The following is a 72,089-nucleotide window of genomic DNA, read 5'->3' on the forward strand; positions in this document are numbered from 1 at the left end:
TCTATAATTAGTTGGTTCATTTCGGGTGCCATTACCCTTATAAATTGCATTAACATTTGCTATTTTCCAGTTATCTGGTATTTCCCCAGTCTGTAAGGTTTTATTAATAAGTAATTGTAAAGGTAGGATAATACTTGACTTGAGATTTTTCACAACCTTTGGTATAATTCCATCTGGACCAGATGGTTTATTTACATTTAACAAAGTTACTTGATCTTCCACATCCTGTTCAGATACATATATATTATCAAGTATAAAAGGTGTGTGATTTTCATCATTACTGGAAGTATCAAGATTTTGCAGATTATCAGAAGAGTTTGCGATAGAAGTACAATAATTATTAAGTATCTCAGCTTTCTCAGTTGGATGATGAACTGTTCTGTGGTTATGTGTAAGTGGTGGTATTTGAGATTGTTTATTGTTAATTCCAGTGACTGACCTAGCAATTTTCCACCATTTATTGGGAGGTATTGACTTATTAGATAAAGAAGTTTGTAAGTGCTTAAAATAGTCATTTTTTGCATTACGAACCAGATCAATAACATAATTTCTTGATTGTTTATACTCAAGCCAGTGTTGTGGGTTATTGGTGTTTTTAGCTTTTTTATGTTTTCTATTCCTACGTCTCATTTCTAGCCTTATAGTGTTTGTCATCCAGGGTTTATATCGTGGCCTTATTAGTACTGTTTTATGTGGTATGTAATTATCAACTAGTTCTGCTATAACATCAACAAGATATTGATTAAAATCATGAACATTCAAGTTATTGTCTAGTAAGTGCCAGTCAATATCATTTATTATGTTATTAATAGATTCATAGTCGGATTCATCATACCGCCAGATAGTTTTATTATAACATGTATATTTAGTAGTAGTATATGATATTTGGAAGAATATTGGGGAATGGTCACTACAAAAAGGTGTGTCAACAGTTATACTTTTAATTAAATTGCAGTTGTTTGTTAAAACTACATCAATGGCTGTTGAGGTATTTTCAGTAATTCTAGTAGGTTGGGTATTCATACAATTCAAATTAAATTTTGCCAATAGTCGAGCAAAGTGAGATGTGGGTGGCATTGTAAGTGTGTCAACATTAATGTCACCAGTAATTATAATATCTAAGTTAGTGTCGCTAGCTAACTCTAGATTCTGATCTAAATTATTCCAGTATTCTACTCTTGATTCAGGCCTATATATATACAACATAGTAGGAATTTATGATGTTCAATTGAAACCTCTAACCATATTAGCTCAAGACCATCCCTTTCTAAATCCCTTCTTCTAGAAGTTTTAACTGTATTTTTATAATATATCATTACACCTCCTCCAAAGCCAGTAAATCTATCTTTACGATGAGCATTATAAGAATCAATTTGGATATCTTCATCTAAAATTACATTAGTTAAATGGGTTTCAGTTAAACAAATGATATCGTAGGAATTCAGCTCTGCTTCTATTATATCAATCTTATTTCGCAGGGATCTAACATTTAGACAAGCTATTTTTATATTATGTGGGCCAGGGTTTTGTTCAACATTCATAGATAGTAATAACAACATTTCAGTCATGTTCAAAATAAATTCATCATTTATCCTCTTAAGTAGGAGATCGAAGTACAATATTGAAATCATACAATGCGTTGCTGCAAGCCAATCGTATACAAACAGTAGTGCACTATACAAGCTACCCATTTTCATATGTATAACCCATAGCAACACTGGATTGAGAGTATACGATCAGCCCGGAGCAACATATTGACATGCCAAAGTAGCCAAATACTAATAAGTACCTATAAATTACACATATGTGACCAGTTTTAGATGCGAATACAGATACACTGAAAAATAATAACATAAAATTAGATAGAAAAATAACACTTACAGCATACACACACCATGCACTCTCCATCTCATCAACGACTTGTTCGATATCTCTTAGGCAATCAGGTCATGCTGTTTAAGTTCATTTGAGTGTTTGGATAAAAACAGAGATAGACTTCAGCTGAAAACGCTTTGGTGATTCAGATGAATCAAGATGTTGGGTCAAGGTCATGTACTTATCAGTGCGGAATGCGGAACTATGTTGGTAGACGGACTTGAGTCATTCGGAACACCTCGGCCGATTCTCTACGGTCATCTAACCTCGGATGTATCACGGTCGTCGCCATATTGGAACTACTTTCAAGTTCCCGGATGCGGGGCGGGAGGGGGAGGGGTAAACATGGCTGCGTCCATGGATACAACACCCGTGGAAAGTGTTTTGCCCAATACGACGTGCATGCTCTCTGACAATGAAGTTTGATAAGTTGTACATCTGTACAGTATATGTGAAGAGAATGTTTAGGGGTTTCTTTAGTCAGTTCTTGAATGGAAGGTGTGAGTTCAAGGGAAGACTGTGACTTATAAGTAAATTATGGTAGGTGTAGGGGGGGTCTACCCGCCACCCTTACAGCCATATTGCTTACTATAACCGCATACCTTCCAATATACATCATGATCAGTGTAACAGTACTAGTGCAACTATTGTTTCATTAATTACTTACCTTCACAACAATTATGAGATGTCTACATGATTGTAATCAATTGTATTAGTACCTATTACATGTATATATTTTAAATTTACTTTTACATGTTTTTATATGCCAGTTTATAGTGGATATCTATGGTGTAGGTGGGAAATACCCAACACCCAGATAGTAATCTGCAAATAATGCACATATCCACATATAACCTATAGGTGGGTACAAAAGTATGCGAGAATACTATAAAAAAAAGTTAAAAACCAGTTGTACGTGCGACACACTCGTCACCCATACAGGTTACATTCTTGATATATCAAAACACATTTACATGTGTATATATAGATGACTAGTCTTATGTATTTGTGCTTCTGTGTGCATATATATTGTTGATTTACTAAGAACTCGGTGTAGGTGAGGATCTACCCGCCAACCAGGTAATTAAGTTTCTGTATAAATCTCGGCATATGCTGAAATTCATATAGTACATAGTGTCATATTAATTATCATTTCACATACAGATGACCAAACTGTATTTTGTATCAATGTATAGCATAGGCCTGTGAAGAGAATATATTACCGGTATAAAAATATACTCTTGTAGCACCTGATTGATGTAGGTGGGAACCAAATACCCTGTAAGGTATAAATATTAATACACGACATGTATAATATACATTTGGTTGAATCCACATTACTTATGTGTGACCCTAAGAAACACTTCTATGTATTCTACCATATATCTTGTTTACATACTGGACATATATATATATATATATATGTGTGTGTGTGTGAATTACAGTATATATATATCTATTGACTAGCTTGATATATAGCAAGATGGATGATATGATCTGCCACACTAGGTTTCATTTTTGGTAACACTAATATTATAGTAGTACTGCTGACTTCCGGTTTCAATTATTGATGTAATGAATGTGGTGTGGCACATTGTGAAAGTGTGAACAACTTCTCAATAACAAAGTTGTCCAGATGGCCCTAATGCATGCTAGGATGTAGTGTTACAAAATTTGTTTAAATGAACGACCTTGACCTTCATTTGTAGGTCATAGGGGTTAAATATGCTAAAATCAAAGACATTTAACACCTCAGGTGACCATTAAGGCCCATGTGCATCTTGTTGTTTTTATTCAAAAAGTATATTTGGAGCTGTATATAGTTTCTGTCTTTGAAAATGTTGATCAATATATATAAATACTCACCTCATTACTTGTTCAATTAATATAAATACAATTGACTTCATCGTATGCCCCAATTTCAACAGAAATTACTTTTTGTATCAGACGCAGTCAAATCCCTGCTAGTTTAAAGTTCCTTGATATATCTTGTGCAATCTGATGCCAAGTAAGATGTATATACAGGTACCAGCAAGTGAGAATCTGAGAGTCATCGCTTTAGCTTGTTCAATGTATCTATTTCAATACATGTACTTAACTTTTCTGATAATAAATTGTTTTAATTGCAATATTTTAATTCATATAGATGTAAATGTATTTTAAGTAGATCCTTATTAAATGTCTGCTATATATAACTATATATAGTTTAGAAATATAAATTCAACACGACAACTGTATATATACACACACATATATATAGCTCCATATAGCTTGACAATGAAGAATCCTAAATATTCACAGGGATTTCATTATCATTCAATTAATTCAAAGTAATTAATTGTTCAAAATATCAACTGTTTGCATTATGTAACTGCCTGAATACTGTTGATCTAGGAAATCATTATCAAATGCCACCAATGATACTATATACACAGTAATCAAATAAATTGTCATATGTGGACTCATTAGCAATAAATAAGTGACAAAGATTTTAACTATAGTCTGATTTTTCCTTATTAAGTTATATTTATAATAACTTTTGTGTAACGATGTTGCATTGGTGCAATTGAGTCGTCTGTATCAGGTAGTAGACAAGAGTCTCCTGTCCACATATTCTTTTGTATTGTTGTTAGCCATATATATCACACTGTGAGTTTCACCAATCATTAGTGTTGGTATGATTATTGATTATAATCAATAAGTTAATCCTGCTGAACCAATGGGGGGTGTTCAGGTGGCACATTGGTAACACATGCACTTGCCTTTCACCTAGGCGGCCGGGGTTCGATTCCCCCTATCGGATGTGGAAAGGTATGAGGTCACCTGTCCGACCACATGGGTTTTCTTCAGGTACTATAATGGTTTCCTCCCACAGTAAGACCTTTCGTGCGCTTCCATCCAGGCCAACAAGCGTGTTTAATATAAGTTAATATAAATTGTTTCAAAATTGTTTTAAATCAATTACAAAGGTTAATGATTGATTATAAATTTTAATAATCAATTATTTAAAAACAAAAAAAAAACAAACACCATTTTCAGATTGCCAGTGATTCTGTATTCTTGCCCTTTTCAAAGGACATGCAATTGCAAGATGTCAAAACATAAATATGACAGAATGATTTTACATAATAATTAGTCATACATGGGTAAATACCAAGCTAAATAAAACAAGCATTCTGTGAGTATTGCTAGACCAATACATGTCCCCTATCGGTGCCCCAAGTTAAAACTTTAGCCAAATTTGAGTAAAAAAGTTTAGCCACAACTGAAACGTACATTATCATTTTATGAAAATAAGTTCATTCCAAACAATGTGTAAATTCAGCTCTATTGGGGTGAATAAACAATGTTTCCTGCCCATAAAAGATATTCAGGTATTTGTTTGGTATGTCTACTGTACAGAGTAAAAGAATCTAAAGTGAATTTAAATTGAAATGTGTAATAACTGAAGTATCTTGACCACAAACAAAATTCAGTGATTCCAGATCTCCTAACAATTGGTGATCGGGCAGTTTATATCCATCAGATCAAACAAATGAAACTGGTGTTATTGTGACAGTGTTATTGAATGGTTTCTCACAGGAAATAATCTCTGCAAAAGTGATCATGACATAGTGAGAGTGTCACTATACCTGGCATTAAATATAATCCCTGTGAACAATTGTCTTAAGAATCTACTTTATACAGCAACAGAATCCACAAGAATGATGTGTATGTCACTAGATGCAGCGAGTTGCTTAAAATTACACTTGACGGGAGAAATCATATATACAGTCAGTAACGATGAGTCATTTTCTGCCACAAATGGAGCAACAATGTTCCTTTGGTCCTGAAAAAACAACACTTTCAAATCCAAAGTAATTCACAAGAATAATTCTATAACATGTTTCACTTTCACAAAACTTTCTCATTTCTTCCGTCATACCGATTCTGTTTTTTGCAATATAATTTTTCTTGTAGTAAAGAATTGCCACTGACGGTTGTCCAACACGTCCAGCACGACCGATTTCTTGTAGGTATTTCTCCAGTGTTGTTGGGCTCCTGCAATGAATGATACGTGAAACACTTGGAGCATTAAGCCCCATTCCCAGTGCAACAGTTGCCAAAACTAATCTGACTTTAGGGGTTTCTTTAGCCAGTTCTTGAATAGTGATTTTCTTCATGGACTCTGCATAATCTTTGTGGTATTGGACATATATTCTATTCTGTGGAATTTCCTCACCATCATAGCTGGCACCCTTAAGTTTATACGAAAGAAACTGATAAAAATAGGACAATGCTTCCAAACTTTCCACATACATTATGGTTACTGGAAAATGAACTCCTTTTTCCAGCAATTCTGTTGCCACTGGTTGTATCAAGTCATCAAATTTGTCAAATTTATGAAAGTTTGGCAATCTGGTTCTAATGTCTATAAATATCTTTGGACGGTCCACATTCTCACTGATAACAAGTGGATTTTTCAAATTCAGCTGTTTAGATAGACTTGCAATTGATTTCGGTGTAGCAGTTGCTGTGAGAATTAAATGCAAAGCTTTCTCTAGAATGCACATTAACTCCCCAAGCTTCTGGAATGCAGGACGGAATTCTTCTCCCCTTAAAAAAAAAAAGGAAAAAAAAAAGATTAATTGCGGTTGACATTAACAAATATAGAACAAGATTAATTCGTAATTGTTTGTCGCCTCTTTCCTGCGCATGCTTTGTCGATAAATTTCCCAAAAACGGGCTATGATTAGATATTCATTAATGTGATGATATCAATAACCCTGCAAAGTTTTAATTCAATCCGACACCAATGAAATTATAACAATTTTAATTATAATACAAATTATCAAAATTTACCATTTTCTTAAAAAATATATTGTTGAAGGCAAAGACTGGTTATTGCAACTTGATTTCTTTTTCAATAAGGACTGATTATACACTAAAATATGAATTCTACCTCATTTTATTTTGCAACATTGCCCTAATGCTGATTTAATTTTTTTTTTTGCAAATGTGTATTTATACATACCATTCTGAAACCATATGGACTTCATCTATGACTACTGCACAAATGATCTCTTGGTACAGTTGAGACCTAAGAAGTCGACTCTGGATGACAATAAATTATGCAAAAGTCTCCTCTCTCCAGTTGCTCAAATGGAACATCAATTTCAACATATTCATGATCCTGTTCCTCATCGTTCTCGCAATCCGCATCTGTATAAGTTGAGCCATGAGTACCTGTGAAATGTGAAACAGAGATGGGTTATTCAGGCTGATTTCACACTAGTCAGAACAATAGGTTATGTCATGCCTACTGGTGGTTTCAGTTGGTTTGGGTTATGTAAGTTTGAAAAAGGAAAAAGTACTGGTGAGCTGATAACAATTGTCAAAGCAATGAAAAATGAAAGGTACCATACATGTTACGGGAAAGAGTATTATTCAATATTCATCTTGCATTTTGGTACATGACATTTTAAATTTGGTTGTTTTTAAATACGAATGAAATTGACAATTAAAGCATTCTACTTTACAGAGATACATATCTAGCCAAACCAACAAAGCCAGACCATCAGTGGGAGGGGCTAAACTGGACACAGGGACATAACTTATCACTGTATCATGTGTATGAAAGGGCTGATATGTATTTCAAACATTTGTAGTTGCAATTGTGACAGTCACACGTGCACCTGTTTTTGTGTTTTAAATGACTATTATAAATTTTTTTTATGGTTGGCTGTCTTAATTATGTGCTTTTACTTGCATCGTAAAATGTATCTAAAGATGTATGATCGATTCCCCGGTGTTACAAATTTAAACCTACAACGTTAACGATTTCTTTCCATACTTTGACCAGATCTATAACAGACATGAGGGGATCCAAACATACAATACATAAAGCATACAATATAACTGACACATACCAGTGAAGTTCAAACTGCAAGCAGTAAATCCCTTCTTCCTCATTGTAATGACTTGGTCCTGGATTAGGGAATTCAGCGGGGACACGACTATCACGCTCATTGGTTTCCGTTTCTCCATTTTCAGCTGACAAAACCACGGTAACAGCTGAAATATCACACTTTTGCCGTAGCCTGTGGGTAATACCGATACACAGTCATGATCTTCGTATAATGCTCGCAACGTTTCAATCTGTTTCTCCTTCAAAGTGATATTGTTTTCTTTAAATAAAGGACAATTATCGAGAAAATACTTAAACACTGTTCGAATGACGCCATTTTGGAGATCTATATGCACAGCGGAGACTCATCCATAATGAGTGATACGGCGACCGCATCACAAATGCACGGCGTTTATACATATCAAATACCGTGATACATCCGAGGTTAGATGACCGTAGAGAATCGGCCGAGGTGTTCCGAATGGGACTTGAGTATATCAAATAATGAACTGTAAATTAAAATAAGTATTTGTAACAACAATACACATGCTTATCAGCCTGCTGTTTATAATTTCATATGTGCATTTAGTGCATACATTTATATAGGTTTTGATTAAATTACTATTTAATAAGAATTCTTATGAGCGGATAATCATCATTAGCTATCCATTTTGCAATCCGTTCTTCAATCCGTTATTCCGCATAATAAGTAAACCACGTGGTAGCCCACACAGCGTGTTTGTAAACAAAACGTTATCTAAACCAAAAATGAGAAAAGTACGAAAGCCGGTTGGGACCATTTTCGTAGAAAAAAATAAAAAAAAATTTCGCGTAATAACGCGAAACTATCGCGTAATATCGCGAAACTTTCGCGTTATTACGCGAAACTAACGCGTTATTACGCGAAACTAACGCGTAATTACGCGAAATATTATTATATGACTGTGATTTCCCCCCTTTCCAGATTGGGCAATTCTAAACATTATCCCTTTGATCAAATATTATTATCAACCCCGAATCCGTGCCTCAGTGTAGGACAAAACACCCCCGTCCCTTACCCCCATCCCCCGGACAAAAGCCCCTTCTATATAAATTTAGTTGGTATACGTTATATACTATTAGTAAATCTGTATTTTTTAATAGTATTTTATCAATAATCATCGATTACATGGTGCCATCAGGTTCCTAAAACATCTCCTTTTTCAGTATCTGTGTCTCAAGTTATAATATAATGACTGCCTTACCAAACATGTTGCTCTGTCTTGTAATCATTTTAATTTTAGGAATGATTAAAATCAAAGAAATCATATAAAAAAACAAATTGATACCTGTGCAAATAAAGACATTTCACTGTTGGGCTTTTGTCCGTACCCTCTCTCGCTACAGAGTGATACAACCACCCAATAACTCGAATACGCACCCAAATATAATAACAGGGTCTCTCCCGCAATCCGTGACGTCAAATCCAGGGTGACATAACAATCCAACAACTCGATTACACAACCCAAATATAGTAACAAGGGAATGTCCAACTATCCGTGTCGTCACAAATGTATACTTACATGTACGTGTAGGTATGTACTCCCGGACAGAGTTTAATAGACTGAATTTTTAGATGTTTTAGCATTTACATTTTGTTGAATTTTAAGCAATAATAAATAATGAAGTTTAAATTCATTGTTGACTTTGACTTTTTAAATGTCATTTTGAACCTTTCTCCAGTCGATCACTATTATTTTTTCAATCCTATGACAGGTAATGATAATCATTCTGTAATATGAAAATGTTGCAGTTTTGTCATATAATAAAGCAGTTATCAACCTGTTTTCAGGTGAATACGATGACCTTCGGCCTCGGGAAATATCATTTTCTCGAGTTGTTTATAAATCATCATATTTACCTGAAAACAGGTCGATAATTGTATAATATCACGAAACTTTTGCGTTATAATGCTTAGCAGGTTATATCAGACGATGAAATGGTTTCAGAGTATCAGATACTGACTGTAAAGATGGAGGGCGAGAACCAAGATTTTTTTTCTGTCCAGAATTTTGTAATTCTTTGAGAATGAATAATGCAACATCGTATATATCCGAGAACTAATTTCCTTATTGTTAAACACTATCGTTTCAAAGTTTGTTTACGTGTTGAATTGCTTAAAACAGCACTATCCACTATTGTTAAAAAAACTCAAAATTTCAGCTTGGGATAGGAGGCTAAGCTCAGAATAAAAACTCACTAAACTGTCGTGCCTCATGTCAATACTCTTCAAAAGTAGCCGATACTTCTTATAACTATCAATATATATTCGTGATATAACGCGTTAGTTTCGCGTAATAACGCGTAAGTTTCGCGTAATAACGCGTTAGTTTCGCGTTATAACGCGTAAGTTTCGCGAAATAACGCGAAAGTTTCGCGATATAACGCGTTAGTTTCGCGTAATAACGCGAAAGTTTCGCGTAATTACGCGAAAGTTTCGCGATATAACGCGTTAGTTTCGCGTAATAACGCGTTAGTTTCGCGTAATAACGCGAAAGTTTCGCGATATAACGCGTTAGTTTCGCGGCTTTCGTAGAAAAGACTTGCACTATAGTTAGATCAAAAGAAGAATACAAGTGCACACATTTGTTTACCATACTATATTATAAGTTGACATCATATATAAACAAAAGGTATAGTATCACGAGTTTAATTTATACTACTTTATGATAATAATTTATATTGTAACGTCAACTATAACCATGGTTATAACAGTAAGAACATAGCGCATCACATTATTTTCAGGTTCTAAGCCAATGGCTTTAGTTTTGTATGAGAAACATTATAATCAATTTACATGTAGTTATATGTATACATAATATTTACATTTTACATTTACTGTAACAATAAACATGTACATTTAATAGCTCTCCAGATTACATTCAAGTGCTCAGATATTATATATAATGCAACGATTAGCATGTAATTTATTTCATTTGTATACACTGTATGTACATATCGCTGTAAATGCTTATCAAGTTCACCATGTATATGTATTAATCTGATATATCATCTGGTGTAATTCTCTTACATAATGCAATATTTATCTTTTGAAAAAATAACAAAAACATCGATATAATGCACTGGGGGGGGGGGGCGTGTATATAACATGACTATATCGTCATCGGCAATAATTATCAATTAAACCAGAGAAACAATCAGATACATATGCCAACTTGGTATAATTAATTAGTCACCACTTCCATGGGTAGCATTTTTGGTTGTTGCGCTCATTGTTGCGGGTTTAGTTTGTGATGATGATTTTGGGGCTCTTGAGTTAAAATTTCTGCCTGCTTTGAGAAATGATTTCTTTGGTGGTATTTTGGTGGTTTCACGCGCATTAATACTGGCATTTGACTTGATAGCAGAGCTAGCGGTGGCTGCAGACATAGTTGGATTTGTCATAGTGGTGGTCAGCAATGGTGGGTCCGGGTATGCACTCAGCTCAGATAACTTGGTTACATGGGCATGACCTCCTTGATTGTTACGAATCACTATCCGGCCGTCTGTCGTCCACGTACCAGATATAAGACCCTGTTTTTTTAAGAATCTGGCCTTGGCAAACACAGTAGCACGTTGCTTGGTCAGCGCCTCGTTTATATAGAATGAGGGCGGGGTACCGGTATTACTAATTTCAAAGCTGGATTCTCTGGACTCTCTCCGATTTCTCCATAGCCCCCTCCGCGCCTCGTAAATCTCGGCCCTGACCCTATAAGACACAAATCTGACAATAAAGTCGCGAGGGTAATTACGGGACATGGGCCCTACTCTATGGGATCTGCTGATGTCATTCAGTGTAAGGAGGATTCCTAGTTCGTCATTACACACTTTTAATATTAGGTCATCAGTGTTTTCATTTTCATCTTCCACAATACCTCGAAATTTGAGACATGTTCGTCTGGAATACTGTTCCATATCAGATACTCTATCCTCAAGTTGTTTGATATGATCCTGGAGCTGGGTAATGCCCAATGCAGATAAAAGAGTATTTTTAAATAAATCATTTGTCATTAATTGGGTAACCACTTCCTGTATAACAACAGGATCTGTAATTCCTTGAATTACACTAATACTGGACTGAATTGGTTCAGATAAGCTCATAGCGGTACTCATAGTGGTAACAATATAGCGACTCAAATAGTGAATAGTCAAACACTGGCCACGGGTGTAAACAATGAAGTGTGTATATGTAAAAATGTACATGTAGCCTAATCAATATGGAGTATGCTTGAAGGTCACAGGTACGGGTCGATTCAAAATTTGAAATGGCTGTATGACCACGAAATGGAAAGTTCACATGGATTATGAAGACCCAAGATAATCACCAGTTCATTGATAGTTAAAACTCACAATTTCTTGGAGCATATCTCTCATTGGATAATATAAACAGACATTTGATGACCGTCCGTAATCTACACTGCCGCCATCCTTGACCGGAAGTTGAATATTGTACTATATTTGCATTAATTTAACATTGACAAATTAGAGTGATAAATAGAATATAAATTGACAGTGTTTTTATTTGGAAATGCCTGTTTCTACTTATAGCAACAAGTGCATTTCAGTTTCAATAGGGGCTTATAGTTATAATAACACATACCAGGAATGGCTTTTTCATACTGGTACATTTTGTATATGTACTTATGTAATGATTTGCAGCAATATACAATGTATTACATATACAGACGTCTCTCACAAGATGTAGGATAGATAATGTGGGACCCTGGCCCGAGGCGGCATGTCCTTATATATGTATACTATGGTATATTGGTGGCAAGAAATTTGTGTGAAATGTCCGTACACCCGTTGATTGGTCGGATGTCCAGACCAATACATAAACAGATACAGGCCCCCAGACGCCTACTGCCCCCACCACCCCACCCCGCGCTTATGAAACAGAACATACTCAATACACACAGTACAGTGAATTACGTCACTGATGAGTACAACATACCTGTACATATGCATTGTGTAATACCAGGTTATAGGAATACCCTAGGCCTGTCTACACTGACCTCGGACTGGGTCCCCCCCCCCCCCCCCCCATATACATTCTACCATGTTTGCTATGCAACGCCAGTTTTGATTGGTTTAAAACCATGTATTATTTTCCAATAATACACGCTCGTGCCAATAATACACGCTCGTGAGTCACGGCTGTTACAATTTTATATACGGTATCTAAAATTCACCCATTTCATAAAGGGTTTATATAGCCGAGTGGGCTAATGGGTTAGTCATTCAATACATTTTTATCACGACGCGAGTTCGAATCCTACTGAGGCCCTCTCTTTTTTTCTTTTTCTTTTTTTTTTTAATTTTCAAAATCAATGCCATATGATATATGCTTTTGATCGTAGTACTGTATTGCCTGTATATTTTCATCAACAAATAATGCAATACTCAAGAAATAAATTACATGGTTTTCTCAGGGTTTCTTTGCTGTTTTTCTATTAGAAAGAGGTCGATCTCAGAACTAAACAGTACATGGTAGAATAGAAATAATCAACTTTGACTCGTGTATTGTTGCAGGATATACAACTCGGACTCGGATATTTTGCAATTTTAATTAATAACTCAGGCCTGCGGCCTTTATTATTAATTTAATTGCAAAATATCCTCGTCCTCGTTGTATATCCTGCAACAATACAGGAATCATCGTTAATTATTTCTTAAGAAAACCGCCAGTCAGATTGAACAAGCAGATAGTTCAAGCACATATTTTTTTTTCAATAACGTGGAAATTTTCGAGATTTACAGCCAACTTCAACAATTAACAAATTTACAATATCACTGGTAAATTAAAATAAAAATTCTTTAAAACCATATTTTAAAACAACGCTATATGCCTTAAAACATATCCACAGGTAATTCATTGTTTATAGATTTGCCTAATGTTTATGTTAATGGAGGTACATCTCCGATATCATTATGTCTTAATTAAATTGTAGTCTTCTGGTAAAAAGGGTTCGGCTATATAGCATTGAAGGAATATGATCAAAACTGCTGTGGGTATCCGTTTCAAATTGCTCAGAGATCCCTGGTCCATCATGGTCTTATTGACTTTTTCATTTACATAAAATATCATTGTTACAGGCACACACCAAATATAATATTACTTCTGTTGATAAGAGAGAGAGAAATAGACATAAACATGTATAGTCTAGGCTTGGCCATTGTGGCCATTGTAATGTTTCCAGTTCCCTATATTGAAAATTTGATAATATGATTTTGTACGTATTCATGTATTTTATTGATATTAATTTTTTTTTTTCAGAAATTCATGACAGTACAGGTGACATAGATGGTGGAACGCAGTCACCTTCAAATCACGGCCACAGGGATGGTACAGTATCTCCTCCTACTCATCAAGGTTTTTGTTTAATTCTTAGCCTTTTTTCCAAGAGCTTTGCCACTTAACTTCAAACAAATTTCTTACAGAATTTTAGAAACCTAATTTATACACATGTAGCTAAAAAGTCATAAAGATAAATATATATATATGAACCTGCCAATATAACAAACTCTTAAGTATGCCTTTTTAAAGAGCTCTGATTGCAAATAAACTCTCTTAAGGAATTGGGAACAGTTATGTATTGAATATGTTTTGATGGCCATGGGTATAAACAGACATTAATGTATATTTTTCAGATGATGATACCATAAAGGACAGGAGGTTGTGCTCTGCCAGACAAAAGGATGATAAAGACGTCACCCAGACTAAAGACGTCCAGACTAAAGACGTCACCCAGCGAAATAGTCTGAAAGGTATGTAACTGACCACATGGGTGACTCCTCAGTATGCTTAGAATTGTTCTCTGAGTTTGAGAGGTTTCAAGTAACCTTTTTAAAAATATGAATACATGTATATAGTTTTATATAAGTGTAAAAGAACATTTAATTTATTATGTTCATGCAATCTGAAAAAGTGTGGAGATTTTTCAGAGCATTTAATAAGATATTCTTTATAATTTTGTGACAAACGTTTGCTCTTCATAAAACTTTTAGTTGTCTGAAAATTGATAATTTCATTCATTTGTTTCAGATGGGTTATCTAACATTCCACAACAACAATGTGAAGAGCAAAATAAGTATGTTGTTGTTTTTGCCGTGTCCTTCAATGCTTGTTTGCTATAAGTGTCTGTATAACTTTCAAAATAATAATTTACTTTTTCCAAAACTGTTCCATAATGCATGGAAGTTGGGCCTGTACTATCACGACTGTCACAAGCTTAGTTTTAATTCCAGGCCTAAAGACAACATCTTAAGTACATATAAGATATTTTTTAGTATTTTTTTTTTCTCAAAGACGTAAAATTGATTTATGAATAAATATAACCCAACACAAGTAAATAGTTGTTTGCACCATACATGTAAATGCATATTGTTTCCTTTGTAGACCTTCTGATGCTGTGTCCATTACTGTAACTCAGGATAGTCAAGGCATCTCTGAGATTTTGGGCATGATAGCATCCTCACAGAATAAAAGAGGCTCTACCATTGTCTATCCAGAGGTAAACACTGATAGCAGAATGGCAACTATTTTAATCTAATTTGGTCAGAAACATCCTTTGGGGAAGGGGAACAGATTTTGCATAAATGGTTACTCTGACCCCCAAGGGGCCAAAGGGGCGGGGCCTAACGGGGAAATAGAGGTAATTTCTTCAAATCGCTACTAGTCATAAAGTTATGAATGGATTTGAACCCAATTTGGTCAGAAACATTCTTGGGGGAAGGGGAACAGATTTTGCATAAATGGTGACTCTGACCCCCAAGGGGCCAAAGGGGCGGGGCCTAATGGGGAAATAGAGGTAATTTCTTCAAATCGCTACTAGTCATAAAGTTATGAATGGATTTGAACCCAATTTGGTCAGAAACATTCTTGGGGGAAGGGGAACAGATTTTGCATAAATGGTGACTCTGACCCCCAAGGGGCCAAAGGGGCGGGGCCTCTAATGGGGAAATAGAGGTAATTCCTTTATATCGCTACTAGTCATAAAGTTATGAATGGATTTAAATCCAATTTGGTCAGAAACATCCTTTGGGGAAGTGGAACAGATTTTGCATAAATGGTCACTCTGACCCCCAAGGGGCCAAAGGGGCGGGGCCTAACGGGGAAATAGAGGTGATTTCTTCAAATCGCTACTAGTCATAAAGTTATGAATGGATTTGAACCCAATTTGGTCAGAAACATTCCTGGGGGAAGGGGAACAGATTTTGCATAAATGGTGACTCTGACCCCCAAGGGGCCAAAGGAGCGGGGCCTAATGGGGAAATAGAGGTAATTCCTTCAAATCGCTACTAGTCATAAAGTTATGAATGGATTTCAACCCAATTTGGTCGGAAACATTCTTGGGGGAAGGGGAACAGATTATGCATAAATGGTGACTCTGACCCCCTAGGGGCCTGAGGGGCGGGGCCTAATGAGGAAATAGAGGTAATTCCTTCAAATCGCTACTAGTCATAAAGTTATGAATGGATTTCAATCCAATTTAATCAGAAACATTCTTGGGGGAGGAGGAACAGATTTTGCATAAATGGTGACTCTGACCCCCTAGGGGCCTGAGGGGCGGGGCCCAATAGAGGAAATTGAGGCAATTCCTTAAAATCGCTACTTGTCATCAAGTTATGAATGGATTTGAACCCAATTTGGTCAGAAACATCCTTCAGGGAAGGGAAACAGATTTTGCATAAATGATTACTCTGACCCCCAAGGGGCCAAAGGGGCGGGGCCTAATGGGGAAATAGAGGTAATTCCTTCAAATCGCTACTAGTCATAAAGTTATGAATGGATTTCAACCCAATTTGGTCGGAAACATTCTTGGGGGAAGGGGAACAGATTATGCATAAATGGTGACTCTGACCCCCTAGGGGCCTGAGGGGCGGGGCCTAATGAGGAAATAGAGGTAATTCCTTCAAATCGCTACTTGTCATAAAGTTATGAATGGATTTCAATCCAATTTAATCAGAAACATTCTTGGGGGAAGGGGAACAGATTTTGCATAAATGGTGACTCTGACCCCCAAGGGGCCTGAGGGGCGGGGCCCAATAGAGGAAATTGAGGCAATTCCTTAAAATCGCTACTTGTCATAAAGTTATGAATGGATTTAAATCCAATTTGGTCAGAAACATCCTTTGGGGAAGGGGAACAGATTTTGCATGAATGGTTACTCTGACCCCCAAGGTAGCAGTGTACAGTAAAAATGCCAAATTCTGAAAAATATGGCACATGCTTTAGATATGTAAACATTGCCAGTTAACCTTACATATAACCTCTAATAAAGTATATATATTTGAAATCTGTACAACATTTGCAATTTTAATAGAGCTCTGAAGGATAAGTAAACTGATATTTTCTGTGATTTTTAGAGCTGTGAATACCATGGTAACAGCTTAAAAAATTCTCAAAAATTGCAAAATATGATATTTAACCCAAAATGGCACAATTCTCTACACAATTTTTTTTCTGAAACCTATTTAAAATTAAATATCTCTATCCCAAAGACAGAATTAATCTTGTTTGGACATATGTTGTAAATTAAGTTTTTCCGCTATCTTACCTTTTCTGTGGGCTTCCATTTTGCGCTGTAGGCGAAACTAAATTTCCTGTGTAAACACACGTTCGGAAAATCCGGATATTTAAAATCCGGAACCAATTTATTGATTTTTGTTTTAATAAATGTGAAGCCTGTATGTACTACTTCATACTGGATATACCAATTATAGTGTACATTTATTTTTTCATTTTTTATACATATCATAATACAGGAGTTATTTGCTTAACAAAAAAATTGCCCATGGCCAGGCTGTCTTACTGTGGTGTGCTACCTTATACATCACTTTTGTTAATTCTAATTTTACTAAAAACCCCATGAATGTCTAGAATATGTTCCGACGAACAAAATGACATATCGGGTTACTGTGTATCTTTAATAGTCACCGAGTATTGCTGATTTCCCTGAGAGGTGTATTTTGACAACTTTTTCTCCCAATCCAGTAATAAGGGGAGGTAATTTTAAAGATGAAAACTCCCATAATTCTGTATATCTCTTGAATAAAGTTGTGTTTTGAGTTGAATGTGGTACTTTGAGTCTCTGTGCATGTAATCAAGCAAAAAATACTATACAACTATCAAATTTAGCCTTGTAATATGACGTCATAGTTACCATGACGTCATCAGTAACTATGACGTCATCAGATGGTATCTATGACGTCATAAATACTCAATGGTGTCATAATAAATAACCAAATTCCTTTCCAAACCTCAGCTTAGCAACACATGCAATATTCTAACTGATAAATCATGACATGACATCCAAGATTTCAAAATGTCATGCCTATGACATCACAGTCATCTGTTTCCACCCCGGTAATTCAGATATGTACCAATGATCATATGAAAGTGTCCGCTGATCCCATTTTATGCGGAAAATGCTATTTTTTCTGCTTTACCGAAGGAAGTGACAATAATTGACAATATTGTATCAACCGTACACTCCATCAATTGAAATTACATGCTTACCAATGTATAAATAAATTGAAAATAATGGTTTCACCAAATATTTCAAAAAATAACACTTACTGTAATAGTTTCCATGGATACGGGGTAATAAATCAGGTAAAACAAACCAGAATTCAGTCTATATGGTTTGTTAGATACCCAATAAGTTATTTTGGGTTTGTTATAAAACATAGAATATCTTTTCAATTTACACTGACTCATTAACATTATGCTTAATAAACCCACCCTTAAAATGGGTAAATATGCGAGTTACCTCCCTTGATTCCTCTAATATGACAAGCCAGATAATAAACAAGTTTTAAATTGTTTTTATGCATTTTTTGAGCAATAATGAACTAAAATGAAGCTTAATCAAGCATAATTAAGCACAATTTCCAAAAAATAACATTTTTCAGCCCTTATAAGGTAGCAGTGTACAGTAAAAATGCCAAATTCTGAAAAATATGGCACATGCTTTAGATATGTAAACATTGCCAGTTAACCTTACATATAACCTCTAATAAAGTATATATATTTGAAATCTGTACAACATTTGCAATTTTAATAGAGCTCTGAAGGATAAGTAAACTGATATTTTCTGTGATTTTTAGAGCTGTGAATACCATGGTAACAGCTTAAAAAATTCTCAAAAATTGCAAAATATTATGATATTTGACCCAAAATGGCACAATTCTCTACACAATTTTTTTTCTGAAACCTATTTAAAATTAAATATCTCTATCCCAAAGACAGAATTAATCTTGTTTGGACATATGTTGTAAATTAAGTTTTTCCGCTATCTTACCTTTTCTGTGGGCTTCCATTTTGCGCTGTAGGCGAAACTAAATTTCCTGTGTAAACACACGTTCGGAAAATCCGGATATTTAAAATCCGGAACCAATTTATTGATTTTTGTTTTAATAAATGTGAAGCCTGTATGTACTACTTCATACTGGATATACCAATTATAGTGTACATTTATTTTTTCATTTTTTATACATATCATAATACAGGAGTTATTTGCTTAACAAAAAAATTGCCCATGGCCAGGCTGTCTTACTGTGGTGTGCTACCTTATACATCACTTTTGTTAATTCTAATTTTACTAAAAACCCCATGAATGTCTAGAATATGTTCCGACGAACAAAATGACATATCGGGTTACTGTGTATCTTTAATAGTCACCGAGTATTGCTGATTTCCCTGAGAGGTGTATTTTGACAACTTTTTCTCCCAATCCAGTAATAAGGGGAGGTAATTTTAAAGATGAAAACTCCCATAATTCTGTATATCTCTTGAATAAAGTTGTGTTTTGAGTTGAATGTGGTACTTTGAGTCTCTGTGCATGTAATCAAGCAAAAAATACTATACAACTATCAAATTTAGCCTTGTAATATGACGTCATAGTTACCATGACGTCATCAGTAACTATGACGTCATCATATGGTATCTATGACGTCATAAATACTCAATGGTGTCATAATAAATAACCAAATTCCTTTCCAAACCTCAGCTTAGCAACACATGCAATATTCTAACTGATAAATCATGACATGACATCCAAGATTTCAAAATGTCATGCCTATGACATCACAGTCATCTGTTTCCACCCCGGTAATTCAGATATGTACCAATGATCATATGAAAGTGTCCGCTGATCCCATTTTATGCGGAAAATGCTATTTTTTCTGCTTTACCGAAGGAAGTGACAATAATTGACAATATTGTATCAACCGTACACTCCATCAATTGAAATTACATGCTTACCAATGTATAAATAAATTGAAAATAATGGTTTCACCAAATATTTCAAAAAATAACACTTACTGTAATAGTTTCCATGGATACGGGGTAATAAATCAGGTAAAACAAACCAGAATTCAGTCTATATGGTTTGTTAGATACCCAATAAGTTATTTTGGGTTTGTTATAAAACATAGAATATCTTTTCAATTTACACTGACTCATTAACATTATGCTTAATTAACCCACCCTTAAAATGGGTAAATATGCGAGTTACCTCCCTTGATTCCTCTAATATGACAAGCCAGATAATAAACAAGTTTTAAATTGTTTTTATGCATTTTTCAGCAATAATGAACTTAAATGAAGCTTAATCAAGCATAATTAAGCACAATTTCCAAAAAATAACATTTTTCAGCCCTTATAAGGTAGCAGTGTACAGTAAAAATGCCAAATTCTGAAAAATATGGCACATGCTTTAGATATGTAAACATTGCCAGTTAACCTTACATATAACCTCTAATAAAGTATATATATTTGAAATCTGTACAACATTTGCAATTTTAATAGAGCTCTGAAGGATAAGTAAACTGATATTTTCTGTGATTTTTAGAGCTGTGAATACCATGGTAACAGCTTAAAAAATTCTCAAAAATTGCAAAATATTATGATATTTAACCCAAAATGGCACAATTCTCTACACAATTTTTTTTCTGAAACCTATTTAAAATTAAATATCTCTATCCCAAAGACAGAATTAATCTTGTTTGGACATATGTTGTAAATTAAGTTTTTCCGCTATCTTACCTTTTCTGTGGGCTTCCATTTTGCGCTGTAGGCGAAACTAAATTTCCTGTGTAAACACACGTTCGGAAAATCCGGATATTTAAAATCCGGAACCAATTTATTGATTTTTGTTTTAATAAATGTGAAGCCTGTATGTACTACTTCATACTGGATATACCAATTATAGTGTACATTTATTTTTTCATTTTTTATACATATCATAATACAGGAGTTATTTGCTTAACAAAAAATTGCCCATGGCCAGGCTGTTTTACTGTGGTGTGCTACCCAAGGGGCCAAAGGGGCGGGGCCTAATGGGGAAATAGAGGTAATTCCTTCAAATCGATACTAGTCATAAAGTTATGAATGGATTTCAACCCAATTTTATCGGAAACATTCTTGGGGGAAGGGGAACAGATTATGCATAAATGGTGACTCTGACCCCCTAGGGGCCTGAGGGGCGGGGCCTAATGAGGAAATAGAGGTAATTCCTTCAAATCGCTACTAGTCATCAAGTTATGAATGGATTTCAATCCAATTTAATCAGAAACATTCTTGGGGGAAGGGGAACAGATTTTGCATAAATGGTGACTCTGACCCCCTAGGGGCCTGAGGGGCGGGGCCTAATGAGGAAATAGAGGTAATTCCTTCAAATCGCTACTAGTCATAAAGTTATGAATGGATTTCAATCCAATTTAATCAGAAACATTCTTGGGGGAAGGGGAACAGATTTTGAATAAATGGTGACTCTGACCCCCAAGGGGCCTGATGGGCGGGGCCCAATAGGGGAAATTGAGGCAATTCCTTAAAATCGCTACTTGTCATCAAGTTATGAATGGATTTAAACCCAATTTAGTCAAAAACATCCTCCAGGGAAGGGGAACAGATTTTTGATAAATGGTTACTCTGATCCCCAAGGGGCCAAAGGGGCGGGGCCTAATGGGGAAATAGAGGTAATTCCTTCAAATCGCTACTAGTCATCAAGTTATGAATGGTTTTCAACCCAATTTGGTCAGAAACATTCTCGGGGGAAGGGGAACAGATTTTGCATAAATGATGATTCTGACTCCCAAAGGACCAAAGGGGCGGGGCCTAAGGGGGGAAACAGAGGTAATATCTTTCAATCGATACTAGTCATAAAGTTATGAAAGGATTTGAACCCAATTTGGTCAGAAACATCATTGGGGGAAGGGGAACAGATTTTGTATAAATGATGATTCTGACTCCCAAAGGGGCCAAAGGGAAGGGGCCCCATATGGGAAATAGAGGTAATTCCTTTAAATCGCTACTAGTCATAAAGTTATGAATGGATTTGAACCCAATTTAATAAGAAACATTCTTTGGGGAAGGGGGACAGATTTTGCATAAATGGTGACTCTGATCCCTGATGGGCCAAAGGGGGGCATGGCCCCATATGGGAAATAGAGGTAATTCCTTTAAATCGCTACTAGTCATACAGTTATGAATGGTTTTTAACACAATTTAGTAAGAAATATTCTTTGGGAAAGGTGAACAGATTTTGCATAAATGGTGACTCTGATCCCCAAGGGGCCAAAGGGGCAATAAGAGGTAATTCCTTCAAATCGCTACTAGTCATGAAGTTATCAACGGATTTAAACCCAAATTGGTCAGAAATATTCTTATGTGATGGGGAACAGATTTTGCATAAATGGTGACCTTGACCCCCGAGGGGCCAAAGAGGCGGGGCCCCATATAGGAAATAGAGGTAATTCCTTTAAATCGCTACTTGTCATAAAGTTATGAATGGATTTCAACCCAATTTAATAAGAAACATCCTTTGGGGAAGGAGAACAGATTTTGCATAAATGATGACTCTGACCCCCGAGGGGCCAAAGGTGCGGGGCCCTACATAGAAAATAGAAGTAATTCCTTTATATCACTACTAGTCATAAAGTAATGAATGGATTTGAACCCAATTTGTTCAGAAACATCCTTCAGGGAAGGGAAACAGATTTTGCATAAATAATTACTCTGACCCCCAAGGGGCCAAAGGGGCGGGGCCTAATGGGGAAATAGAGGTAATTCCTTCAAATCGCTACTAGTCATAAAGTTATGAATGGATTTCAACCCAATTTGGTCGGAAACATTCTTGGGGGAAGGGGAACAGATTATGCATAAATGGTGACTCTGCCCCCTAGGGGCCTGCGGGGCGGGGCCTAATGAGGAAATAGAGGTAATTCCTTCAAATCGCTACTAGTCATAAAGTTATGAATGGATTTGAACCCAATTTGGTCAGAAACATTCTTGCGGGAAGGGGAACAGATTTTGCATAAATGGTGACTCTGACCCCCAAGGGGCCAAAGGGGCGGGGCCTAATGGGGAAATAGAGGTAATTCCTTTATATCGCTACTAGTCATCAAGTGATGAATGGATTTAAATCCAATTTGGTCAGAAACATCCTTTGGGGAAGGGGAACAGATTTTGCATAAATGGTTACTCTGACCCCCAAGGGGCCAAAGGGACGGGGCCTAACGGGGAAATAGAGGTAATTCATTCAAATCGCTACTAGTCATCAAGTTATGAATGGATTTGAACCCAATTTGGTCAGAAACATTCTTGGGGGAAGGGGAACAGATTATGCATAAATGGTGACTCTGACCCCCAAGGGGCCTGAGGGGCGGGGCCCAATAGGGGAAATTGAGGCAATTCCTTAAAATCGCTACTTGTCATAAAGTTATGAATGGATTTAAACCCAATTTAGTCAGAAACATCCTCCAGGGAAGGGGAACAGATTTTTGATAAATGGTTACTCTGATCCCCAAGGGGCCAAAGGGGCGGGGCCTAATGAGGAAATAGAGGTAATTCATTCAAATCGCTACTAGTCATCAAGTTATGAATGGATTTCAACCCAATTTGGTCAGAAACATTCTCGGGAGAAGGGGAACAGATTTTGCATAAATGATGATTCTGACTCCCAAAGGACCAAAGGGGCGGGGCCTAATGGGGAAACAGAGGTAATATCTTTAAATCGATATTAGTCATAAAGTTATGAATGGATTTCAATCCAATTTAATCAGAAACATTCTTGGGGGAAGCGGAACAGATTATGCATAAATGGTGACTCTGACCCCCAAGGGGCCTGAGGGGCGGGGCCAAATAGAGGAAATTGTGGCAATTCCTTAAAATCGCTACTTGTCATAAAGTTATGAATGGATTTGAACCCAATTTGGTCAGAAACATCCTTCAGGGAAGGGAAACAGATTTTGCATAAATGGTTACTCTGACCCCCAAGGGGCCAAAGGGGCGGGGCCTAACGGGGAAATAGAGGCAATTCCTTCAAATCGCTACTAGTCATAAAGTTATGAATGGATTTCAACCCAATTTCGTCGGAAACATTCTTGGGGGAAGGGGAACAGATTATGCATAAATGGTGACTCTGACCCCCTAGAGGCCTGAGGGGCGGGGCCTAATGAGGAAATAGAGGTAATTCCTTCAAATCGCTACTGTCATAAAGTTATGAATGGATTTCAATCCAATTTAATCACAAACATTCTTGGGGGAAGGGGAACAGATTTTGCATAAATGGTGACTCTGACCCCCAAGGGGCCTGATGGGCGGGGCCCAATAGGGGAAATAGAGGCAATTCCTTAAAATCGCTACTTGTCATCAAGTTATGAATGGATTTGAACCCAATTTGGTCAGAAACATCCTTTGGGGAAGAGGAACAGATTTTGCATAAATGGTTACTCTGATCCCCAAGGGGCCAAAGGGGCGGGGCCTAATGGGGAAATAGAGGTAATTCCTTCAAATCGCTACTAGTCATCAAGTTATGAATGGATTTCAACCCAATTTGGTCAGAAACATTCTCGGGAGAAGGGGAACAGATTTTGCATAAATGATGATTCTGACTCCCAAAGGACCAAAGGGGCGGGGCCTAATGGGGAAACAGAGGTAATATCTTTAAATCGATACTAGTCATAAAGTTATGAATGGATTTCAATCCAATTTAATCAGAAACATTCTTGGGGGAAGTGGAACAGATTATGCATAAATGGTGACTCTGACCCCCAAGGGGCCGGAGGGGCGGGGCCAAATAGAGGAAATTGTGGCAATTCCTTAAAATCGCTACTTGTCATAAAGTTATGAATGGATTTGAACCCAATTTGGTCAGAAACATTCTTGGGGGAAGGGGAACAGATTTTGCATAAATGGTTACTCTGACCCCCAAGGGGCCAAAGGGGCGGGGCCTAATGAGGACATAGAGGTAATTCCTTCAAATCGCTACTAGTCATAAAGTTATGAATGGATTTGAACCCAATTTGTTCAGAAACATTCTTGCGGGAAGGGGAACAGATTTTGCATAAATGGTGACTCTGACCCCCAAGGGGCCAAAGGGGCGGGGCCTAATGGGGAAATAGAGGTAATTCCTTTATATCGCTACTAGTCATCAAGTTATGAATGGATTTAAATCCAATTTGGTCAGAAACATCCTTTGGGGAAGAGGAACAGATTTTGCATAAATGGTTACTCTGACCCCCAAGGGGCCAAAGGGGCGGGGCCTAACGGGGAAATAGAGGTAATTCCTTCAAATCGCTACTAGTCATAAAGTTATGAATGGATTTGAACCCAATTTGGTCAGAAACATTCTTGGGGGAAGAGGAACAGATTTTGCATAAATGGTGACTCTGACCCCCAAGGGGCCAAAGGGGCGGGGCCTAATGAGGAAATAGAGGTAATTCCTTTATATCGCTACTAGTCATAAATTTATTAATGGATTTCAACCCAATTTAATCAGAAACATTCTTTGGGGAAGGGGAACAGATTTTGCATAAATCGTTACTCTGACCCCCTAGGGGCCTGAGGGGCGGGGCCTAACGGGGAAATAGAGGTAATTTCTTCAAATCGCTACTAGTCATCAAGTTATGAATGGATTTGAACCCAATTTGGTCAGAAACATTCTTGGGGGAAGGGGAACAGATTATGCATAAATGGTGACTCTGACCCCCTAGGGGCCTGAGGGGCGGGGCCTAATGAGGGAATAGAGGTAATTCCTTCAAATCGCTACTAGTCATGAAGTTATGAATGGATTTCAATCCAATTTAATCAGAAACATTCTTGGGGGAAGGGGAACAGATTTTGCATAAATGGTGACTCTGACCCCCAAGGGGCCTGAGGGGCGGGGCCCAATAGGGGAAATTGAGGCAATTCCTTAAAATCGCTACTTGTCATAAAGTTATGAATGGATTTGAACCCAATTTGGTCAGAAACATCCTTCAGGGAAGGGAAACAGATTTTGCATGAATGATTACTCTGACCCCCAAGGGGCCAAAGGGGCGGGGCCTAATGGGGGAAAAGAGGTAATTCCTTCAAACCGCTACTAGTCATAAAGTTATGAATGGATTTCAACCCAATTTGGTCGGAAACATTCTTGGGGGAAGGGGAACAGATTATGCATAAATGGTGACTCTGACCCCCTAGGGGCCTGAGGGACGGGGCCTAATGAGGAAATAGAGGTAATTCCTTCAAACCGCTACTAGTCGTAAAGTTATGAATGGATTTCAATCCAATTTAATCAGAAACATTCTTGCGGGAAGGGGAACAGATTTTGCATAAATGGTGACTCTGACCCCCAAGGGGCCTGAGGGGCGGCGCCCAATAGAGGAAATTCAGGCAATTCCTTAAAATCGCTACTTGTCATAAAGTTATGAATGGATTTCAACCCAATTTGGTCAGAAACATCCTTCAGGGAAGGGAAACAGATTTTGCATAAATGATTACTCTGACCCCCAAGGGGCGGGGCCTAATGGGGAAATAGAGGTAATTCCTTCAAACCGCTACTAGTCATAAAGTTATGAATGGATTTCAACCCAATTTGGTCGGAAACATTCTTGGGGGAAGGGGAACAGATTATGCATAAATGGTGACTCTGACCCCCTAGGGGCCTGAGGGACGGGGCCTAATGAGGAAATAGAGGTAATTCCTTCAAACCGCTACTAGTCATAAAGTTATGAATGGATTTCAATCCAATTTAATCAGAAACATTCTTGCGGGAAGGGGAACAGATTTTGCATAAATGGTGACTCTGACCCCCAAGGGGCCTGAGGGGCGGCGCCCAATAGAGGAAATTCAGGCAATTCCTTAAAATCGCTACTTGTCATAAAGTTATGAATGGATTTGAACCCAATTTGGTCAGAAACATCCTTCAGGGAAGGGAAACAGATTTTGCATAAATGATTACTCTGACCCCCAAGGGGCCAAAGGGGCGGGGCCTAATGGGGAAATAGAGGTAATTCCTTCAAACCGCTACTAGTCATAAAGTTATGAATGGATTTCAACCCAATTTGGTCAGAAACATTCTTGGGGGAAGGGGAACAGATTATGCATAAATTGTGACTCTGACCCCCTAGGGGCCTGAGGGACGGGGCCTAATGAGGAAATAGAGGTAATTCCTTCAAACCGCTACTAGTCATAAAGTTATGAATGGATTTCAATCCAATTTAATCAGAAACATTCTTGGGCGAAGGGGAACAGATTTTGCATAAATGGTGACTCTGACCCCCAAGGGGCCTGAGGGGCGGGGCCCAATAGAGGAAATTGAGGCAATTCCTTAAAATCGCTACTTGTCATAAAGTTATGAATGGATTTGAACCCAATTTGGTCAGAAACATCCTTCAGGGAAGGGAAACAGATTTTGCATGAATGATTACTCTGACCCCCTAGGGGCCTGAGGGGCGGGGCCTAATGAGGAAATAGAAGTAATTCCTTCAAATCGCTACTAGTCATAAAGTTATGAATGGATTTGAACCCAATTTGATCAGAAACATTCTTGCGGGAAGGGGAACAGATTTTGCATAAATGGTGACTCTGACCCCCAAGGGCCAAAGGGGCGGGGCGTAATGGGGAAATAGAGGTAATTCCTTTATATCGCTACTAGTCATAAATTTATGAATGGATTTAAATCCAATTTGGTCAGAAACATCCTTTGGGGAAGGGGAACAGATTTGCATAAATGGTTACTCTGACCCCCAAGGGGCCAAAGGGGCGGGGCCTAACGGGGAAATAGAGGTAATTTCTTCAAATCGCTACTAGTCATCAAGTTATGAATGGATTTGAACCCAATTTGGTCAGAAACATTCTTGGGGGAAGGGGAACAGATTATGCTTAAATGGTGACTCTGACCCCCTAGGGGCCTGAGGGGCGGGGCCTAATGAGGAAATAGAGGTAATTCCTTCAAATCGCTACTAGTCATAAAGTTATGAATGGATTTCAATCCAATTTAATCAGAAACATTCTTGGGGGAAGGGGAACAGATTTTGCATAAATGGTGACTCTGACCCCCAAGGGGCCTGAGGGGCGGGGCCCAATAGGGGAAATTGAGGCAATTCCTTAAAATCGCTACTTGTCATAAAGTTATGAATGGATTTGAACCCAATTTGGTCAGAAACATCCTTCAGGGAAGGGAAACAGATTTTGCATAAATGATTACTCTGACCCCCAAGGGGCCAAAAGGGCGGGTTTAAAATTTAAAAAAAAATTTTTTCCCCAAAAGGGGGGAAAGAAAAAATTTTTTTTTCTTTTTAAAAAAAAAGGGGGTTTTGGGGAAAAATTTTTGGGGAAAAAAAGTTTAAAACCCTAAATTTTTTTTAAAAAAAAGGGGGGGGGTTTTGGGGGAAAAAAAATTTTTTTGGGGGGTTTTTTAAGGGGGGCCCCCGGGGGGGGAAAAAAAGGGGGTTTTTTTTTAAAAAAAAAAAATTTTTAAAAAACCCCCCAATTTGGGGAAAAAAAAAATTTTAAAAAGGGACTTGCCCCAAAAAAAAGGGGGGCCCCCCCCAAAAATTTTTTAAAAAAAAAAATTTTTTTTTTTAAAAAAAAACCAAAAACCCCCGGGGGGGCCCCCCAAAAACCCCCTTTTTTAAAAAAAAATTTTTTTTTTTTTCCCCCCGGGAAAGGGGGGGAAAAAAAAAAGGGAAAAAAGGGGGGTTTTTTTTGAATTTTTAAACCCCCGGGGGAAAGGGGGGGGGGGGGGAAAAAAAATTTTTCCCCCGGGGGGGAAGGGGTTTTAAAAAAAGGGGGGTTCCCTTCCCCAAAAAAAAAATTTTTTTTGGGCCAACCCCCCAAAAAAAGGGGGGGGGGGGGGGGTTTTTTTTTTAAAAAAAATTTAAAGGGGGGCCCCCTGGGGAAAAATTTTTAAAAAGGGAAAATTTTAAAAAATGGTTTTAAACCCCCCGGGGGGGAAAAACCCGGGGGGGGAAAAAAAAAGGGAAAAATTTTTTCCAAAAAAAAGGGGGCCCCCCCAAAAAAAAAAATTTTTGGGGGGCCCCCTTTTTTTTGGGTTTCCCCCCCCCAAAAAAAAAAGGGGGGGGGGGGGGAAAAAAAAAAATTTTCCCCCAAAAAAATTTTTTTTAAAAATTTTAAAAAAGGTTAAAAAAAATTTTAAAGGGGGAAAAAAAAAAAATTTTAAAAATTTTTTGGGGGGAAAAGGGGGGCCCCCCAAAAAAAAAAAAAGGGGGGGGGGGGGGGAAAAAATTTTTAAAAAAGCCCTTTTGGGGAAAGGGGAAAAAAAAAGGGGGGGTTTTTAAAAAAGGGAAAGGGGGGCCCCCCTGGGGAAAAGGGAAATTTTTTTTTAAAATTTGGGGTTTTTTTAAAAAAATTTTTTGGGAAAAAAAATTTAAAAATTTTCCGGGGCCCCCCGGGGAAAAGGGGGGGGGGGCCCCCCCCCCCCGGGGGGGGGGGAAAAGGGAAAAAGGTTTTAAAAAGGTTTCCCTTTGGGGGGGGGAAAAAAAATTTTCAAAAAAAGGGGGAAAAAAAATTTGGGGGGGTTTCCCCCAAAAAGGGGAAACCCCCTTTTTTTTTAAAAAATTTAAATTTTAATCCCAAAAAAAAAAAAATTTTTGGGGGGGGGGGTTTTGGGGGGGGGTTTTTTTTGGGGGGGGGGCCCCCCCGGGGGGGGGGGGAAAAAAGGAAAAAATTTTTTTTTAAATTTCCAAAAAAATTTAAAATTTTAAAAAATTTTTTTTTTAAAAAAGGGGGGGGGGGGTTTTTAAAAAACCCCAACCCCCGGGGGGGGCCCCGGGGGGAAAAAAAGGGGCCCCCAAAAAAAAATTTTTTTTTAAAAAAATTTTTCCCCCCCGGGGGAAAAAATTTTTTTAAAATTTTTTCCCCCCCGGGGGGGGGCCCCCAAAAAAGGGGAAAATTTTTTTCCTTAAAAATTTTTTTTTAACCCTTTTAAAAAATTTTGGGAAAAAAAAAAAATTTTAAAAGGGGCCCCCCCCCCTTTGGGGGGGGAAAAAAAAATTTAATCCTTAAAATTTTTTTTAAAAATTTTTTTAAAAAAAAAAGGGGGGGGGGGAAAAAAAAAAGGGGAAAAGGGGCCCCCGGGGAAAAGGGGGGGGTTTTTTTTAAAAAAAAAAATTTTTAAAAACCCCCAAAAAAAAAAGGGGGGAACCCAATTTGGAAAAATTTTTTTTTGGGGGTTTTTTAAAAAAAAACCCCGGGCCAAAAATTTTTTAAAAATTTCCCTTTAAAAAAATTTTTTAGAAAATTTGGGGGGGAAAAAAAATTTTAAAAAAATTTGGGGGGGGGAAAAATTTTTTTTAAAAAAAAGGGGGGGGAACCCCGGGGGGTTAAAAATTTTTCAAAATTCCCTTTTTGGGGGGGGGGGGATTTAAAAATTTTCCCCCCCGGGGGGGGGGGGGAAAAAAAAAGGGGGAATTTTTTTTTTTCCCAAAAAAAAAAAAATTTTTAAAAATTTTAAAAAAATTTTAAAAATTTAAACCCCCCAAAAAAAAAAGGGGGGGGGGAAAAAAATTTTTCCCCCCCCCCCAAAAAAAAAAAAAAAAAAGGAAAATTCCTTTTAAGGGAAAATTAAATTTTTTGGGGTTTAAACCCCCTTTTTTTTTAAAAAAAAGGGGGGGGTTTTTTAAAAAAACCCCCCCAAAAAAAAGGGGGTTTTAAAAAAGAAAAATTTTTTTTTGGGGGAAAAAAAAATTTTAAAATTTTCCCAAAAGGGGCCCCCGGGGGGGGAAAGGGAAAAAAAATTTTTTCCCCCCCGGGAAACCCAAAAAATTTTTTAAAAAAAGGGAAAAATTTTTGGGAAAAAAATTTTTAAAAAACCCCCCCCAAAACCCGGGGGGGGAAAAGGGGTTTTAAAAAATTTTGGCCCCCCCCAAAGGGGGGTTTAAAAAAAAAAAACCTTTTTGGGGGGAAAAAATTTTTTAAAAGGGGGTTAAACCCCCGGGGGGGGGGGGGGAAATTTTAAAAAAATTGCCCCCCCCCGGGGGGGGGGGCCCAAAAAAAAAAAATTTTTTTTAAAAAATTTTTAAAATTTAATTGGGGAAAAATTTGGGGGGCCCCGGGGGGGGAAAAAAAACCTAAAAACCCCCAAAAGGGGAAAAGGGGGGCCCCTTTTTAAAAATTTTTAAAAAAAATTTTTGAAATTTTTGGGAAAAAAAGGGGCCCAAAGGGGGAAAAAAAAAAAAAATTTTTTAAAGGTTTTTAAAAAAAAAGGGGGGGGCCCGGGGGGGGGGAAAAAAAAAATTTTTTTTTACTTTTTGGGTGGGGGGGCCAATTTGGGAAAAAAACCCCCCAAAAAAAAAAGGAAAAAAGGTTTCCCCCAAAAAACCCCCCGGGGGGGGGGGGGGGGGAAAAATTTTTTTTTTTTCCCCCCCCGGGAAAGGGGGGAAAAAAAGGGTTTTTTTTTAAAAAAACCCCCGGGGGTTTTTTTTTGGGGGGTTTTTAAGGGAAAAGATTTTTAAAAAATTTTTTTTAAAAAAGGGGAAAAAAATTTTTAAAAAAAGAAAATTTTTTGGGGGGGGGAAAAAAAATTTTTAAAATTTTTACCCAAAGGGTTTGGGGGGGGAAAGGGAAAATTAAGGGCCCCAAACCCCCCGGGGGGGGGGGGGATTAAAATTTTTAAAAAAAAAAAGGGAAAAAATTTTAAAAAAATTTTTTTGGTTTAAAAACCCCGGGGGGGGAAAAAAAAAAGGTTCCCCAAAAAAAAAAAGGGGGGGGGAAAAAAAAATTTTCCCCTTTTAAAAAAGGGGGGGGAAAAAATTTTTTAAAACCCCGGGGGGGCCCCCAAAAAAAAAAAAAATTTTTCCCCCCTTTTAAAAAAAATGGGTTAATTTCCCCAAAAAAGGAAAATTTTGGGGGGAAAATTTTAAAAATTTTTTCCCCCCGGGGGGGGGCGGGGTTTTAAAAAAATTTGGCCCCCCGGGGGGGGAAAAAAAAGGTTTTCCCCCCCCAAAAATTTTTAAAAAAGGGGGGAAAAAATTTTTAAAAAAATTTTGGGGGAAAAAAAATTTGGGGGGGCCCCCCCCCAAAAAAAAGGGTTTTTTTAAAAAAAAGGGAATTTTGGGGTTGCCCTTTTTAAAAAAAATTTTTGGGGGGGGAAAAATTTTAAAAAATTTGGGGGGCCCCCCAAAAAGGGGGGGTTTTAAAAAAAAAAGGGGGGGGGGGGAATTAAATTTGGGGTTTTTTAAAAACCCCAAAAATTTGGGGGGGAAAAATTTTTTTAAAAAAAAACCCCCGGGGGAAAAAAAAGGGGGGGGGGGAAAAGGGGGGGGCCCCAAAAAAAGGAAGGGGGCCCCTTTTTTTGGGGGGGGTTTTTTTAAAAAATTTTTAAAAGGGGAAAAAAAAATTTGGGGGGGGTTTTGGGGGGGGGAAAAAAAAATTTTAAAAAAACCCCCCCCTTTCGGGGGGAAAAAAATTTTAAAAAAAACCCCAAGGGGAAAAAGGGGGGAAAAAAAAAAGGGGGGCCCCCCCCCGGGGGCCCAAAAAGGGGAAAAAAATTTTAAAAAACCCCAAAAAAAAAATTTGGGGGAAAAAGGGGGGTTTTAAAAAAAAAAGGGGAAAGGGGGGCCAAAAATTTTTTTAAAAAAAAAGGGGGAAAAAATTTTTTTTTAAAAAAAAAAAATTTTGGGGGTTTTTTAAAAAGGGGAAAAATTTTTTAAAAATTTTTGGGGGGGGAAAGGGGGGGGGAAAGGGGAAAAAAAAAATTTTTTTTTTTTTTTTAAAAAAAAAAAACCCTTTGGGGAAAACCAAAAAAAACTTTCCCCCGGGGGGGGGGGGGGGGGAAAAAGGGAAAAAAAAATTCCCTTTTTTAAAAAAAAAAAATTTTTCCCCCCCGGGGGGGGGGGGGAAAAATTTTTAAAAAATTTTCCCCCCCCCCAAAGGGGGGGGGGGGAAAGGGGGGTTTTAATTTTTTAAACCCCCTTTTTTTTAAAAAAAATTTTTTTTTTCCAAAAAAAAAATTTTGGGGAAGGGGAACAATTTTGAAAGGGGCCCCCCCCCGGGGGCCCAAAAGGGGGGGGGGGGAAAAAATTTTAATTTTTTTCCCCTTTTAAAAATTTTAAATTTTTTTTTAAACCCTTTTGGGGGGGGGGTTTTTTAAAAGGGGGGGCCCAAAAAAGGGGGGCCCCCCAAAAAAAAAAGGAAACCCCCCCAAAAAAAAAATTTTTTAAACCCTTTTTCAAAAATTTTTTTTAAAAAAAAAAAAAAGGGGGGGGGCCCCCCCAAAAGGGGGGCCCCCCGGGGGGGGCCCCAAAAAAAAAAAAATTTTGGCCCCAAAAAAAAAAAAATTTTGGGGGGAAAATTTCCCAAAGGGGGCCCCCAAAGGGGGGAAAAAAAGGGGGGGGGCCCCCCAAAAAAATTTTCCCCCCAAAAAAAACCCAAAAACCCTTTCCCTTTTTAAAAAAAAGGGGGGAAAAGGTTTGGAAAAATTTTCCCCAAAAAAAAATTTGGGGGGGCCCCCCCCGGGGCCCCCGGGGGGAATTTAAAAAAAAATTTTTTTTTTTTTAAAAAAAAAATTTTTTAAAAAAATTTTTTTTAAAAAGGGGGGGGAAAAAACCGGGGGGGGGGAAAAAAAAAAAAAAGGGGGGGGGGGAAAAAAAAAATTTTTTCCCCCCCCCCACTTTTTAAAAAAAATTTTCCCCAAAAATTTTGGGGGGGGGGGGGGGTTAAAAAAGGGGGGAAATTTTCCCCGGGGGGAAATTTTTTTAAAATTTGGGGGTTTTTTGGAAATTTTAAAAAAAAAATTTTTAAAAAATTTTTTTTCGAAACCCCCGGGGGAAAAGGGGGGGGTTTTTAAAAAATTGGTTTCCCCCAAGGGAAAAAAAAGGGGGAAAAAATTTTTCCAAAACCCTTTTTAAAAAATTTTAAAATTTTAAAAAAGGGCCCCCCCCAAAAAAAAGGGGGGGGAAAAAATGGGTTTTTTTGGGGCCAAAACCCCCCAAAAGGGGGTTTCCCTTTAAAAAAAAGGGGGGAAAAAAAAAAAAAAAATTTGGCCCCAAAACCTTTGGGGGGGGAAAAGAAATTTTTTCCCTTAAACCCCAACCCCGGGGGGGGAAAAAATTTTTTAAAAAAAAAAGGGGAAAAAAAAAAAATTTTTTTAACCCCCTTTCCAAAAAAGGGGAAGGGGGGCCAATTTTAAAAAAGGGGGGCCCCCCCCCCAAAAAAAAAAATTTTTTTGGGGGGGGAAAAAGGGGGAAAACCTTTTTGGGGGGGGGAAAAAATTTAAAATTTTTTTAAAAAAACCCCCCCCCGGGGGGGGGGAAAAAAAAAATTTTTAAAAATTTTTTGCCCCCCAAAAAAAATTTTTTTTTAAAAGGGGGAAAACAAATTTTTTAAAAAATTTCCAATTTTTAAAAAAAATTTGGGGCAAAAATTTTGGGGGGGGGGGAAAAATTTTGGTTAAAAAAAAAATTTTTTTTTTCCCGGGGGGCCCCCCCTTTTGGGGGGGGGGGAAAAAAAATTTTTTAAAAAGGGACTTTCCCCGGGGGGGGGGTTTTTAAAAAAAAAATTCCCCGGGGGGGTTTTTTTTTAAATTTTCCCCCCCAAAAAAAAAAAAAGGGGGGGGGGGGAAAAAAAAAAATTTTTTTTAAAAAAAAATTTTTTTTAAAAAAATTTTTTAAGGAAAAACCCCCCAAAGGGGGGGGGGGAAATTTTTTGGGAAAACTTCCCAAAGGGGCCAAGGGGGGGAAAAAAAAAAAAAGGGAAAAAAAATTTTTTTTTTTCCCCCTTGGGAAAAATTTTTGGGGGGTTTTTTAAAAATTTTTTTTTAAAAAAACCCCAAAAAAGGGGAAAAAAAAAATTTTTTTTTTAAAAAAAAATTTTTTAAAATTTTTTCCCAAGGGGGGGGCCTTGGGGGGGGCCCCCCGGGGGGGGCCCAAGGGGGGGGGGGGGAAAAAAGGGAAAAAAAATTTTTCCCTTTAAAAAAAAGGGGAAAAAAAAAAATTTTTTCAAAAAATTTTCAGGGAAAAAAAGGGGGGGGGGGTTTTTTTAAAAAAGGGGGGGGGGGGGGTAAGGGGGTTTTTTTTTTCCCCCCCTTTTTGGGTTTTTAAATTTTTGGGGGAAAAAAAAAGGGGGGGGAAAAATTTTTTTAAAAGGGGGTTTTTCCCCAAAAGGTTTGGGGGGGCCCCCCAAAAAAGGGGGGGAAAAAATGGGTTTTTTTTTGGGGTTTTAACCAAATTTTAAAAAAATTTTTTGGGGGGGGGGGTTTTTTTGGGGGGGGGAAAAAATTTTCCCCGGGGGGCCCCCCCGGGGGGGGCCCAAAAAAATTTTTTTAAAAATTTGGGAAAAAAAAATTTTTTCCCCCCAAAAAAAAACATTCCCGGGGGGCCCCTTTGGGGGGGGGGCCCCAAGGGGGTTAAAGGGGGCCCCCCAAAGGGAAATTTTAAAAAAATTTTAAAAAGGTTTTTCCCAAAAAAATTTTTCCCAAAGGAAAAAAAAGGGGGAAAGGGGAAAAAACCCCCCCCAAAAAGGGGGCCCCCCAAAAAAAGGGGGAAAAAAATTTTAAAATTTCCCCCTTTTTAAAGGTTTAAACCCCCGGTTTAAAAAATTTTAAAAAGGGGGGGTTTTTTTAAAAGGGAAAAAAAGCAACCCCGGGGCCAAAAAGGGGGGGGGGGGGGGGGAAAAAAAAAAAAATTTTTTAAAAAAGTCATAAATTTTTGAAGGATTTAACCCAATTTTAAAAAAATTTTTGGGGGGGGGGTTTTTAAAAATTTTTCCCCCCCGGGGGGGGGGGGGGGAAAAAAAAAATTTTTTTTTGGGAAAATTTTAAGGGGGGAATTTTTAAAAAAATTTTGGGGGGGCCCCGGGGGAAAAAATTTTAAAACCCCCCCCCAAACCCGGGGGGAAGGGGGGGCCCGGGGGGTTTTTTTTTTTTTGGGGGTTTTTTTAAAAAAAAAATTTTTTAAAAAACCGGGGAAGGGGAAAATTTAAATGGTTTCCTGACCCCAGGGCCCAAAAAGGGGGGGCCTAATGGGGAAAAGAGGTAATTTCCCTTAAACCCCTATATCATAAAATTATGAATGGGTTTTAAACCAAAATTTGGGCAGAAACATTTGGGGGGAAGGGGGAAGTTATCATAAAGGGGCCCCCCGGGGCCCAGGGGGGGCCTTCAAGGAAAAGAGGAAAAAATTTTAAAAAACGGAAAAGTTTTAAGGTTTAAAATTTAACCCAAAACCGGGGGGGGAAAGGGGAAAATTTTGTAATTACTCGCCCCAAGGGGCTAAGGGGGGGAAGGGGGGAAATTTACAATTCCAAAATCGCCGGGGAAAAAAAAAATGGATTTGAACCCCCGGCCCAAAAAAAACCCCCAGGGGGAAAAGATTTTTCAAAAAGATTTCCCCTACTCCCAAGGGGAAAAACCCAATGGGGTGAAATCCTTAAGCCAGATTTGATAAGGTTTTAACCCCCGGGGAAATTTGGGGAAAGGGAACCAAATATGCATAAATGTGATTGACCCCCCGGGGGGAAAAAGGGGGAAGGGGGAAAAAAAAAAAGGGGAAATTTCCTTTAAAGCATAGGTTATGGGAAAGGGTTTTAAACCTTTTTTCGAAACATTTTTTAAGGGGAAATTTCCCCAAAAATTACCCCAACCTTTGGGGGGGGGCCCCAAAAAGGGGAAAGTGCCAACCAAAGCAGTCTAATTTGAAAGGGGGTTAACCCTTTTTTCGAAAAATTTCAGGGGAAGGGGAAACCAATTTTGGCAGAAAAATTTCCGAAGGGGGCCGAGGGGGGGGGCTAATGAAAAGGGGAAAAAAAGGGCCTTCCAAACGAATCAAAATTTTAAGGATTTAACCCCCCGGAGAAAAATTTGGGGAAGGGGAAAATTTTTTTTAAAAAGGGGGCCTACCCCAGGGGAAAGGGGGGGGGCCCCAAGGGGTGAGGAAATTTTTTCCCATGAAAAAATTATTTTTAAAACCTTTGGGCAAAAAATCCTTTGGGGGGGGGAACAATTTTTAAAAATTTTTAACCCCCGGGGGCCCAAAAGGGGGGGGGGCCAAGGGGAAAAAGGGCCCCCCAAAAGCCATTTTAAAATTTGTATTTAAAAATTTTGGAGAAAAAATTTTGGGGAAAAAACCGAAGAAAAATTGCTAAGGGCCTAGGGGGGGGGGGCCAAGGGAAAAAGGGGAATTTTTTCAAACCCCTACAGTTAATTTGAAAGGATTTCAAACCCCCTTTAAAAAAGAAAAAATTTGGGGAAGGGGAAAAGTTTAAAATGGTGCTTACCCAAAGGGGCCCGAGGGCGGGGGGCCCCCTGGGGAAATTTGGGAATTCCTTTAAACGCTCTTGTCATAAAGTTTTAATGGTTTTAACCCAAATTTTGAAAAAATCCTTGGGGGAAAGGGAAAAAGTTTGCATAATGGTTACTCTGCCCCAAGGGGGGGGGCGGGGCCAAAAAGGGAAATGGGGGTTCCTTAAAAAAGTCTGTCATAAAATTTTGAAGGATTTAAACCCAAATTTTGGGCGAAAATTCTTGGGGGGGGGAACAGATTTGCCAAAAAATTACTTGACCCGGGGCCGGGGCGGGGAAAAAGGGGAAAAAATTTAATTCTTAATCCTAAGTATAAATTTGAATTTAAACCCTTTTCGAAAAAATTTTTAAGGGAAAAATTGCAAAAGGGGCCCCCCAAGGGGCCGGGGGGGGAAAAGGGAAATTTTAATTCTAAATGCTATTTAAAAATTTAAAAATTTGAAAAACCTTTTGGAGGGAAAAAATTTTTGGGGGGGAAACCCCTTTTGGGGAAAGGGGGCCTGCCCCCAGGGGTGAGGGGGGGCCCCCCAATTTTGGAAATAGAGGATTCCTTTAAAAACCTTATCAAATTTGGGAAAAAATTTTAAAATCTTGGGGAAAAGGGCCGAGCGGTCCAAAAAGGGGCCCCAAAGGGGGGGAATGGGGAAAAAAAGGGAATTTTAACCATGTCAAAATTTTTGAAGGGTTTTAACCAATTTGGTCAGAAACATCCTTCAGGGGAGGGGAACAGATTTTGCATAAATGATTACTCTGACCTCCAAGGGGCCAAAGGGGCGGGGCCTAATGGGGAAATAGAGGTAATTCCTTCAAACCGCTACTAGTCATAAAGTTATGAATGGATTTCAACCCAATTTGGTCGGAAACATTCTTGGGGGAAGGGGAACAGATTATGCATAAATGGTGACTCTGACCCCCTAGGGGCCTGAGGGACGGGGCCTAATGAGGAAATAGAGGTAATTCCTTCAAATCGCTACTAGTCATAAAGTTATGAATGGATTTCAATCCAATTTAATCAGAAACATTCTTGGGGGAAGGGGAACAGATTTGGCATAAATGGTGACTCTGACCCCCAAGGGGCCTGAGGGGCGGGGCCCAATAGAGGAAATTGTGGCAATTCCTTAAAATCGCTACTTGTCATAAAGTTATGAATGGATTTGAACCCAATTTGGTCAGAAACATCCTTCAGGGAAGGGAAACAGATTTTGCATGAATGATTACTCTGACCCCCTAGGGGCCTGAGGGGCGGGGCCTAATGAGGAAATAGAGGTAATTCCTTCAAATCGCTACTAGTCATCAGTTATGAATGGATTTGAACCCAATTTGGTCAGAAACATTCTTGCGGGAAGAGGAACAGATTTTGCATAAATGGTGACTCTGACCCCCAAGGGGCCAAAGGGGCGGGGCCTAATGGGGAAATAGAGGTAATTCCTTTATATCGCTACTAGTCATAAATTTATGAATGGATTTAAATCCAATTTGGTCAGAAACATCCTTTGGGGAAGGGGAACAGATTTTGCATAAATGGTTACTCTGACCCCCAAGGGGCCAAAGGGGCGGGGCCTAACGGGGAAATAGAGGTAATTTCTTCAAATCGCTACTAGTCATCAAGTTATGAATGGATTTGAACCCAATTTGGTCAGAAACATTCTTGGGGGAAGGGGAACAGATTATGCATAAATGGTGACTCTGACCCTCTAGGGGCCTGAGGGGCGGGGCCTAATGAGGAAATAGAGGTAATTCCTTCAAATCGCTACTAGTCATAAGTTATGAATGGATTTCAATCCAATTTAATCAGAAACATTCTTGGGGGAAGGGGAACAGATTTTGCATAAATGGTGACTCTGACCCCCAAGGGGCCAAAGGGGCGGGGCCTAATGGGGAAATAGAGGTAATTCCTTTATATCGCTACTAGTCATAAATTTATGAATGGATTTAAATCCAATTTGGTCAGAAACATCCTTTGGGGAAGGGGAACATATTTTGCATAAATGGTGACTCTGACCCCCAAGGGGCCAAAGGGGCGGGGCCTAACGGGGAAATAGAGGTAATTCCTTTATATCGCTACTAGTCATAAATTTATCAATGGATTTCAACCCAATTTGGTCAGAAACATTCTCGGGGGAAGGGGAACAGAATATGCATAAATGGTGACTCTGACCCCCTAGGGGCCTGAGGGACGGGGCCTAATGAGGAAATAGAGGTAATTTCTTCAAATCGCTACTAGTCATAAAGTTATGAATGGATTTCAATCCAATTTAATCAGAAACATTCTTGGGGGAAGGGGAACAGATTTTGCATAAATGGTGACTCTGACCCCCAAGGGGCCTGAGGGGCGGGGCCCAGTAGAGGAAATTGTGGCAATTCCTTAAAATCGCTACTTGTCATAAAGTTATGAATGGATTTGAACCCAATTTGGTCAGAAACATCCTTCAGGGAAGGGAAACAGATTTTGCATGAATGATTACTCTGACCCCCTAGGGGCCTGAGGGGCGGGGCCTAATGAGGAAATAGAGGTAATTCCTTCAAATCGCTACTAGTCATCAAGTTATGAATGGATTTGAACCCAATTTGGTCAGAAACATTCTTGCGGGAAGGGGAACAGATTTTGCAGAAATGGTGACTCTGACCCCCAAGGGGCCAAAGGGGCGGGGCCTAATGGGGAAATAGAGGTAATTCCTTTATATCGCTACTAGTCATAAATTTATCAATGGATTTCAATCCAATTTGGTCAGAAACATCCTTTGGGGAAGGGGAACAGATTTTGCATAAATGGTTACTCTGACCCCCAAGGGGCCAACGGGGCGGGGCCTAACGGGGAAATAGAGGTAATTTCTTCAAATCGCTACTAGTCATCAAGTTATGAATGGATTTGAACCCAATTTGGTCAGAAACATTCTTGGGGGAAGGGGAACAGATTATGCATAAATGGTGACTCTGACCCTCTAGGGGCCTGAGGGGCGGGGCCTAATGAGGAAAGAGAGGTAATTCCTTCAAATCGCTACTAGTCATAAAGTTATGAATGGATTTCAATCCAATTTAATCAGAAACATTCTTGGGGGAAGGGGAACAGATTTTGCATAAATGGTGACTCTGACCCCCAAGGGGCCTGAGGGGCGGGGCCCAATAGGGGAAATTGAGGCAATTCCTTAAAATCGCTACTTGTCATAAAGTTATGAATGGATTTTAACCCAATTTAGTCAAAAACATCCTCCAGGGAAGGGGAACAGATTTTTGATAAATGGTTACTCTGATCCCCAAGGGGCCAAATGGGCGGGGCCTAATGGGGAAATAGAGGTAATTCCTTCAAACCGCTACTAGTCATAAAGTTATGAATGGATTTCAACCCAATTTGGTCAGAAACATCATTGGGGGAAGGGGAACAGATTTTGCATAAATGATGACTCTGACTCCCAAAGGACCGAAGGGGCGGGGCCTAATTGGGAAACAGAGGTAATATCTTTAAATCGCTACTTGTCATGAAGTTATGAATGGATTTGAACCCAATTTAATGAGAAACATCCTTTGGAGAAGGGAACATATTTTGCATAAATGGTGACTCTGACCCCCGAGGGGCCAAAGGGAAGGGGCCCCATATGGGAAATAGAGGTAATTCCTTTAAATCGCTACTAGTCATACAGTTATGAATGGTTTTTAACACAATTTAGTAAGAAATATTCTTTGGGAAAGGTGAACAGATTTTGCATAAATGGTGACTCTGATCCCCAAGGGGCCAAAGGGGCAATAAGAGGTAATTCCTTTAAATCGCTACTAGTCATAAAGTTATCAATGGATTTTAACCCAAATTGGTCAGAAATATTCTTATGTGAAGGGGAAGAGATTTTGCATAAATGGTGACCTTGACCCCCGAGGGGCCAAAGAGGCGGGGCCCTACATAGAAAATAGAAGTAATTCCTTTATATCACTACTAGTCATCAATTTATGAATGGATTTGAACCCAATTTGGTCAGAAACATCCTTCAGGGAAGGGAAACAGATTTTGCATAAATGATTACTCTGATCCCCAAGGGGCCAAAGGGGCGGGGCCTAATGGGGAAATAGAGGTAATTCCTTCAAATCGCTACTAATCATCAAGTTATGAATGGATTTCAACCCAATTTGGTCTGAAACATTCTTGGGGGAAGGGGAACAGATTATGCATAAATGGTTACTCTGACCCCCAAGGGGCCAAAGGGGCGGGGCATAACGGGGAAATAGAGGTAATTTCTTCAAATCGCTACTTATCATAAAGTTATGAATGGATTTCAACCCAATTTGGTCAGAAACATTCTCGGGGGAAGGGGAACAGATTTTGCATAAATGATGATTCTGACTCCCAAAGGACCAAAGGGGCGGGGCCTAATGGGGAAACAGAGGTAATATCTTTAAATCGATACTAGTCATAAAGTTATGAAAGGATTTGAACCCAATTTGGTCAGAAACATCATTGGGGGAAGGGGAACAGATTTTGCATAAATGATGACTCTGACTCCCAAAGGACCGAAGGGGCGGGGCCTAATTGGGAAACAGAGGTAATATCTTTAAATCGCTACTAGTCATCAAGTTATGAATGGATTTGAACCCAATTTAATAAGAAACATCCTTTGGAGATGGGGAACATATTTTGCATAAATGGTGACTCTGACCCCCGAGGGACCAAAGGGAAGGGGCCCCATATGGGAAATAGAGGTAATTCCTTCAAACCGCTACTAGTCATCAAGTTATGAATGGATTTCAACCCAATTTGGTCAGAAACATTCTCGGGGGAAGGGGAACAGAATATGCATAAATGGTGACTCTGACCCCCTAGGGGCCTGAGGGACGGGGCCTAATGAGGAAATAGAGGTAATTCCTTCAAATCGCTACTAGTCATAAAGTTATGAATGGATTTCAATCCAATTTAATCAGAAACATTCTTGGGGGAAGGGGAACAGATTTTGCATAAATGATTACTCTGATCCCCAAGGGGCCAAAGGGGCGGGGCCTAATGGGGAAATAGAGGTAATTCCTTCAAATCGCTACTAATCATCAAGTTATGAATGGATTTCAACCCAATTTGGTCGGAAACATTCTTGGGGGAAGGGGAACAGATTATGCATAAATGGTTACTCTGACCCCCAAGGGGCCAAAGGGGCGGGGCCTAACGGGGAAATAGAGGTAATTTCTTCAAATCGCTACTAATCATAAAGTTATGAATGGATTTCAACCCAATTTGGTCAGAAACATTCTCGGGGGAAGGGGAACAGATTTTGCATAAATGATGATTCTGACTCCCAAAGGACCAAAGGGGCGGGGCCTAATAGGGGAAACAGAGGTAATATCTTTAAATCGATACTAGTCATAAAGTTATGAAAGGATTTGAACCCAATTTGGTCAGAAACATCATTGGGGGAAGGGGAACAGATTTTGCATAAATGATGACTCTGACTCCCAAAGGACCGAAGGGGCGGGGCCTAATTGGGAAACAGAGGTAATATCTTTAAATCGCTACTAGTCATCAAGTTATGAATGGATTTGAACCCAATTTAATAAGAAACATCCTTTGGAGATGGGGAACATATTTTGCATAAATGGTGACTCTGACCCCCGAGGGGCCAAAGGGAAGGGGCACCATATGGGAAATAGAGGTAATTCCTTCAAACCGCTACTAGTCATCAAGTTATGAATGGATTTCAACCCAATTTGGTCAGAAACATTCTCGGGGGAAGGGGAACAGAATATGCATAAATGGTGACTCTGACCCCCTAGGGGCCTGAGGGACGGGGCCTAATGAGGAAATAGAGGTAATTCCTTCAAATCGCTACTAGTCATCAAGTTATGAATGGATTTCAATCCAATTTAATCAGAAACATTCTTGGGGGAAGGGGAACAGATTTTGGAGAAATGGTGACTCTGACCCCCAAGGGGCCAAAGGGGCGGGGCCTAATGGGGAAATAGAGGTAATTCCTTTATATCGCTACTAGTCATAAATTTATCAATGGATTTCAATCCAGTTTGGTCAGAAACATCCTTCAGGGAAGGGAAACAGATTTTGCATAAATGATTACTCTGATCCCCAAGGGGCCAAAGGGGCGGGGCCTAATGGGGAAATAGAGGTAATTCCTTCAAATCGCTACTAATCATCAAGTTATGAATGGATTTCAACCCAATTTGGTCGGAAACATTCTTGGGGGAAGGGGAACAGATTATGCATAAATGGTTACTCTGACCCCCAAGAGGCCAAAGGGGCGGGGCCTAACGGGGAAATAGAGGTAATTTCTTCAAATCGCTACTAGTCATGAAGTTATGAATGGATTTGAACCCAATTTGGTCAGAAACATTCTTGGGGGAAGGGGAACAGATTTTGCATAAATGGTGACTCTGACCCCCTAGGGGCCTGAGGGGCGGGGCCTAATGAGGAAATAGAGGTAATTCCTTCAAATCGCTACTAGTCATCAAGTTATGAATGGATTTCAATCCAATTTAATCAGAAACATTCTTGGGGGAAGGGGAACAGATTTTGCATAAATGGTGACTCTGACCCCCAAGGGGCCTGAGGGGCGGGGCCAAATAGGGGAAATTGAGGCAATTCCTTAAAATCGCTACTTGTCATCAAGTTATGAATGGATTTCAACCCAATTTGGTCAGAAACATCCTCCAGGGAAGGGGAACAGATTTTGCATAAATGGTTACTCTGATCCCCAAGGGGCCAAAGGGGCGGGGCCTAATGGGGAAATAGAGGTAATTCCTTCAAACCGCTACTAGTCATAAAGTTATGAATGGATTTCAACCCAATTTGGTCAGAAACATTCTCGGGGGAAGGGGAACAGATTTTGCATCAATGATGATTCTGACTCCCAAAGGACCAAAGGGGCGGGGCCTAATGGGGAAACAGAGGTAATATCTTTAAATCGATACTAGTCATAAAGTTATGAAAGGATTTCAACCCAATTTGGTCAGAAACATCATTGGGGGAAAGGGAACAGATTTTGCATAAATGATGACTCTGACTCCCAAAGGACCGAAGGGGCGGGGCCTAATGGGGAAACAGAGGTAATATCTTTAAATCGCTACTAGTCGTAAAGTTATGAATGGATTTGAACCCAATTTAATAAGAAACATCCTTTGGAGAAGGGGAACAGATTTTGCATAAATGGTGACTCTGACCCCCGAGGGGCCAAAGGGAAGGGGCCCCATATGGGAAATAGAGGTAATTCCTTTAAATCGCTACTAGTCATAAATTTATGAATGGATTTGAACCCAATTTAATAAGAAACATTCTTTGGGGAAGGGGAACAGATTTTGCATAAATGGTGACTCTGATCCCCGATGGGCCAAAGGGAGGCATGGCCCCATATGGGAAATAGAGGTAATTCCTTTAAATCGCTACTAGTCATATAGTTATGAATGGTTTTTAACACAATTTAGTAAGAAATATTCTTTGGGAAAGGTGAACAGATTTTGCATAAATGGTGACTCTGATCCCCAAGGGGCCAAAGGGGCAATAAGAGGTAATTCCTTCAAATCGCTACTAGTCATCAAGTTATCAATGGATTTAAACCCAAATTGGTCAGAAATATTCTTATGTGAAGGGGAACAGATTTTGCATGAATGGTGACTCTGACTCACGAGGGGCCAAAGGGGCGGGTCCCCACATAGAAAATAGAAGTAATTCCTTTAAATCGCTACTAGTCATAAAGTTATGAATGGATTTGAACCCAATTTAATAAGAAACGTCCTTTGTGGAAGGGGAACAGATTTTGCATAAATGGTGACTCTGACCCCCAAGAGGCCAAAGGGGCGGGGCCCAATATAGGAAATTGAGGCAATTCCTTCAAATCGCTACTAGTCATCAAGTTATGAATGGATTTGAACCCAATTTGGTCAGAAACATTCTTGCGGGAAGGGGAACAGATTTTGCATAAATGGTGACTCTGACACCCAAGGGGCCAAAGGGGCGGGGCCTAATGGGGAAATAGAGGTAATTCCTTTATATCGCTACTAGTCATAAAGTTATGAATGGATTTAAATCCAATTTGGTCAGAAACATCCTTCGGGGAAGAGGAACAGATTTTGCATAAATGGTTACTCTGACCCCCAAGAGGCCAAAGGGGCGGGGCCTAACGGGGAAATAGAGGTAATTCCTTCAAATCGCTACTCGTCTTAAAGTGATGAATGGATTTCAATCCAATTTAATCAGAAACATTCATGGGGGAAAGGGGAACAGATTTTGCATAAATGGTGACTCTGACCCCCAAGGGGCCTGAGGGGCGGGGCCCAATAGAGGAAATTCAGGCAATTCCTTAAAATCGCTACTTGTCATAAAGTTATGAATGGATTTCAACCCAATTTGGTCAGCAACATCCTTCAGGGAAGGGAAACAGATTTTGCATAAATGATTACTCTGACCCCCAAGGGGTCAAAGGGGCGGGGCCTAATGGGGAAATAGAGGTAATTCCTTCAAACCGCTACTAGTCATAAAGTTATGAATGGATTTCAACCCAATTTGGTCGGAAACATTCTTGGGGGAAGGGGAACAGATTATGCATAAATGGTGACTCTGACCCCCTAGGGGCCTGAGGGACGGGGCCTAATGAGGCAATAGAGGTAATTCCTTCAAATCGCTACTTGTCATAAAGTTATGAATGGATTTCAATCCAATTTAATCAGAAACATTCTTGGGGGAAGGGAAACAGATTTTGCATAAATGATTACTCTGACCCTCAAGGGGCCAAAGGGGCGGGGCCTAATGGGGAAATAGAGGTAATTCCTTCAAACCGCTACTAGTCATAAAGTTATGAATGGATTTCAACCCAATTTGGTCGGAAACATTCTTGGGGGAAGGGGAACAGATTATGCATAAATGGTGACTCTGACCCCCTAGGGGCCTGAGGGACGGGGCCTAACGGGGAAATAGAGGTAATTTCTTCAAATCGCTACTAGTCATAAAGTTATGAATGGATTTGAACCCAATTTGGTCAGAAACATTCTTGGGGTAAGGGGAACAGATTTTGCATAAATGGTGACTCTGACCCCTAAGGGGCCAAAGGGGCGGGGCCTAATGGGGAAATAGAGGTAATTCCTTTATATCGCTACTAGTCATAAAGTTATGAATGGGTTTAAATCCAATTTGGTCAGAAACATCCTTGGGGGAAGGGGAACAGATTTTGCATAAATGGTTACTCTGACCCCCAAGGGGCCAAAGGAGCGGGGCCTAACGGGGAAATAGAGGTTATTTCTTCAAATCGCTACTAGTCAAAGTTATGAATGGATTTGAACCCAATTTGGTCAGAAACATTCTTGGGGGAAGGGGAACAGATTTTGCATAAATGATGACTCTGACCCCCTAGGGGCCTGAGGGGCGGGGCCTAATGAGGAAATAGAGGTAATTCCTTCAAATCGCTACTAGTCATAAAGTTATGAATGGATTTCGATCCAATTTAATCAGAAACATTCTTGGGGGAAGGGGAACAGATTTTGCTTAAATGGTGACTCTGACCCCCAAAGGGCCTGAGGGGCGGGGCCCAATAGAGGAAATTGAGGCAATTCCTTAAAATCGCTACTAGTCATAAAGTTATCAATGGATTTAAATCCAATTTGGTCAGAAACATCCTTTGGGGAAGGGGAACAGATTTTGCATAAATGGTGACTCTGATCCCCGAGGAGCCAAAGGGGCGAGTCCCAATAGGGGAAATAGAAGTAATTCCTTTAAATCGCTACTAGTCATAAAGTTATGAATGGATTTGAACCCAATTTGGTCAGAAACATTTTTGGGGGAAGGGGAACAGATTTTGCATAAATGGTGACTCTGATCCCCAAGGGGCCAAAGGGACCAAAGGGGCGGGGCCTAATGGGGAAATAGAGGTAATTCCTTCAAATCGCTACTAGTCATCAAGTTATGAATGGATTTCAACCCAATTTGGTCAGAAACATTCTCGGGGGAAGGGGAACAGATTTTGCATCAATGATGATTCTGACTCCCAAAGGACCAAAGGGGCGGGGCCTAATGAGGAAATAGAGGTAATTCCTTTAAATCACTACTAGTCATAAATTTATGAATGGATTTGAACCCAATTTAATAAGAAACGTCCTTTGTGGAAGGGAACAGATTTTGCGTAAATGGTTACTCTGACTCCCAAAGGGCCAAAGGGGCGGGGCCTAACGGGGAAATAGAGATAATTTCTTCAAATCGCTACTAGTCATAAAGTTATGAATGGATTTGAACCCAATTTGGTCAGAAACATTCTTGCGGGAAGGGGAACAGATTTTGCATAAATGGTGACTCTGACCCCCAAGGGGCCAAAGGGGCGGGGCCCAATAGAGGAAATTGAGGCAATTCCTTAAAATCGCTACTTGTCATAAAGTTATGAATGGATTTGAACCCAATTTGGTCAGAAACATCCTTCAGGGAAGTGAAACAGATTTTGCGTAAATGATTACTCTGACCCCCAAGGGGCCAAAGGGGCGGGGCCTAATGGGGAAATAGAGGTAATTCCTTCAAATCGCTACTAGTCATAAAGTTATCAATGGATTTAAACCCAAATTGGTCAGAAATATTCTTATGTGAAGGGGAACAGATTTTGCATCAATGGTGACCTTGACCCCCGAGGGGCCAAAGAGGCGGGGCCCCATATAGGAAATAGAGGTAATTCCTTTAAATCACTACTAGTCATAAATTTATGAATGGATTTGAACCCAATTTAATAAGAAACGTCCTTTGTGGAAGGGAACAGATTTTGCGTAAATGGTTACTCTGACTCCCAAAGGGCCAAAGGGGCGGGGCCTAACGGGGAAATAGAGATAATTTCTTCAAATCGCTACTAGTCATAAAGTTATGAATGGATTTGAACCCAATTTGGTCAGAAACATTCTTGCGGGAAGGGGAACAGATTTTGCATAAATGGTGACTCTGACCCCCAAGGGGCAAAAGGGGCGGGGCCCAATAGAGGAAATTGAGGCAATTCCTTAAAATCGCTACTTGTCATAAAGTTATGAATGGATTTGAACCCAATTTAATAAGAAACATGCTTTGGGGAAGGGAAACAGATTTTGCATAAATGATGACTCTGACCCCCGAGGGACCAAAGGTGCGGGGCCCTACATAGAAAATAGAAGTAATTCCTTTATATCACTACTAGTCATAAAGTTATGAATGGATTTGAACCCAATTTAATAAGAAACGTCCTTTGGGGAAAGGGAACAGATTTTGCATAAATGGTGACCCTGACCCCCAAGGGGCCAAAGGAGCGGGGCCTAACGGGGAAATAGAGGTTATTTCTTCAAATCGCTACTAGTCAAAGTTATGAATGGATTTGAACCCAATTTGGTCAGAAACATTCTTGGGGGAACGGGGACCGATTTTGCATAAATGATGACTCTGACCCCCTAGGGGCCTGAGGGGCGGGGCCTAATGAGGAAATAGAGGTAATTCCTTCAAATCGCTACTAGTCATAAAGTTATGAATGGATTTCGATCCAATTTAATCAGAAACATTCTTGGGGGAAAGGGAACAGATTTTGCTTAAATGGTGACTCTGACCCCCAAAGGGCCTGAGGGGCGGGGCCCAATAGAGGAAATTGAGGCAATTCCTTAAAATCGCTACTAGTCATAAAGTTATCAATGGATTTAAATCCAATTTGGTCAGAAACATCCTTTGGGGAAGGGGAACAGATTTTGCATAAATGGTGACTCTGATCCCCGAGGAGCCAAAGGGGCGGGTCCCAATAGGGGAAATAGAAGTAATTCCTTTAAATCGCTACTAGTCATAAAGTTATGAATGGATTTGAACCCAATTTGGTCAGAAACATTTTTGGGGGAAGGGGAACAGATTTTGCATAAATGGTGACTCTGATCCCCAAGGGGCCAAAGGGAAAGGGGCCTAATGGGGAAATAGAGGTAATTCCTTCAAATCGCTACTAGTCATAAAGTTATGAATGGATTTGAACCCAATTTAGTCAGAAACATCCTCCAGGGAAGGGGAACAGATTTTTGATAAATGGTTACTCTGATCCCCAAGGGGCCAAAGGGGCGGGGCCTAATGGGGAAATAGAGGTAATTCCTTCAAATCGCTACTAGTCATAAAGTTATGAATGTATTTCAACCCAATTTGGTCAGAAACATTCTCGGGGGAAGGGGAACAGATTTTGCATAAATGATGACTCTGACTCCCAAAGGACCGAAGGGGCGGGGCCTAATGGGGAAACAGAGGTAATATCTTTAAATCGCTACTAGTCATAAAGTTATGAATGGATTTGAACCCAATTTAATAAGAAACATCCTTTGGGGAAGGGGAACATATTTTGCATAAATGGTGACTCTGACCCCCGAGGGGCCAAAGGGAAGGCGCCCCATATGGGAAATAGAGGTAATTCCTTTAAATCGCTACTAGTCATAAATTTATGAATGGATTTGAACCCAATTTAATAAGAAACATTCTTTGGGGAAGGGGAACAGATTTTGCATAAATGGTGACTCTGATCCCTGATGGGCCAAAGGGGGGCATCGCCCCATATGGGAAATAGAGGTAATTCCTTTAAATCGCTACTAGTCATACAGTTATGAATGGTTTTTAACACAATTTAGTAAGAAATATTCTTTGGGAAAGGTGAACAGATTTTGCATAAATGGTGACTCTGATCCCCAAGGGGCCAAAGGGGCAATAAGAGGTAATTCCTTCAAATCGCTACTAGTCATAAAGTTATCAATGGATTTAAACCCAAATTGGTCAGAAATATTCTTATGTGAAGGGGAACAGATTTTGCATAAATGGTGACCTTGACCCCCGAGGGGGCCAACTAGGCGGGGCCCCATATAGGAAATAGGGGTAATTCCTTTAAATCGCTACTTGTCATCAAGTTATGAATGGATTTGAACCCAATTTAATAAGAAACATGCTTTGGGGAAGGGAAACAGATTTTGCATAAATGATGACTCTGACCCCCGAGGGACCAAAGGTGCGGGGCCCTACATAGAAAATAGAAGTAATTCCTTTATATCACTACTAGTAATAAAGTTATGAATGGATTTGAACCCAATTGAATAAGAAACGTCCTTTGGGGAAGGGGAACAGATTTTGCATAAATGATGACTCTGACTCCCAAAGGACCGAAGGGGCGGAGCCTAACGGGGAAACAGAGGTAATATCTTTAAATCGCTACTAGTCATAAAGTTATGAATGGATTTGAACCCAATTTAATAAGAAACATCCTTTGTGGAAAGGGAACAGATTTTGCATAAATGGTGACTGACCCCCGAGGGGCCAAAGGGAAGGGGCCCCATATGGGAAATAGAGGTAATTCCTTTAAATCACTACTAGTCATAAAGTTATAAATGCATGTTGTAAACTCAGAGAGTCTGGACTTCATTATTTCTTTAAAGCAGTTGGGATACCCACGCTATAACCATATATAGCATTGTTTGAGGTTAACAAACAAAAGGAATTGAACATGAACATTATTTTGACATTTGGTCAAATCCAACCAGGTGAGCGATACACGCCCCATGGGCCTCTTGTTTTACAAAAAGACCAGAAATTAGGGGGTGGAGGAGATAACATGGAGTTATCTCCCCCTGGTCTTTATTCTATATCTTATTTGTTTATATTTCTGAGTAGCACGATTTCTATACTTGGCTATTAACCAAAAGCCATCACTTTGAATTCAAAGCTTATCAAGATATTAGAATTTACATTTCAAAATTAACTCAATTTTAATGTGGTTTTCTCTTAAGAATTTCATATCCGGTACAATAGAAGAATCAACCTACCAGCCTAAGACTTGCAGTCAGGCACTGCATATTTTGATAGCATATCCTATGGTTCTATCCTGTTCCAGAAAAGTTATCTTTGAAAAATGTGAAAGATGCTATAGGGAACAACCAACCAATTGAAAAAATATATTTTTGAAACAGCTCCTGTGTATAGAACGTTGAGCCAAGGATAAAATGTCTGGCAGCCACTGATTGGCCAGTATGTTATGAAGTGAGAAAATAGATATGTAGCCTGATAGGTAACTATCAATAAGAAATGTTGATATAAATTTCTTAAGTCCGATTGTTTTTTTCCCAAAAGTTCACGTAATAATAGTAAACAGGTAAACATTTAAGATTTTTGAGAATTTTTACTGCGAAATTCACCTATTTTCAAAATGGCTACCCTGGAGAAAATTTGAGCTGAAGGACCCAACTTTTTTTTTTTGATTAGGTGTTATATCAGACCCTAAACTTTTGTTATAAACCATAATCGTCATATTCAATTCAAGAATTTGAATGAAATAATCCAAAACGTAAACACTAAGGTCTAGGGGAAAACAATTGGTTGGTTGATCTCTACAGGAAGGGGAACAGATTTTGCATAAATGGTGACTCTGACCCCTAAGGGGCCAAAGGGGAAATAGAGGTAATTCCTTAAAATCACAACTAGTTATAAAGTTATTAATGGATTTGAACCCAATTTGGACAAAAATATGCATAAAGAGTGACTCTGACCCCCGAGGGGCCAAAGGGGCGGTGTCCAATAGGGGAAATAGAGGTAATTCGTTCAAATCGCTACTTGTCATAAAGTTATGAATGGATTTGAACCCAATTTGGTCAGAAACATCCTTGGGGAAGGGGAACAGATTTTGCTTAAATGATGACTCTGACCCCCGAGGGGCCAAAGGGGAGGGGCCCAATAGGGGAAATAGAGGTAATTCCTATAAAATCGCTGCTACTCATAAAGCTTTGAATGGATTTTAACCCAATTTGGTCAGAAACATCCTTGGGAGAAAGGGAACAGGTTTTGCATAAATGGTGACTCTGACCCCTGAGGGGCCAAAGGGACGGTGTCCAATGGGGGAAATAGAGATAATTCGTTCAAATCGCTACTTGTCATAAAGTTATGAATGCATTTGAACCCAATTTGGTCAGAAACATCCTTGGGGAAAGGGGAACAGATTTTGCTTAAATGGTGACTCTGACCACCGAGGGGCCAAAGGGGAGGGGCCCAATAGCGGAAATAGAGGTAATTCCTTTAAAATCGCTACTAGTTATAAAGCTTTGAATGGATTTTAACCCAATTTGGTCAGAAACATCCTTGAGGGAAGGGGAACAGATTTTGCATAAATGGTGACTCTGACCCCCAAAGGGCCAAAGGGAAGGGAACCAACAGGGGAATAAATGTAATTCATCTTAATCTCTACTAGTCATAAAGTGATGAATGCATGTTCTAAAAACAAGTCTTGAGGTCTTTCAGACTTAGATAGTCTGAACTTCATAAGTCTTTAAAGCAGTTGGGATCCCCACACTATAACCATATATAGCATTGTTTGAGATTTACAAATCAAACGAATTGAACATGAACATTATTTTGACATTTGGCCTAATCCAACCAGGTGAGCGAAACAGGCCCTATGGGCCTCTTGTTTCGACCTTAAATTTGTGTCACTTAAACCCGCTCTTAATGTTTTAAGGGTAAGTTTTTGTAAAGCTCGTAAGTCCAAAAGTATACAATTTCCAATGTCTTATTGCTGCAACCGGTGAGCTTCCCAATCATTGATTGCACTTTTAATATAAACCATGGGTCTGGCCCCTTGACAAACAAAGAGCCTTCAACTACATTCTCCCAGTTAACTGTCACTTGTCAGGAAAGATATTGGGATGTGTATGAACACGTGTTGTTCATATTTCCGGGCAATTCAAAATTCATTTTGGAATTTATTATTATTATTTTTTTTTTTTTTAATACCATCCAAATTCCAAAATTGATTGCAAATTGTTCTCGGTACATACCAGTATAAACTGACCGTACTGCTCATGAGTATATAGTCAGATGTCAATTAGTGACTATGGATTTCTTGTTTCAGGAGTCACCATCCTTCGAACAGCCGGGTGAATTTGAACAAACTGAGCTGACTGACATCGCTGATATACAACACAATCCGGAGCATCTTCAGAAACAAATGAAACAGATAGGTAGTTTTATATTTCTATTCTCTATTCAACGTTCCTGTAGATTGTATATTTAGGTAAATTTGAGGAAACAATGCTTGTTATTTTGACTATAATAGCCTTGAATAGATTATGTTAAAACTTGGGTATACAGCTACATGTATATTCTGATAAAATCAGATGAGTCTGACAATAAAACCTTTAATTTGACTCTTGAAAGTGTAGTTGGCCTAAAGTTTACTACAGAATATATTTGAAAAATCGCATGTAAGCATTAGTTGTTGAATTGCCATTAGAAATAATTCAGGATTGGTTAGATTTAGTAGTACGGGATGGCCATTTGATCTGGCAGATGGATGAGGCCAAAATGATTCAAATTTACTAAGCTACTTAAGAACTCTGGACATCGTTAAGGACCATGTGTCTCTTGTTACTTAGAGGCCAGATGTTTGTCTTTGTTTAAAACTTTATTGTATTCCAGGCAAAGACAGGCCGTTGGAGGAAGATATGTCTAAGCTCCCGTCACCTCCAGATGATCTTCAGAACTTCCAGCCTGTACATGACAGTGCTCAAATTTATTTGGGTTCTAGTGAAATGGTAAGTGCACTCATCTTTCACTTGTTAAGTACAACCACTTTACTTACTTCTACTAAATTTACTGTACAAAAAGTTATTGACATTTTTTTAGCTCATCTGGTCTGAGGTTATGTAGGCCATGGCATATTTCTACCAATCTACTTGTCTCTGGATTTCAACCAGATTTAGTCTGAAACAGGTGTGATTATAGCCCTAGTCATCTAGACGCCTCAAGTGTGGAAATATAGCATTTCTTTTGTAAAATCTTTCTGCTGTAGGAATGATGGGATCTGGTTGAACGCATCATTGGGTGAAGTGGAACTGATTTTGTATAAACAATGGACTTGTGTCATATACAGATAGAACAGCAGTTTAGTAAATACAAATTGTTTGGCCAGAAAGTAATTGGCTGATCTGTTTGAAAGGACCGGCTTTCTGCTAAAATAGCATTCAACTATCATTCATCCCTTTAGATGTTCATGCACCATAATAAAATCATAAGTGAAGTGTCATGTTGTATAATGTATGATATGCAGCCCTCTTAGCCCTTACACCATACAAAAATAATGAAATAACCCTGACTCAGCACATGTAGCCACTCACTCAAGATTTTGCAAACATACGAGGGCATGTAGCAGCTAGGCAAATTCATCATTATGGAAGAACCAGGTGTATCTAGAATTAGGAATGACAACAGACAGGCCAATGTAAGGAAACCAATACATGCAGACTAGGGTGATGCAATGAAGGCTAGAAATGAAAGACGGAAACAAAAGGAACAGCAAACTGTCTAAAAATCTCAATCTTAATTGTTAGGTACATGCATATATATATTATAAAAAAAGAGACAAACAACAGAGGTTTTTTTTTCTAATCAGCATAGGCATATTCAACTCTTCAGATGCTTAGTACATTAGTAATAAAGCCTCATGCCTTCATACATTCATTGCCTGTCCCTTTTTTCTTTACTTTAGGCCAGAAGATGTGAGGAAACCATTTTTTTTACAAATGCATTGATAAATTTGATGTATCATTATATCACATGGCATACTGAAACTCGCATTAACAGCTACTGTGAATTGTGTGCATCCCCTACTGAATAACTGACCACCAGCAGTCTGGTGTATCAGACATGGCTGTGTTTACAAACACTGCAGCTGGTCAGCTGATATTATCACCAGTAGATAGCTCCTCCCTTACAATTAGTCATGGACTGGGCTACCGCAGACCGGGCTTTAATGAAGGGAAGCCAACGAAGTGTTGTTATTTTTTGGCCTCTTAAATTTGTTAAAATGAATGACCTTTACCTCCATTCAATGTCAGACGGGTCAAATATGCTAAAATATTTGAAAACTCATGTGATTACAAAGGCCCATGGGCCTCTTGTTAGCTCACCTGGTCCGAGCTTATGCCATACCGTTGCGTCCGTCGTCCGTCCGTCCGTCAACAATTGACTTCTTCTCCATAACCACTGATCAGAATTTGACCAAATTTTGTCAGAAGCATCCCTATGGGGTGTGGACTCAAAATTGTACAAATGGTGGGGCTGACCCCCTGGGGGCCTGAGAGGTGGGGCCAAAATGGGTCAATACACCTATATTGATATTAACGACTTCTTCTCTGAAACCAAGCAATGGATATCGCTCATATTTGCCTGGTAGCATCACTATGGGGTGAGGATTCAAAATTGTACAAATGGTGGGGCTGACCCGCTGGGGGCCTGAGGGACAGGGCCAAATGTGGTCAATTGGGCTATATTGATATAAACGACTTCTTCTCTGAAACTGAGCAATGGATATTGCTCATATTTGCCTGGTAGCATCACTATTGGGAGGAGACTCAAAATTGTACAAGTGGTGAGGCTGACCCCCTGGGGGTCTGAGGGGCGGGGCCAAGAGGGGTCAATTGGGCTATATTAATATAAACGACTTCGACTTCTTCTCTGCAACTGAGCAATGGATATTGCTCATATTTGCCTGATACCATCACTATTGGGTGGGGATTCAAAATTGTACAAATGATTGGACTGCCCCCCCCCCCCCCCCCCCCCCCCCCCCCCCCCCCTAGGGCCCTGAGTGGCGGGGCCAAATGTGAATGTGATATAAACGACTTCTTCTCTGAAACCGAGCAATGGATATTGCTCATATTTGCATGGTAGCATCACTATTGGGTGGGGATTCAAAATTGTACAAATGGTGAGGCTGACCCCACGGGGGCCCGAGGGGCGGGGCCAAGAGGGTCATTTTGGCTAAATTGATATGAACAACTTCTCCTCTGAAACCAAGCAATAGATATTGCTCATATTTGACTGTGAGCATCCCTTTGGGGTTGGAATTCAAAACTGTACAAATAGTCGGGCCGATCGTGACCTCACTTGGGGCTGAGAGGCGTGGCAAAAAGGGGTTATTTTGGCAGAATTGACATAAACAACTTTTTCTCTGAAACTAAGCAATGGATATCACTCTCATTTGTATGGTAGCATGGTCATGGGGTGGGGATTTAAAATTGTACAAATTTTAGGGTTGACCCCACCAGGGGGCTGAGGGGTGGGGCCAAAAGGGGTCAATTTGGCTAAATTGATATGAACAACTTCTTCTCTGAAACAGCTCATATTTGACTGGTAGCATCCTTTTTGGTAAGGATTCAAAATTTTATAAAGGAAGGAACTGACACCCCCCCCCCCCCCCCCCCCCCCCCCCCGGCGGGGTGCAGAGGGCGGGGTCAAAAGGGGTCAATTGGGCTATATTAATATAAACGACTTCTTCTCTGCAACTGAGCAATGGATATTGCTCATATTTGCCTGATACCACCACTATTGGGTGGGGATTCAAAATTGTACAAATGATTGGACTGCTCCCCCCCCCCCCCCCCCCCTAGGGCCCTGAGTGGCGGGGCCAAATGTGATATAAACGACTTCTCTGAAACCGAGCAATGGATATTGCTCATATTTGCGTGGTAGCATCACTATTGGGTGGGGATTCAAAATTGTACAAATGGTGAGGCTGATCCCACAGGGGCCCGAGGGGCGGGGCCAAGAGGGGTCATTTTGGCTAAATTGATATGAACAACTTCTCCTCTGAAACCAAGCAATAGATGTTGCTCATACTTGACTGTGAGCATCCCTTTGGGGTTGGAATTCAAAATTGTACAAATAGTCGGGCCGATCGTGACCTCACTTGGGGCTGAGAGGCGTGGCAAAAAGGGGTTATTTTGGCAGAATTGACATAAACAACTTTTTCTCTGAAATTAAGCAATGGATATCTCTAATATTTGACTGGTAGCATTCCCTTGGGTAATGGATTCAAAATTAAACAAATGATTGGGCCAACCACTTGGGGCTGAGGGGCGGGGCCAAAAGGGGTCAATTTGGTTAAATTGATATAAACAACTTTTTCTCTGAAACTAAGCAATGGATATCACTCTCATTTGTATGGTAGCATGGTCATGGGGTGGGGATTTAAAATTGTACAAATTTTAGGGTTGACCCCACCAGGGGGCTGAGGGGTGGGGCCAAAAGGGGTCAATTTGGCTAAATTGATATGAACAACTTCTCTGAAACAGCTCATATTTGACTGGTAGCATCCTTTTGGGTAAGGATTCAAAATTTTATAAAGGAAGGAACTGACCCCCCCCCCCCCCCCCCCCCCCCCGGGGGTGCAGAGGGCGGGGTCAAAAGGGGTCAATTGGTTTAAACAACTTCTTTTCTGAAACTAAGCCATGGCTATCACTCACATTTGTGTGGTTGCATCCCTATGGGGTTGCGCCAAAAGTCAGTTTCATTTCATGGATTAATGCATTTTTTGGCATAAAAACCTCACGTACCCATATAAAATGCCTATAATATATTGACATAGCAATACCAGTGACAAATATACTTAATCATCATTCTTGTTTCATATCTCATGAAATCCAGGTGAGCGATACAGGCCCTCTGGGCATCTTGTATATCTATATACGATAAAACGATCCTTAGTTCTTGACCATTCGTTCGTTCGTCCAGCAACGCTTTATGGTTCAAGCAAGTTATCGACTGAATAATAATGACCGTTAGTGAGCGTAGCGGTAGAAAATACCGTTTTTGCTCCAACTGTACCGTCCGGCAAGCGTTGGTCACTGTTCGACCACAATCCTGTCAGCGTTCGGTCACTCTTCATCCCAATGAAAAGTGGATACTTAACCGTTGTTCTGACCGGATAGGGGCAAGGGGGTAGAGCCCAATTACCTAAGTAGTATTTTCAATTAAAAAAAAGATGGGAGGGCGCAATGGTTTAAATAGAAGTAAATAATTTAAATCCCTACTGGGCCTGAATTGATTCTGATAAAAATTGGTATTGAGCATTATTTAGCAAAGAAGTTATAATGGAGGATGTAGTTCCCTTGTGGCTGCAGGGTAGTGACCCAATAGGGAGTAAAGGGAAATCATTTAAATCCCTACTGGTCCTGAACCACTGAATACATTTTGATGAAATATATTCTGTAGAATAAATGGGTTTAACAAATTCTGATGTTGATTAAATGGAGGATGTTGTTTCCTTGGGACAAAAGAGGCAGGACCAAATAGAAGAAACATAGGTAAATCTTTTAAATCGCTACTAGTCCTGAACAACTAAATCGATTATGAGGAAATTAGGTCTTGGCCATTATTTTGTAATGGTAAGTAATGTTGTTTAAATGATGATTGTGGCATTTTTGGGCTGGGTAGGAGACCCCCCTCCTCCAAAAAAAAGGGGGGGGGGATGGGTGGGTGTGTGGGTGGTTAAAATTGATTCCAAATCCTTTTTTTATGAATAGGAAAATATTTCAATTATAGCTTAAATTAGAGTATTTTGCCATAAATAATGTTCAGGCCCTCTAGGCCTCTGGTAATTTATAATGTTTTGTTGATATTCCCACGTATCACCATTTATATCATTGACTATGGTTTCCATATTTACAGCCGCCCGTCTTGGATTTGGAATATTTTTTGCCATTGTCTTACACTTTTAGTTTGTATATGTTATAATCTTATACTGAAAGATGATTATATCTTACCAACAGGTGACATCCATTGATTCGACAGCTGACACCCAATCCAACCAAGAAATACCACCTGCTCTTCCCCTTCAGTTTGAGCTTTCCAAGTCCTTGAAAATCGAAGAAAAATGAGGCTGTGGCAAAGCAGTATCCTTTCAGTCAGATACTATATCGTTTTTGTTTTTGTTTTACCTATGCACCTGATGCTTTCTCATATTGTTCATAAAGCTTAGATACAAATGTTTGCGACTTTTACATGACAGGATTTAATACAAAAAAGAGGAATGTTCTCTAAATAATCCTTCAGCATTTTCAATTTGATGCACACGTTAAATCTGACGGAAGTATATGATGTCAGATCAAAACAATGAAAACACATTTCATATACAAGTTTATTATATCTTCGGTGACCGTTAAGGCCTATCTTTCTGTGGTTTATTTCAATTGTTGCATTATCACCTTAACTAATGGTAGATATCTTGAGGTTGCGCATTAGTCCAGTCAAGGCAGACAACGTTTGAATTAATAATACTGTAAATCTATTGCAAGCTTTACTATCAAACGTCACCAACATGAGGCCTTATTGCAATTTTATTGAAGCAAATGTATATTTTCTTTAATAAATTTATGCACTTTTTAAATTGTTTTATGCTATTTCTGTGGAGCCGTTCCAAGAGGACTGTAGCACAGCACGAGCCTGGGTATAGCAAGAGAAAAAAAATCTACTTTCAATATAATAGAGGGGAAATACATCAAACATAGAATTTGCATACTAACACGATATTTCGAACACATAGACAATCACACCCCCTACCGTTTATACCTGTGTTAACATATGATCTCGTGACATCTGTTTCCCATATACTTGTTCACAATAACCATGATGAGGAAATGTATACAAATAGACTCATCATTGTTTTCTCATAAACAACTTTGCATCTTGAAAAATGATTTGCACGGGGACAACTCAAGGACATTAAGACCCGGGCTCATATTCGTAAAACCATTCCTATGTTGTAGCATGGAATCTGTTCTCAACTCATCTTTCTTTAACTCGCATAGATTTAAAATAGCAGTTTCAGAGCACAACCTAAACAATAATATTTCCTTTAAAGTCTTTCCGAAATTCTTACAAACCCTTGAAAAAATATCAATTCTGATATCAGAGTAATCACCAAAAATACTTTGGTCCCTAACACAAAATGTGCAATTGACAATAAGTTTGGTTTTATGAATTCAGGAAAAAGTGTTCCTGAAGAGATCCGGCATTCAAATCTAGGTAAATTCTTGTTTTTTCGAAATCCTTCGACTTCATATTTCAAATATATATATATATATATATTTTTAATATTACCTAATGAAATTATATTGCCGAACATGGTCTTCATTTAAATTATACCTACATATTTGTTACAACAGGGAAACGCGTATTGGAATTTTGTTAAAATGTATTCATTTTTTTCTGTGAAGATTGTCATGTGAAATTATAATTCAAATATCAAATTTTATTCCCGTAGTGTCTCGGGCCGAGTTGACCTGATTGTTTACGCCGGAAGTGCGTGACGGTTAACTGGCCGGTGTCAGATAAAGATCAACCCCGTGAACCGTGTAAGCGTTTTCTACACACCTGGTCGGCCGCTGGACCACACGTGTGTAAGACGTCCTCTGTTTTTAACGGAGCCAGTACTCTCTACGTAAATAGTGCCAGTTTCCTTAGTCCTCTTGGCTTTTAGCTAGGACACTAAGCCAGTTTATTCTATTGGACATGTATTCGACTGCTATATCATCACCTTATCCTGGCCTTTCCAGCGACCCGTGGTGATATACAGTACTGTGACTTCCATAGTGAACCATTCCACGTGCTATACAGCGAGGTAACTAGCTTGTAGTAAGACAGCAACGTTACTTTAATGATGTCAGAAGATTTGGCTAGAAATTGATAAATTAATGCTCTATGTTCATTGAATCCTGTGTTTATCAATTGTCGCGCAGTTTTCCTGATTTTTCTGTGGTTTCAATTACGGTTTTATCGATTTTTTCCTCAGCCAGCAGTCACGTGGGTTTACAGATTCATGATACCGTTCCTGTGTGTTATTTTGTAATATGAGGATTAATTTTGTATCATTTTATTGTAAATTTTACACTTTAATCTGTAAATTGTACACTTTAATCTGTAAATTGTACACTTTAATGAGTAGATTTTACACTTAATCTGTAAATTATACACTTTAATCTTTAAATTATACACTTTAATCTATTAATTTTACACTTTATTCTGTACATTTTACCCTTTAATCTGTAAATTTTACACATTAAAGTGTATAATTTACAGATTGAAGTGTTAAATTTACAGATTAAAGTGTATAATTTACAGATTAAAGTGTATACTTTAAAGATTAAAAACGTTTCCCATGTTATTTAATTTTGTATATTTTGTGACCTTTGCGATAAATACCTCAATTTTCTACATTTTTAAAACCTGTTGTTTGCCATATTAGTAATTACACGCATATTTACAACGTAAGCAGCCGGCTGCATCATGGATATAGACGATCCTGGTGATATGACTTTGGAGTTATTTTCTATGTGGAGAGTCGATTCCCTCAAATAATTTCTAGGGAAACGAGGTATATCTAAAGAAAGAACGAAAGCAGAACTTGCAGCTCTTTGTTATGCAGCCAATAGATTCAGCATCCCAATAAAACGTTCATCAAAATAAATAACAGCACTCAATAACAAAGCTTACGAGGACTTATTGGTTGTTGAATCTGCTACTATTCCCGACCTCTTGTGAACTACACTGTGCTTTTTACTTTAAAATGTATTAAACTTTGTTACACTTTTGAATTTTTTTTCCATTCCAGCATTAATTTCAACATTTCATTTACATCATGTTACGTAGTTTCAACAGTAAATTTAGTGATTATGGGGATACCTTAACATCATTTTCTACTTTTTATTTATTATCACCCAGGGACGTCATGAAGTTTCTTTGTCCTGCTATTACTCCTCACAGAATAAAAGATCATAAATTGATTCCTCTTCGTAATATTTGTTATTAATGGTATCGGTGCCATGCAGCTGTTTAGTCCTGATAAGACTGATCAATTATGAAAGGGACACCACTCAGCTGTTTAGTCCTTATTAAGACTGATCAATTACGAAAGGGACACCACTCAGCTGTTCCGTCCTGATAAGACTGGTCAATCATGAAAGGGACACCACTCAGCTGTTCCGTCCTGATAAGACTGGTCAATTATGAAAGGGACACCACTCAGCTGTTTCGTTCTTATATGACTCGTCGGTAATGGTATGCTAATCAAAAAGCGAAAGGGACACCATGAACTTTCCCTTTTCGTAGCACTCATTAATAATGTTAGTGACGCTATACAGCTGTTACATTATTCCAAGAATCTTCATTGATACCAAATGTTGATTCTCTCGCAGACTCGCCAGGCATGCTTATGCCAAGAATGGAAAATGAGATATCTGAGAAAGAAATTCAAACATAGTATTTAAGATGAAACCTAATAGGAACAGGAAAGATAAGGAGATCGTACTTCAATTGATTAACATGGTTAAAGGGAGTTAGGGAGAGAGTAAGTTATGGAGGATTTAAGGGGAATTATTAATTGATCATAACAAAATAGCATTAGTTATGCATCATTACGCCCGTTGTACACAAGGAAATCATATAACAACTTCATCAATAAGTAACGCCTAATAAAGTTAGCAATCTAAATAAAAACACCATAGGAAATTGAAACTTTGTGTCAGTGTGATCGGTACAGGTTGTTTATTCTGTGGTGATTGCATAAATATTTAAATAAAAGCGTACTTTGTGTACATACACGCAAGTGTACTAATTTACCACAGTAACGCAGTATTGTACTAATGTAAAATAAGAAAGCCCAACTTCCAGTAAATTTTATCCGCGAAATATTTATTTGTCCACCGCTGAACCATACAATGATAAATCTGTGTGTTGATTTGAAGTTTGACAAAAATCGGCATGCTGTCTCAGAATATTGAAAACATATCAGTATTTTGGTAAATAAATAAAGAAAAAAAAACAGTAAAGGTTGAAAAGTTGCGTAGGGTTGCACCATATCTGATGAAACTAATAGATAGTAATAATCTCCATCAGTTGTATGCAATTATTCTGTCTAGACTAGTCAATATAAGATGCAATCATAGAAATCATTCTCGCCCTCCAATGTGCATTTCTTTAATGTAAGGGCATGTCACAATATTTTAAAACCCTCTTGTACAACATCCTATTTCTAAATGCACATTTATGAAGAGTATATAACTTATTGTCAACACACTGAACGTAAAAATCTTCAAACTTTCTGTTGAATTGTCTTCTCGGTCTGCAAACGATTGTAAACGAGCCTACACAGAGCGATCCCATCAGGAACAACGATTGCTGCGACAAAGGTGACAAGGATGATAACAGCCACACTTCCAATGACTACACTACTCGGCCGGGAGTCATACACGCTGATGTATTTACGCCTCTGAGAAGATAAGTTTGTCTTGTTTACTGCCAACACAGCCTTTACTTCACGCAGACTGTCTTCAAGTTCGTGTTGGTCAAGATTTATCTGCTGTTTAAGAGGACAACATTTAACGTATGTGTAATTTTCTACATCAGTGGTCGTTGATATGACTAGCATTTCCGACGCCGGATCGGATGACGTCACACTTTCTGCTTCTGCCATTGGAGTCGTATGTCCAGTGACAGTTGACACCACATGTGGTCCAATGTTCAGATGATTGCATTGATTCTGCATCAGTTCTTTCTTTCATAGATATAGTCGTCTGATCGGGCGTTGGTGCTGGAACCGCGGTCATGTTTGAAAAGTCTGAAAAATTGTGCAATTTAGGAAATTTCTGATTTATTTTTTTTACTCTATTTTAAATGAATCCCTTTTTTATTCCACGACTATTGATGTTAGATCATACATTATTTGATTTTGTTGGTTTTCGTTCAAATTGTAAATGAAATATTTCTGTCGGTTAGCTGGAACTATCAATTTCCATTAAAGGGGCTAAACCTCCGATAGAATGAAATAAATTGTTATTATTTTGACAATGATAACAATAAAATACTTTTGTTATAAAGATTATGAATGCACTGTTGATCACCATTTTTAAACGGTTTTTATGGAAACGTTTGGTATGTGAAAGATATTCACATACTTCCGGCATGTTTGGTTTCTATGGTTTGTGATCTCAAAGATTAATTTTCAATTTGTATTTGGAATTTCAAAAAGATACAAAGATCAATAATGAATGGAATGATAAATGTCCAGCTAAGCTATATTTATAACTTGTTGCAATGAAATAAAGATAAAAAGAACTTTTCAAAAAAAAATCCGTTTTATTAAGTGTGTAAATCTACGATTAATCTATATTCGGCTGTAATATTAGTGACAAAATAATTACCTCTTTCACAGAGAGCATGATAACGGACAAAGCAGAAAGCGGTGAACATCTCATTGAAGTAAAGACGAACACATTCTTTATCAGGACAATTATTAGGTTCAAAGTTCAGGTCGTTCCACTTGGCCCATCTGCCCCGTCCATCAAATACCCATTGACTTGCGTAACCTTTCTGCTTGCATGCAAAGGAGCTGTTGAATCTCATACCAATCCAGTACATACCCTTATCCCTTGAAAGCAACAGACGATGTATTAATGTCATTGGTACAGAATGATGATTAAAAATACAAATAAAAATATATATAAAAAATGTGTATTTGTGTGTATGTATATGTGGGAGCGGGGAGTGGGCGGTGCTGGTTGTGGAGTAGTGTGTTGATGTGAAATTAGTAAGTGTGCTGGTGTGGGCGTGTATTTGATGAGGGGATTGGGGTGTTAATTGATACTAGGGTCGCCTGTCTTTACATTATATATTCAATTAGTTTCTCGGTCACATTAGGATCTTTTATAACTAGGCAGCTAATAAAATATATATAGATCATCTCGCTTATTGTACAACCCAGCTTTTACAGACATTCAATGATAATTAAACAAAATCATGTTCAATATTTTTTTTCAATTATTCATACAATTTGTATCATTTTGATAGGAAAACAAGATACAATATAAAGCTTATAATAATTCACTTCCAAATACAAGAGTCTGTATGATCTATACCCTTTACAAACAAAAGGAGGGGGGGGGGCATAAAATTGGAAATGAAGGTTTATTTTTTCATTGCTGCATGTAAATATTCACACCTTTCCATCACAGCATTCTTTTATCCAATGACACTTACACTTGATTTTCTTGATATTGCTCGTGTGCCGTGAAGTAGTCCCACTTGTCCTGACTATCCAGAACGATCAGGCGGCAGTTCCTTTCCTCACAGTATTCTTCGACCGATGTCCAATTCATTCGGTCTTGACTTATTAACAGTTCCGTGAAGAGCGGTAGTCCCTCTGTGATTTATAAAGACAATGGCACTTTTTATTCATCATGGCTACTGCAAATCAATTATCTATCCTCGGTTTGCTACTTATGGCAAACGATTTCATTCTTATATATGCTTTCTTTTGTTCTCTTTATAATTCCTTATTTCGTGTTTCCGGATTGATAATCTAGGTCATTTAACTCTTAATGTGATACCAATAATTACTTAAAATAATAACAATTGCCTAAATTAATCATATTGATGATAGTCATGTTTCTCCTTTCCTCTTTGTTTGTAAACATTAATAATATTTCGTCATATGTGGTATTCACCTAAAGTATATTTATTGTTCTGACCTGGGATTTTACTTTGTAGGTTTCTCAAAACAGGCATGCCTGGATGTCGTTATGTATTTTACAGACTCATAATGGTGACATCTTTCGGTTTTCAGAGACTTTATGAAGTAAAGCATTGTACGGGTATTGTATCTACGGATACGTGTTATTCTCCCTTTGAAACCAGTAGTAAAAAATGCTCGGGTTAAGCAATGAAAAGTCATGCTATAGTAATTATAATAGATATGCAGGCCACAGCAATATAGTTCAAATTTTATATTTGCATTTAATTCTCCCCTTATAAGTAATTATTAAGTTTAAGATAATTTCAGTTTTGTCACTACTGCCAATAGAAATCGTTTAAGGGTGTAGCCATCTTTACGGTGAACTGTTGTCATCAACATAGCTACAACGATATCGCATTATCATCGAATCACACTTATACTCAACGGGTTTATTTGGTTGTATTGTCACATGAAATAGAGTTAATTGGAATTAGACCTAAAGCCAAGATTAGAAAGTATACCGACGTTTCCTAGATCAAACATATAGAGGATATCTAACAGTGTCTTCAGTAATACCAAATATATTTCACGAGTGGGGCTAATATTTTGATATTTTTCACGAGTGCGCAACACTGTTAGATATTCTGTTTATTACATTTTTTATCAACGAAAACCCTACCCCGTATGCTAACAAGGACTACAGCGATAATTTGTAAACAAAAAAGTAGTTTCCCTGTCCACTAGTGAAAAATATGATATTCACTAGTGAAAAATATCACTTTTATAGAATGAATATTTTTTTTATATTTCACTGGTAAAAATGTAATAAATACTGGTATGCTACTGCAATGCCTATTTATCATTGTATAAGACATTTATCATATCTTGAAAATGTTGACTAACTTGAGATCAACTGCCTTACCTTGCAAAAGAAACGACCATAGTGTCACTAGCATCACAACAGCCATTGGTTTTCTTCCACAGATATCCATGATAACGGTATGTAATATGCGTTCTATGTGTTCTATGTAATAAACACCACAAATTCCATTAGTTGTTCTGCCCAGTTGTCTAAGATAACGGTACGTAATGTGTATTCTATGTAATCAACACCACATCATCCATTAGTTGTCCTGCCCAGTTGTCTAAGATAACGGTACGTAATGTGTATTCTATGTAATCAACACCACAACATCCATTAGTTGTCCTGCACAGTTGTCTAAGATAACGGTACGTAATGTGTATTCTATGTAATCAACACCACAACATCCATTAGTTGTCCTGCACAGTTGTCTAAGATAACGGTACGTAATGTGTATGTAATCAACACCACAACATCCATTAGTTGTTCTGCCCAGTTGTCTAAAATAACGCTACGTTATATGTATTCTACATTTTTGTCATAAATATCACGACATCCCTTGGTAGTAAGGTATATGTGTCTCATGGGACATTGCCTTTTAATATCTACGCTATTATAACAGTTTTATGTTTCGTACACTTTTGTTGAAATGAATTATTAATTGTCTTTTATAAAAATATCTTACACATCAAGCAATTGATATGAAGTATGTTATTTTAGCTGAAAGTATAAAGCAAAATTCAGCATTGACACTTCTGTTAAATGAAATCATCAAAAAGTCAAACATTTACCCTGCTACAGAAGAAATCACACAAATAGGTAACATTTAATGTCAATGTACAAAGTGAGATTGATATCGAGAAAATAATGACCATAATACCTCCCTGTATATCGCTCGAAGCCATGTGTTGTTAATTACTTCGTCAGCATTCGTTATTTGTCACGAACATTGTGGTAATGGTGGGGATACAGGAATGTTGCTTTTGTTGTGCAGGTGACCGAGTAGATATATAATGTACAAAAATGTATAATATGCCGATAATAGCAGGTGTAGTCTACGATCACGCGAGTGAGGTACGTAAATACGTCCGTGTACTAGCTTGACCATGTGTAGACTACGCCGATAGTGGTCACGCACGGCTGAATATAAACTCCGGGACGATGTGACATAAACACAATTGCTTAGAGAAGTCAGCTCGTCACGTACATTCACAACACTATCTTTAAAATGAGAAATGTTGTTTTTTTTTAATGTTTTTTTTTTTTGAAATTGAGAAATGTTCGTTTATCAGAGCGCCTATTAAATGGGAACATATTTTTCTCTATTTTAAAATTAGGATATTCTCTTTTATCAGACAGCTTGGTTTTGAAACTAAAGGTATTGGTTACCTTTTATGTAATGATCGAGTTATGTCATGTATACTATATTTCCTTGATTTCGAAATGTATGTTATGTTCACATGGTCAATACTGTGAATTGATAGACTTAGCTGTGCAATAAGAGTGGCAATCAAAAATGATTGATTGTAATTTTCCGCTTTTAGACTGTAGCATATCAGCTTCCCTTCCATGGGTCCCAACATTTTTTTTCAGTGATATATTGCCGGTGTCCTCGTTTTTATCGTTCTTGATTTTAAATCATGGCTTCATTATTACTTTTATGACCTTTTGGCATAGAGCAATTCTTGGGATACAGTAGTGTTGATATTATCAAATAAAGGACAAAAGTCATGAAACAAAATATAATAATCTGACTAAGCTACCACTGCTGGTAATGTTTTGAAAGATGTTTTGTTTTGTTAATGTTAAGTGTCTTTTTCAAACTGCAATATTGGCCAATATTGGCCAATGGAGGAGGCATAGCTCCCTCCCTTGAAAATGCCATTAGTATGATGGGAACGATCTTTCATCGGATATTTGTATTTTATACAGTTGTACATAGTGTTTGTACGGTCGGAAATGTGCACCATATGTCAATATAAATGAGTCAATATGGAATTGGTCAATATAGGTGAGTCAATATAAATGGATCAATATAAATGAGTATTTATAAAATTGGTCAAAATAAATGAGTCAATATAAAATGAGTCAATATAAAATCGGTCATTACTACAAAACCGTCACTCACGCGCAAAGTGTACTTAATTGATCCATTAAATAACTTTACAATTGATTCATAATGACATAAGAAGTATAAACGAAACTTAAAGCATCATTGGAAGGAATGCGACAGTATTAGGTTGATCTACGGAATATAATCCATAATGGAAGAAAAAGTAGCAATGCAAAATATATATTTTTTTTCGCATAATGATATTGGACATTATTGCATAATTGAATAAGTTTCGTTTTCATCAACAACGTGTTAACACATATGAGTACATTTAGAGACAGACAGAGAGACAGAGACAGCGACAGACAAAGAGACAGAGACAGAGACAGACAGAGAGACAGAAGCGACAGAGAAAGACAGAGACAGACAGAGAGACAGAAGCGACAGAGAAAGACAGAGAGACAGATACAGACAGATTAAGACAGACAGACAATGACTTGCAGTCAGACAGAAAAAGACAGACAGAAAGAAGGATGAGACGGACAGGGACAAACAACAGACAGTGCCTGACAAACAAGGAGACAGAGACACGCAGAGACAGACAGACTGACAGGGAGAAACAAAGAGACGACAGAGAGAGACACTCACACAGAGAACGTTTCAATTTCCCTACCAGTTGCCTACAAGATATTCCCGGTAATACGGGGCTCCTGATATCTGCTGCATGATCCGATATATATTTCATATATGAAATATTAGTACCCATTCATACATTGCTTTACAGCGACGCACACCAGACCATTCAAGGCATCAATAATAATAGGTAGTCCAGTTGCTCTTAAGCTTAGGTGTATACGTTTTTAGCCATGTACAAGGGTAGGTGTATTAGTCTTCCAGTCAAGTGTACAAGCAGTAAATTATCATGATAGACAATTACGAGTATGTAGGCGGGAGCGTGGGATTCGTTTGATATTTGACGTTCTTTTTTTCATTTCATAAGAATGTTGTATGTTTTCTCGCAAATATTAGGTGTTTAAGCTTCATGTCCTTGATATCAGCCTGATAACTCATGAACACATTTAAGATGAGCGGGGCCCGATGCTATCTATCGAAGCGTCAACGTTACATAAACTATATTTCGATTTGTTCATAAGTTCCTTTAAACACCACGAACAAGTTATCTCGGAAGTATAGATGATGAATTAAGAATATCCATTAACAGTAGCCACAATAAGAAGTATTGTGCACGCGTGCGAAGTATTTGTAAAAACAAACATAATGGCAGAGATACTCAAATATATCCTGAAAGTAAACGTTATCGTACGATTGATGACTCCAATGATATGGGCTGTTGATTTATGTGTGGTGAAACACTGAAATTAAACGTACTTTCGTATTGAACAATTAACAATTCATTCAAGTGTTAAAACTTTGAAATATAAATATACAAATTTGTATGTTTAATGCTTTTTCATTTAAACTCATAATGACGATAGGATATAACATCTTGTGGGATTTACTAGAGCAAGACAAACGACATCGAAGGCGCTTTGTCACATAATCTCCTCAATGACGAAGATTGCATAACACAATACATACATAATCTAACAATGATGCTAATTAATATGTAGTATGCTGCACAGCAAAGTTCGACGAACGGGCAGCGAGGAAATCTGTTACATTAGGTTTTGCAGTCTGTGTTATTTGGGACATACACGGTTTCATCCCTCGTCTTAACATGTCCTTTGTTTTTTTGCATTGGTAAGTTCTTCATGCCAATCGATGACTCCCGCGGTCAGCTTATTCTAGGTAGATAACCACAATGGTTTGTTTTGAGTCTTGAAAACGTTTGTTCAGAACCTACAAAGGGTGACACTGTCAAGTACTATAATGACCCCGACAACCGTGGCCATGGAGGAAATAGCCACACTTCCAATGACTACACTAGTGTATCTAGTGGATGTCTTTAACGCTGATGAGTTTACGTCTATGGCCAGAAAGTTTGGTTTTGATTACCACCAACTGACCCTCAACACACGTATGCTCTAATCAGGTTCATATTGGGAATGTATTATCTAAATTTTGAGAGGACAGCTTTTAGCGCATCTGCCTTTATCTACGTTAAAATGGCTCAATGGCTTACTCGTCGATATGGCATATTTGCTTCAGTCTCTTGTGTCGTATTATGAACGTTTGCCATTCCAGTGCTTGGTGTGTTGAAATGTATAGCCAAATAGATAGATTCGACATCAGCTCTATCTGTTGTAAATGCCATAGCGGAAACAATGAAAGGATTCGTTCATGTTGTACTGAAAGTGTTTGATTACTACATCCTCTGCTTCTGCGATAAGACATCAGCGTCGAGTGAATTTATAAATACATCCATGTCGCAGACTTCTCGGACAAACTCCATTTATCTTGCCCCTTACTGGGACCAACAGTGAAATGACAAACGAGGTAGACTCACGTGATAGGAACATTTATTAAGATAAATATCTTGCCCAACATGTTTAGCCCACCATCATCAGATGGTGGGCTATTCAAATCGCCCTGCGTCCGTGGTCCGTGGTCCGTCCATCCGTCCGTCCGTCCGTCCGTCCCTCCGTCCGTCCTTCCGTCCGTAAACAATTCTTGTTATCGCTATTTCTCAGAAAGTACTGAAGGGATCTTTCTCAAATTTCATATATAGGTTTCCCTTGGTGCCTAGTTATGCATATTGCATTTTGAGACCAATCGAAAAACAACATGGCCGACAGGCAGCCATCTTGGATTTTGACAATTGAAGTTTGTTATCGCTATTTCTCAGAAAGTACTGAAGGGATCTTTCTCAAATTTCATATGTAGGTTTCCCCTCTGTGCCTAGTTATGCATATTGCATTTTGATACTAATCGGAAACAACATGGCCGACAGGCAGCCATCTTGGATTTTGACAATTGAAGTTTGTTATCGCTATTTCTCAGAAAGCACTGAAGGGATCTTTCTCAAATTTCATATGTAGTTTCCTCTTGGTGCCTAGTTATGCATATTGCATTTTGAGACCAATCGAAAAACAACATGGCCGACAGGCAGCCATCTTGGATTTTGACAATTGAAGTTTGTCATCGCTATTTCTCAGAAAGTAATGAAGGGATCTTTCTGAAATTTCATGTGTAGGTTCCCCTCTGTGCCTAGATATGCATATTTCATTTTGAGACCAATCGGAAAACAACATGGCCGACAGGCAGCCATCTTGGATTTTGACAATTGAAGTTTGTTATCGCTATTTCTCAGCAACTAATGAAGGGATCTTTCTGAAATTTCATGTGTAGGTTCCCCACTGTGCCTAGTTATGCATATTGCATTTTGAAACCAATCGGAAAACAACATGGCCGACAGGCAGCCATCTTGGATTTTGACAATTGAAGTTTGTTATCGCTATTTCTCAGAAAGTACTGAAGGGATCTTTCTCAAATTTCATATGTAGGCTCCCCTTGGTGCCTAGTTGTGCATATTGCATTTTGAGACCAATCGGGAAAGAGCATGGCCGAGAGGCAGCCATCTTAGATTTGACAATTGAAACTTGTTATCGCTATTTCTAAGAAAGTGCTGAAGGGA

General features: G+C 38.6%; 2 protein-coding genes across 2 annotated transcripts; one reads left to right on the forward strand and one right to left on the reverse strand.

Moving 5' to 3' along the window:
* Window positions 1-4,907: 4,907 nt before the first annotated feature.
* On the reverse strand, window positions 4,908-8,220 carry LOC117314981 (ATP-dependent DNA helicase RecQ-like). Its single transcript, XM_033869106.1, has 3 exons — window positions 7,785-8,220; window positions 6,890-7,101; window positions 4,908-6,471 (listed from the first exon to the last, which is right to left on the reverse strand). The coding sequence occupies exons 2-3, from the start codon at window positions 6,901-6,903 to the stop codon at window positions 5,664-5,666; spliced, it is 822 nt and encodes a 273-aa protein (XP_033724997.1). The 5' UTR covers window positions 6,904-7,101; window positions 7,785-8,220; the 3' UTR covers window positions 4,908-5,663.
* Window positions 8,221-13,794: 5,574 nt separating this feature from the next.
* Window positions 13,795-59,459, forward strand: LOC117315839. The gene is made up of 9 exons (XM_033870242.1): window positions 13,795-13,813; window positions 14,079-14,147; window positions 14,453-14,569; window positions 14,847-14,892; window positions 15,201-15,315; window positions 53,145-53,253; window positions 53,711-53,826; window positions 58,843-58,965; window positions 59,293-59,459. The coding sequence occupies exons 1-8, from the start codon at window positions 13,795-13,797 to the stop codon at window positions 58,948-58,950; spliced, it is 699 nt and encodes a 232-aa protein (XP_033726133.1). The 3' UTR covers window positions 58,951-58,965; window positions 59,293-59,459.
* The last annotated feature ends 12,630 nt before the right edge of the window (window positions 59,460-72,089 follow it).

The sequence above is a fragment of the Pecten maximus genome, chromosome 17, assembly GCF_902652985.1.
Source record: "Pecten maximus chromosome 17, xPecMax1.1, whole genome shotgun sequence".
Lineage (NCBI taxonomy): Eukaryota > Metazoa > Mollusca > Bivalvia > Pectinida > Pectinidae > Pecten > Pecten maximus.

Coding starts and splice junctions, on each gene's coding strand:
- LOC117315839 (XM_033870242.1), top strand. Junction 14,570..14,846: donor CCAGCGAAATAGTCTGAAAG/GTATGTAACTGA, acceptor CATTTGTTTCAG/ATGGGTTATCTAACATTCCA. Junction 15,316..53,144: donor CTACCATTGTCTATCCAGAG/GTAAACACTGAT, acceptor TTCTTGTTTCAG/GAGTCACCATCCTTCGAACA.